This window comes from Argopecten irradians, chromosome 2 (assembly GCF_041381155.1).
Source record: "Argopecten irradians isolate NY chromosome 2, Ai_NY, whole genome shotgun sequence".
NCBI classification, from domain to species: Eukaryota; Metazoa; Mollusca; class Bivalvia; order Pectinida; family Pectinidae; genus Argopecten; species Argopecten irradians.
In genome coordinates this window covers 51,091,456-51,146,996 of record NC_091135.1, presented here as the reverse complement: position 1 = coordinate 51,146,996, position 55,541 = coordinate 51,091,456, and the positions used below count along the sequence as shown (strand labels likewise).

General features: G+C 36.3%; 1 protein-coding gene across 1 annotated transcript; it reads left to right on the top strand.

Moving 5' to 3' along the window:
- The first annotated feature begins 3,772 nt into the window (after positions 1-3,772).
- Positions 3,773-54,876, top strand: LOC138315846 (protein-glutamine gamma-glutamyltransferase 2-like). Its single transcript, XM_069257147.1, has 17 exons — positions 3,773-3,946; positions 12,396-12,562; positions 13,061-13,129; positions 13,730-13,981; positions 15,513-15,788; positions 18,285-18,415; positions 27,380-27,493; positions 29,249-29,420; positions 29,675-29,813; positions 31,030-31,136; positions 37,980-38,139; positions 38,431-38,543; positions 39,120-39,193; positions 43,145-43,367; positions 49,951-50,114; positions 52,222-52,358; positions 52,529-54,876. The coding sequence occupies exons 2-17, from the start codon at positions 12,412-12,414 to the stop codon at positions 52,668-52,670; spliced, it is 2,424 nt and encodes an 807-aa protein (XP_069113248.1). The 5' UTR covers positions 3,773-3,946; positions 12,396-12,411; the 3' UTR covers positions 52,671-54,876.
- The last annotated feature ends 665 nt before the right edge of the window (positions 54,877-55,541 follow it).

The window sequence follows — 55,541 nt, the reverse complement described above, 5'->3', positions numbered from 1 at the left end:
GTTTTAAAATGGCCCTAATATTTTTTAAATTACCATAGTAATAAATAATACTTTTATAAAACATTATTTATTTAATTTTGTTATATTTAATTAGAGTTTAATTAAATTTTTATTTTAATAAAGGATAAATTTTTTATAAAAATAATTTAATAAATCTTGAAATTAATTAATTAATTAGCCAATTTATATTATTAATAAAAGATAATGATTACATTTATTTTTTTAGTTTTATGCATAAATATATACAACAAATACTCTTCATAGATAGAAAGGTCTTAAGGTCCTTTACAAAAATTATGAATTAAATATGACACTGGGGTCGCATGTTTCCCCCTGAGTAGGGGGTAAAGTTTACTATAGTTTCTATAGGGAAAACACATTTTTGAACATTATTTGGTCATTTGTAATAGAAAATGAATCAAATGTTGTCAGAATTATCAGAATCGTATGGCAATTGAATCCTATTTACACATTTCCGATGACTGACTCATTGGGGCCTGAGGAGTGGGTCCAAAGGGGTTTCTTTTAATTCATAAATGCTTTTTAAAGATTTGAACCAAATTTGCAATTGTATCAGCACTCAGATGACTGTCAAGGCCTCTTGGGCCTCTTGTTTACTTCTGAACTGCCTCCTATTTTACTATGAGATATTAGTCCATGGGTGGGTATAACGTCAAAGATAGTAACCCCTGAAATATTGGGAATGTAGCCAAAAGTGATTTTTACAAGCCTTGGATTGGTCAGTTTTTTTCTTCTGAAGTGGCTCAAATTTTACTATGAGATAGTCCAGGGGTGCATATTACGTCAGTGTTAGTAACCCATGGAGTATTGGGGATGTAGCTTAAAAGGATTTTTCATTTTTAATTACCTTCCTTCAATGTTTTTTTTTATAGAAAATCAGTCAAAATGTATCTTTCAGGCTTACTGTCAGTATATATCATATAATGAACTACCAAGGTTGTTAAAAAATAACCTTGACCTTTATTCAAGGTCACAAGGGTCAAATAGACTAAAATCCTGAAATGACTTCAAACTCTGGTATATTTTCCATAACCTAATGAAATTGGCCCCGTTTAACAGTAACAACAAGAGTTATCTCCCATTTCTCTTCACTTCATTTCATCCGCGACACTCCTTCAGGTGTCGCCCAACTAGTATGAAATTAAAAAGAAGAAAAAAAACGATTCTAAAATAGATAATTATTAACAATCCTCAACACTTATTTTGTAACATATGATAATTTTGTAACATATGATAGACATGCAATTTAAGTGAGATCCTAGTGTTATATCATAAACAATATCAATTTATACTTTTTATTTACATCAAGGAAATTTTTAGGCCATGGGCTAGGAGGGTGCCACTTGCAACCCCCCCCCCCCTCCCCCCCTCCTAAACCTCCGAACAAATATTTTTTCTTAACCTTATGATCTATTGATAACATTGCAAAAGGTGGGATCAAGTTCCGGTTATGACGTCATCAAGATGGCCGTCATCTCGAATTTCACTGTACTTGCTTTTTAAACCTTAACATTTAGTCAAGATTTTCTTATTATTTAACACACCTTTCTGATTTCCTGGACTTTCTGCCGATTTATCAAATGTATCGTAATTGGTTCGAATATTATTTTTCATAATACGTGTACTAAGCATCTTATCGCAAAGACATATATGTTCTTATGTTTACTATACCGATACATGCTTCCCTATTAGTTAATAAGAATATTGTTATTCATGTAAGTTTTGCGCTGGTTCGCCCGTTGTCAGTATAATGTGACCGGGTGGGGTATGTTGCTTGGTATCTTCGGCGGCATGCTTTAATCGTAGAGCACTATAAAAAGGGCAATATTTCCACTATACAAGAAGACACAACACAAACATACCGCAGTCTCCCAAAATACGCACCTTGCACTTCACATACGCTACACACTGCAAATATGGGAGGCCGTCCTTACATGACCCTGGCTGTTATAAGACGTTAGAATAATCTTGTTTGTTTGTTTGTTTTATTAATTAACGTCCTATTAACAGCTATGGTCATGTAAGGACGGCTTCCCATGTATGCGGTGTGTTGCGTGTATGCCGTGCGAGGTGCGTGTTTTAGGAGACTGCGGTATATTCATGTAGTGTCATCTTGTATTGTGGAACTTTTGCCCTTTTTATAGTGCTATATCACTGAAGCATGCCGCCGAAGACACCAAGCAACACACCCCATCCGGTCACATTATACTGACAACGGGCGAACCAGTCGTCCCACTCCCTGTATGCTGAGCGCTAAGCAGGAGCAGAAACTACCACTTTTATAGACTTTGGTATGTCTCGGCCAGGGGACAGAACCTAGAGCCTTCCTCACAGGGGCGAACGCTCAACTCAAGGCCAAACGTGAGGCGGTGCCAAGGGAGGCATTAGGAAGGATAAAGTCAGTTAGGAAGAATAGAAAAGATAAGATCCTAAATTTAGTCGCCTTTTACGATCATGCAATAGGGGCAGCAGGTACAATTCTTACGCCCTACCTGCAATCTAAACAATCATACATAAGGCATAAAAACAAAACAATTACAGTGCCTAAATTCTATGATGTAACTAACGTTGATAATTCATTATACATGGCTGTTTGTCAATTGGAATGATTTTCTTTTAATTTTGCAAATCATGGTTTTAATAGATCACTGATCCAGACGAAAAAATAGCATGTCAAAATTTCTCCCAGTTATGGCACATGTAATTTTAACATAAACCTAAAACACTGGTAAATAGTGTAAAATGTATCCCAACGATCAGGTATGATTCGAAAAAAATACGGCCAGTTACAATATTTTCCACGATTTTTATGAAAATGAAATTTTTGTTCAATATATCTTAATCTTATTAGGTCACCTGAGGCGAAGTTTTAATTAATGAACATTATTTGCTCAAATTTCATAAGAAATGATTCAAACTTGGTTAGAATTATTAGCCTGAGAAATAGCATTTTAACATATCCATATTGGCCCTCGCTGACCCCCAGAGAGCAAAGGGGCGGGGCCAAACAAGGTCAAACTGATTAATTCTTTTTAAAAATCCTCTGAATTTACAGATTTGATGAAACCAGATACTCTTTCTAGATTCAAAGTAAAATTTATAAAATCACTGACTGACTTTAAGGGTCTGATAGGCTAATTTATTGCTTATATATAACTTTGTTTCATTCTGTATCGGAACTCATGTGACCGTTTAGACCCATGGGCCTCGATCTTGTTATCTCTTTTATTTATTTATGCAGTTTCGAAAATAATGATAATATTTTATAATCAGTTATTTATTTTTCATTAATGCAATTATTGAAAAAAACATATGAGATACATTCATATCGATTGTTTACCATTGTCGATATTTGTATTGATATAGACATACACCATTGAGAATAACAAACAATAGCATACTTTTGTGTGGGGAAGTTACTCTGTAAGTAGATTAAATCGATTTTTTCTGATTGAGTGTTTTATATTGATTTTACAGTTTAGAAATTTAAGTACAGCACTATTAATATCACTGCTTATATTTTTTATACAAATATCAATATTATAAACTATGTATAAATCGGAATCGATTTATACATAAACGTCGATATGTGTAAGGTAATGCACACGTGTACGCGTGTTACGGAGCTACAAGATGTGTTGTTAACATACATAACCTGATGACTTGCATTGTTAATGAAGCGTTGAGCTAAAAAAAACATCCGTGAACTCCAAGTCAATGTGAAGGTATTTTCAGCTACTTTTTATGAGCGGTGAACCGTTTTACCTACGACACACGACGGGTATTTAAATAACCTAGCCACCACTACTATTTTACAGTGTATCGACGGACCGTCTCGACATTGAGTTCGTTATATTCTAACGCCATCTTAGTTCTGATTAACTACTTTATACTGATCAGAGGTTTACTGTATTGTCGATAAGAGGTAAGTTATGTTTTGTTCTGTCATTGTTTAATTGTACATCTATATCAAGGGATAAGTACGTGAATACAGTAGCATTTCTTACAATAATGCATGCATGTCAACATAAACACACGGGTTGCCATAACGACAGAGTTATACACATTCAGAACAGCCACTTTATCATAGTCCACCCATCAGTATATGTTAAAAAGATGTATTTATATGTGTGTATGATATTGAAAGGTACGAATGTTTTCAAATTCGTGATAACAAGCTGATACATGATCTCCGTGCTATACTTTATTGTGAATCAGTCATGTGTGCCAGGTAAATAAAAAGGTAACGCAGCGTTAGTCGTCGTTAGGATCAATATTTACTTTTATATGTTGGCGTTAGAAACATACAATAACAAATGCATAGTGTCAGTGATTGGTGATAATATCGCTTATACAAATCACGCCAGTGTGGCACACAATGAGGTGGCACTAATACTAGCATGTTGCAGCGTCTTACGCCATGATGCACACAGGGAAATAATGAGGGGACTACTGACCTCTATACTGTTGGAACATTATTGCATCTCTCCTCAACCAGGAAAGCGAAACAAAAATAACACATTCTCTCTTACAAGCATTATTACAAGCAACTGCAAAATTGCTTATTTGCTATGTAATGTGAGGGTAAAGTCTAGCACAGAAATTGAATGAAAGTAATCAGTAGTATTAAAAAAAACATAGAAAATATTAACCACCAACTCATAACAATTCGGTAAATAGTCATGACCAACGCTTAGATCTTCCCGACGGATAATACGTTATACGCAATAAGTTATATATCCTAGTAATGTATTATTCTACCACATGTTTACAATATTAAGTAAATCGTGACATTTTCCAAGTTTTTACAGTTTTGTGACCCTCTGATATAATATCTATATCCTTGATATCCACTTATTGAAGAGTCTTGAAATCTTTCATATGTTGATTAAAGGATAGGGATATCATACTCTGGGGATCACAGAATTGTGTAATACCCAAAGTCTTGCCATGCGTTTTTCTTGTGATACCAATGATAGAATTAACATATCCTTCATCTCCTCATATGAGGGATTATTTTATCTCATACCTTGACGTTTTCACGACAATTTCACCATTTTTTACATTCTTTTCGAAGCATATTACAGAAAGATAGGAATATTAGTTGACACAGTGACGTCAAATTAAAGGTTGTAATGCATGGGTAGCCATGTAATATAGCCTCTACGACACGAGTGTTTTTCATGATACATATATCAGTAGTATACACATGGGTATGGGAACAGTGTTTTACTTGTTTATATGAGATAAATACACGTATTTCAGTAAAAAAAACGGAAAAGTTTTCGTTCGGTTTTATTTTCACATGTTTTGGGGGCCATTTACCCTACTTGCCGTACTTTTTCTTTTGATCAGGATAAACATACATACAGATAAAACTTGGACTTCCAAATATTTCGAAGATATACTTTGAAGAAATCTGATTTACATATAAATATAAAATAAGGAAACGAGTAGGCAAGTATACACATGTTTATACATACCACATGCATGCATACATACATTTACAATGCATATGCATAGTCAGACAGACGTTACACGACTGCAGTGCGGATACAGACAATGATGGTTCTATGACAGACACGTACTATTCACACAAGGATATCGGCCATAAACACACAGTAACTCCAGTACTTGTACAGTTTACGCAAGGATACCGGCCATAAATATATAACATACAACTAATATTACAGTATAAACATACGTATACAAACTATGGAAGCATGTAATATACACAATCACGTTTAAGGACTTGTTGTTTGAGATGAAACTTGATGATATAATACCTTCTGTATACGTTTGCTATTTGACACGTCTATTTAAGACTGGATTAAATAACGCATAACAGACTGGCATTCTATATTTATAAGAGATAGATCAGGCGAGTCAATCAACACTATATTAGGTATATTTCAATTTTGTAAGTACGTTATATGTAATTAAGAAAACATTCAGAAAAGAAAAGTCTTAAGAAGTTGTGTCCATCTCTTCCAGCGTGTATACTTTGAGACATATTGGCCATTACGTTTTTCTATTCATTATCCTGCTTTTGGACATGATACACATCATTGAATCACTAGTCTGAACAATTTGGGACACGAAGCAAAAGGTGGACCACACTTTCCACATAGTGTACGTGTACATTACATACTCACACGCAAATACAATCCAGTCACTTTGATGCACATTGGACTAATTTTCATCTTCAACCTAATTTAAGAGAATCTAGTTATAATACCGATAATCCTTAATCCACCATCGATTTATTTATGAATAACTTTTTCCTTCTTGCTTTGTATTCATATTCCATAAAATCACACAATGCAAAATTCAATTTCGCAATAAATTGTTATTGTTAATATTGGTTTGGTAATGATATTATAAGCAGATTATCATAATAAATTGTGAAAATTAAAAAATAGATTTAATTACATTTACTTTACCAATTGGTGTTAAATTCAGTGATATAGCACTATAAAAAAGGGCAACAGTTCCACTATACAAGAAGACACAACACGAACACACATCAGTCTCCCAGTACACTTACCTCGCACAACATACACGCAACACACCGCATACATGGGAGGCCGTCCTTACATGACCATAGCTGTTTATAGGACGTTAATAAATCAAACAAACAAACAAATCGTCTTTTACAGTATACAATGAGTGATTTTAATTGTAATTTTAGCTCACCTACCCAAAGGACAAGTAAACGTATGCAGTGGTGCGGCGTCTGTCCGGTATAACGTTGAAAATGAACCCCCGTTGAAAACTGACCTGACCCCCGTTGAAAACTGACCTCGGGCCATTTTTCAACGCTGAAAAATGACCCCAAATGCCGTTGAAAACTTAACTTTAAGGACACATTTCACACCGACACGTTGAAAATGGATCCCGTTGCAAAAACTGACCCCATAAAAATTAGTTTATCATTACGGAACCAACCGCTACAAAATATATCTCGACAAACATTTCCCTATGACTCGATCTAACTCTGGAAAAAAAATGAATGTCAAAATTCAAGTTCATAATTTTCAATGCTCAATATTCATATTCAGTTCTTGCGGGAAAGGGCATAAAACTATAAACAGTCTTGTTAGTGTTCGAATACACCAAAATGGAATTAACCCATTAAAAAATGTGCGCATAATTAAATCAGTTGTCCTTCCTGTTATACTCTATGGATGCGAGCTATGGGCGAATCCAACAAAGTCATCTCAAACCGAGCTAGAGCGAACGCAAAGATATGCAGCTAGACAACGTCAGGGTTTTGAAAAAACATCATCTTCAGCGATAACGACAAGAGCCCTTGGACTTACGGATATTTGCTGCGAAGTTGAAAAGCGCAAGTTATTCTTTTGAATAAAATTTGTAATGCAAGTGTAGGCTTCTTGAAGAAATCACTATTTTAAATTAGGCTTTGTGATTTTACAATGTTTGCAATACCAGCTTCATTAAGGATAAAGCGGAGACAATGCTAAAATTTGAAATACATTCGTTTCACCTCGAATTTGTCCTATCATCAGTGAAATGTAGTGCTAGACAATGGAAGACGTTTTCTTAAAAACATTACAGAACATTTTATTTCAATGGATGGTACCGTGAACGGACCATAGTGTACTACTGAAAAATTACAAATGTATACATTCGAATATTGGCCCAAATCCTCTATGAGAAGTAAGTTTGAAGTATCCGAAACAGACATGGGCTATTGCGGAATTAGTAATACTTTCATACAGATCAGAAACGAATAATGTCATATGTAAATTGTGTCGGAAAGAAACGGATAGCATTGCTAAGCACTTCCTTATACAGTGTCCATCCTTATACAAATCCGGATGCATTGTTAGAACATGTTGTAAATACGTTAAAGGTTAGTGACTATGTGAAATATGACTTACTTGAAGATGATGATCAATATTTGTTTCTTCTGGGTGCGCCCTTCAAGTAGGGCGTTAGAATTGTACCTGCTGCCCCTATTGCATGATCGTAAAAGACGACTAATTTTAGGATCTTATCTTTTCTTTTCTTTCTTACTGATTTTATCTTTCCTAATGCCTTCCTTAGCACCGCCTCACGTTTGGCCTTGCGTTGAGCGTTCGCCCCTGTGAGGAAGGCTCTGGGTTCTGTCCCCTGGCCGAAACACACAAAAGTCTATAAAAGTGGTAGTTTCTGCTCCTGCTTAGCGCTCAGCAAACGGGGAGTAGGACGACTGGTTCGCCCGTTGTCAGTATAATGTGACCGGGTGGGGTGTGTTGCTTGGTGTCTTCGGCGACACGCTTCAGTGATATAGCACTATAAAAAGGGCAATAGTTCCACTATTCAAGAAGACACAACATGAACATACCGCAGTCTCCCATAACACGCACCTCGCACAACATACACGCAACACACCGCATACATGGGAGGCCGTCCTTACATGACCATAGCTGTTAATAGGACGTTAATTAATCAAACAAACAAACACAAAAATTCGAGACTTTGAATGGAAATAGATTGTTTGTTTGATTTATTAACGTCCTATTAACAGCTATGGTCATGTAAGGACGGCCCCCCATGTATGCGGTGTGTTGCGTGTATGTTGTGCGAGGTGAGTGTACTGGGAGACTGCGGTATGTTCGTGTTGTGGAAATAGAAAATGACGAGTGGGAAAGCTGCATCAAAGTTGCCCGACACATAGAGCTTATGCTCTCAGAAGTAAATTTTCTTCTTACAAACTGACACTTTATCTGAAATGTCAGCTAAACGGACCAATTGACTTTACATAGCCTGCATTGTTTATCACAAAATATGTAACTTATGCACCAGTTACCGTGTTATCTTTGATTCAATCGAGTTAATGTTATAATATTTCATTCGTGTAAGACATGTAATCTCAATATTGAGGAAATAAAGAATCTGTCTGTCTGCCTGTCTGTCGGTCTAGGCATCGATTGACTGGTATTAACATTGTGAAGATGTTTTAACTTCACAAAGTATACATCCAGAAAAGAGACAAAATGTATATTGTTTAACGTTCTAAAAATTATTTAAAATGTGCATGTCTAATCTCAACGAAAATAGAACAAGTATTTATAATTATGATTTATTATAAATGATTATGAGGTCACCGGACAGTTTCTGATCTAACTATAATTTATTTCTCGAGTTATTATTTGATATTTATGTGTTTATCTTATTAGATCACTGAATAGCAAATGAAGGCTGGGTAGATATCTATTTTGTTTTATATTTTTGAGCCCCACAGATGTGATTATGTTCGACATAGTGCGAATGTATATTGTAACAAAATAAGACTGGCGTATTGTGACGTAACGTGTTTAAAGCGATTTTACAATTATTCTTTTTTATTATCAAATGTTAATATGATTTATAATGTGGTCGTTGATAATAATTTGCAAATTAATTAATGTCATTTAGAAATAATAACTGTAAATTGTAAATTTGGTTTTAGACTGGTTTTCAATAAGGGTAACCTAACAGGCTAAATGGACTTGAGTGAACATAACTATCTAGATTTAATGCTAATGAATCGAAATAACCGTTTAAAGTTTAGTCTACAAGTTTACTAGTAAACTTTAGTATTTATTGTCTGATTTCAATTGAATTTTGTATTTGCTTGATATCAATGAGTCTAAGAAGGGGTACATTGTAGATACTGGTCAAAATCCGTCAATATTTGCAAGAGTTCCGGAACTCGATAACTTAGTTATTAACAATATTTTCAACTCTAAACAACCATCATTTTTTGTGATGTTTAAACTGCTGTGCAGGGACACATCAACATCCGTGAAATTCTTGTGTAATCAGATATCATTCATATTACCGTAACTTTGGGGCCGCGGTTGCGGAGTGGATAAAGCGTTCAACATCTAGCCCTCTACGTCTTGGTCGCGAATCTTACGTAGGACAGTTACAAGATACTGGCCGTAGCTATATACATCTACCTCCTAACCCTGTACGTCATTAAATCACCCTGGTTGTTTATAGAACTTAAAACAAATAAAACAAACCTTTACAAAATAAGACGTGATATACTAGTTTATCGAACATGTATAAGTATGACTTCAAAATACAATTACGCCTCTAAACAGTTTTTATTTATGTAGAAACAAGTAGTTTTTTCTAATGTTCAAATCATTATTAATGTTTGTAAAATATGTTATCCCCTTACAAGGAGAAATGCATTTTCAAGTGTGGTATGTGTCATAAGTAGTTTTTAAAGCTGATATCTTGATTTTTATCAAGAGCATCCAGGGTAATCTAAACAAAACTGCAGTTTATTTTACGCGTAGATTTCACAAAATAATGCATTGTTTAGCATAAATTTGTGAAACTACATGCTGAATTCGCTTTATTCCGCGATTCTTTCTTTCGTAAAGTTTTGTCAGTTTTCAAGTTAAAACAAAAATATCACCCCTTCTTAGAGAATTGATATTGGTTTAATTAAATTACTTTTAACCATAGGATAGATTTTCTAGCTTCCATTCATTCCCTTCCCCAACGTCTACACTAACCTAGAGAAATAACGACAACAATTAACAAAACAATTTCGAATTGGTTACAGACGTTTTCTTTCCAACCAAAAGAAGGTGGGTTCAAATGATTGGGTTGTAAAAATCATCGACGAAAATATAAAGTAATATGTTTTATTAACATTAAGAAACTAATTAATAATAGCCCATAATTATAGTTTTGTAGCATAATTCACTGGTACTCGGATAAACATAACAAATAAACTGTACGATAATAATGCGCCAAATTGATGACCTCATAGGGTGATATCGCATCCTAGGTTGTTGAAGAATTCCGTAGTTTGAGAACACGCATCTCCCCAAACAGACGGACGATCAGACAGAGTGATTACTTTAGAAAAAATGTCAACTTTGAAATGCCGTAATAAAAGCCAAGACACTTCGATCTTTAAACAAGGTATTTGTTACGTAATACAGAATTTTAATTAAAATCGTTATGGTTATGTAATTGAAATTCCAACACCGAAGAGACGCTTACATTGGGAAAGGCGATAACCGAAAACGTGAATTATGTTAGTGCAAGAATCCACTGCCGTTGAAAATTGGCCCTCAAAGCTGTAAATTTTCAATGACATTCGGGGTAAGGTTTCAACGGCGGTTCATTTTCAACGTTTCACCGACGTCAAATTTTCCATTTAAACAACTAGAGTCAAATAGGCTAAACTATTTAATCGATTTATTCTTGATAACCAAGAGACTTGAGACGTAATATAGGGCCAATGACATGCTGGGATAAAGGGCTTCCAAATTTGTTCAAATTAGTGACCCTGACCTTAATTCAAGTTCATAGGGGTAAGATAGGCTTAAATCTTTAAATAACTTCTTATCAAGAACCAAGAGGTCTAGACACCTGATATTACCAGAGTCATTCATAGAAACTATTATTGACTTTTATGTCTTAAGTATGCACCCTGTCAACAGGCGAGTGATCCGGGCCCATTGGGGCATTGCTTATCAAAGTTTATCTAAGGAATCGTGTCCAAACTACTGTGGAATTCAATACCAAGCAGAGTGACGTTCCCCTTACTCATTGCAAATCAAGATTTGGAAGCAATCTGTGCTGCCTATCCCAAAAAACTATATTTTTGAAATATTAAAGTCCAGATAAAGTAGCAAACCAACTCAAGTTCTGTTACAGCTTCTTCATTTGCATATTCTCAACAACTTTCCACTTCCTAACGTCTCTCTTGATACCTCATCGCGTTTGACCTTCAGTTGAGCGCTCGCCCATGTGAGGTAGGCTCTGGGTTCTGTCCCCTGGCTTAGACACACCATAGTCTTTAAAAGTTATAGTTTCTGCTCCGGATTAGCACTCAGCATAAAGGATGTAGGACGATTGACTGTCTATATAATGTGACCGGGTGGGGTGTGTTGCTTTGTATATCCGGCTGCTATAGTCAAACTTCACTATTAAAAGGCCAAGAGTGCACAAGACACTACACGAATGTACCACATTATCCCAAACAACGCACCTCGCATTTCACATACGTAAGACACCATGATGTACATTAGAGGCCGTCCTTAAATGAGCCTGACTGTTCATAGGACGTACATATAATAAACCACACCAATTTACCAATCACCTTACGGAAATGATATAAAGGCTTCATCAATGTTGTATCCACATTTGAAATGAAAACATTTTATGCATTAATGTAAATCATAGTCAACATAGACTCGAAGATGGCATCATCAGTTTTTTCAAGAGAAGTCCTATCAGCCTAACTCCCAATGACCGCAAAAGGAGTAACGCGGACGTAATTTTGCCCCTAATTTGCGGTATATATCCGCATTTGTTTTTATTATCAAAAACTGATTTCTTATATTATTTTGTAGTCTTCAAGCATCAACGATGCTTCGCAACTCACGACGAGCGGAAGATTCCACTCCTCTCCCTAGGGAATCAAGACGGTATGGACCTCATAAGGTTAGTTACCACTGGTTATCCCAACTGAAGGACATCAGGGAACTGTACCTGGACGCGTACGATTTCGACATATGTGGTACGTATATAGATTATTTAACACTTCGTGAGCTTTATCTTTTTATGATAAAAAGAGTATGCTTTTGGTGTATACGATGCTTTCTAAGTCAAAAGACCCCAGATTCATAGTAAGGGGCATATACTGCTAAATAATTTTCATGCATCTAGATTAAGGAATACAGTAGAACACTGTTATAACTAACTTCTAAGGATGGATTCTTTGTAAACGGGTAAAACGTGTTTACTCTTTACGTAAACCACATTCCTAAAGGCTATATATATATTTGTAGGGTAAACATGAATATTTGTGAACAACATATATGAATTTGAATTTATTCATTTGGTTAAATCGACTGACACATAGAAACCCGGAATTATTACTAGTTGTGTCCGAATCCAATTCCGTATACAAATGTAGCCCGTGATCACATGATGTAAGTGTCAATAGATGAATGAAATACAGTATATATAAACCAACAACAATGTTATCAATGGATTAAATGATATTTGTTTTTAGACTACGTACCATACAGTTATTATAGAAAATTCCTGGAAGATGAACGCCTCTTTGGTACCGTTAATACAGGTACGTGATCTTTCTTTTTAAAATAAAGATTTACCTGTCAATTTTGATACAATTTGCATTTTCATCTCGGGCCTAACCAAGTTCTATGTTCTACCAATATGATTATGAAACAACCCTAATATGATTATAACCTAAGAATTATTTTCCCGGTTTGAAATGAGATCAACGATGTCTTACAGAGCAAGTTGAATTTTAAGTCACCTTCGTGCAAAAGAAAAATGTTTAATCCTTTTCTTAGTAAAGTTGTGCTGCGAATGTCTAATGACCGTTAATAAGCTCTTGGACGTCTTGTTATTATTTTAATCACACCAGACGTCACAATATATATATATAATATTTCAGTATAAAAAAAAACCTAAATGGGAACAACCGTTTCTTTTGATGTCTTCGACATTAAGCATGCATCAATTTTAATGAGGCATAAAACGATCATAAAAAGTACTGAATAAGTCATGAAAGAACACAGAATCCAATCAATGTCATACCATTTAGAGGAACAAAGAACATATATGTATATTTGTCTTTTTCATTTTATTCCCATGATAAGCATCCTTCCTCCCTACACTGTACTAATTGGAATGCTTTATTTCAATTTATAAGATGATGAAGATGATGCAGACGAAAACGATCTTAACAGCGAGATTCATCTGACAAAGGTGGATCTGAAGATCAAGCAAAATGCTTTTGTCCACCATACCGATAAGTATAAATGCATATCAAAGAGGATTTATGAAGGAAAGGAGGAGCCCGCAGCCCTTGTAGTACGACGAGGGCAGATATTTACCATTGAGATGACCTTTGACCGGGAATATGACGCTAAAAAGCATGACCTCCAGTTGCAATTCAGGACCGGTAAAATAATCGTTTTAAGCATATAAATATCATCAAAAATATTGTGTTACATGTTTTATTTGCTGCCAATTTTTTTTTTTTTTTTTTTTTTTTTGCAATTTATTTTTAGCTCACCTGGCCCGAATGGCCGGTGAGCTTATGTCATGGCACGACGTCCGTCGTCCGTCCGTCCGTCCGTCAACATTTCCTTTAGATCGCTACAAGTCATCACGTTCAACATGGATTGTGACAGAAACATATAGAGAAGAGGAATAAATTGTGGCTCTGACCCTCCGGGGGCAGGAGGGGCGGGCCAGATAGGGACAAAATAGGTAAATCCTTTAAATTGCAACTGTCATATAGTTCTTTATGGATCGTTACCAAATTTGGTCAGAGAAATCCTCTAGGGAAGGGGAACATTGAATAAAATGTTACTCTAACCCCGGGGGCAGAAGGGATAGGGCCCAATACGGGGAATATAGGTACATTTTAGGTAGATTAGGTAAAATAGGTATATTTTAACCAAATTTGGCCAGAAACATCCTCTAGGGAAGGGAAACAGAATGTTTATAAATTTTGGCTTTGACACCCGGGAGCAGGAGGAGCGGGGCCTTATAGGGGTAATTGATATAAATCCTTTAAATCGCTACTGGTCATAGAGTTTTGCATTGATTGTAACCAGATTTGGCCAGAAACATCCTCTAGGGAAGAGGAATAGAGTTGTATAGATTTTGGTTTGTTTGTTTGTTTGATTAATTAACGCCCTATTAACAGCTATGGTCATGTAAGGACGGCCTCCCATGCGGTGTGCTGCGTGTTTTGGGAGACTGCGGTGTATTCATGTTGTGTCTTCTTGTATAGTGGAACTGTTGCCCTTTTTATAGTGCTATATCACTGAAGCATGCCGCCGAAGACACATAGATTTTGGCCCCATGGGCAGGGATGCAGAGCCCAATAGGGGAAATAGAGGTAAATCCTTTAAATCGCTATTAGTCATAAGATTTCTTCATGGATTGTAACTCAATTTGACCCGAAACATCCTTAGGGGGAGGGGTATAGAATGTGTAAAAATTTCGGCTCTTACCTTGCGGGGGCAAGAGGGGCGGGCCTGATAGGGGAAATAGGGGATAAATATTTAAATTTCTTTAGAAAAGAAACAATGAACCTGTTTTCAGAGCAAAACTTGTCATTATAAGGCAGGTGAGTGATACAGGCCCTCTGGGCCTTTTTTGATTTTACAATCAGTGCAACAGGGTATTTACTTATCACGTTTTTAAAAGGTAACTTTATTTCTTTTCGTGACTTCTTTATGACCGTGATGGCCGAGTGGTTAAGTGTCCCGACATTACCACATATTCCCATTAGCCCTGCACCTGTGGGTCGCGAATTCTAATCCCACGTGGACAGTTGCTAGGTACTGATACTGGTCGGTGTTTTTTCCGATACTCCAGTTTTCCTCAAAGCTAAACACATCATACCAAGTATATCAAGTGAAGTACTACCCCGTTTCCTGCAACGAAATAACCATTTTCACTTCTTTTTGTACACCAAGGACTGAATCCGGATGAATCCAAGGGAACTAAAATCACCATCGATATTGATGAAGATGGAAACAAATTCAACAACAGTAACAAGTGGCAAGCCCGAGTGGCGTCCAAAATGCCAGCCCAGACATTAGACATAGAGATATATTCCCCCTACGATTGTATTGTGGGAGAGTGGGACATGCATGTGTATACAATTTCTAAAGACAAACGAGGAGTCGAGAAGAAGCTTCACTACAAACATGACGAGGACATCTTCATCCTCTTCAATGCCTGGTGCAAAGGTGACCATTTACCTGCTATTCAGCTTCCAGATTTGTTAATTAGAACATTCCCATTGTGATATATAAGTTAAACTCGTTAGTTTCGAATACTTCACATTCTAATTGATTTAAAAAGAAAGTCTGCAATACCGTGTTTTAGTGAAGTCAACCGCATTAAATTCTTGTTGTGAAATCGAACAAGACATGTGGTTAGGGACAGTATATATTTACGATTAAAATCGATGAAAGAATTACGTTATAAATAATATTAACTACACCATGGCGGAAACAGAGTGTTCGTTTCGAACGACGTTTTGCGACGGGAGATTGTTACAGGATTCGTAATTCGTAAAGTTTCAAACATGTAATCTTCACCCCGTCAACGACATTCTTTCAAGAACTGAAATCCACTCCTACATATAATTACAAATCCATGACGCCTTTTGATTGATTAATCACTATTAAAACTTATGCTGTTGCGTCTGCGATTGACAATGGATTTCTGCTGACTAGTGAACATAATGTACAATTTAGACCTAAAAATCGTTTCCACGTACATTTGTATGTGCCATACATGTACAGTGTTTGTGACGGAAGCAGAGTCACGTATACGCGAATTTCTTTTCAAATGTGTTCGTTTCGATTTTAACAAGAAATGCGGACGTACAATTAAATAAACATCGATATGATTTATCTCTGAAATAAGTAAACCAAACATTGCAGACTATTTCCTGCATAGAATAAGGCCGTGTATTTTTTTTTCATTTAAATGATAGTACATAAATCTAACTGCTTATGAAGTCATATAACATCGGTACGAAGGCTGCCTCTGTATTAAGACCACCTGCTTAATAAATATTATGATAAGTTACAAGTTGCATGAAAATATCACGTGGACATAATACAATTTATTAAACCATTGTAACTTGGACTTAACGACATATCTTTAAAGATGATCCACCGCCGAAAAAAGCATAAACGTTACCCATCATTTGAACAATAACAAATGCGTAATATTGCCGTTGAATTGGTTCGGGCGCAATTGATTTTTAATATCTCTATCTTGAATTAAAATATGTCAATACACATCAACTAGACTTATTTTCATAGTTTATCCAAGAATGTCTGGTACAATGTATCCTCTCCATTTTTAATTTGCACAATGATTGCGGATGTTAGGAATGTTCTCTCAATATACTGCTCAATTACTCCGTAAGTATATTTCCTAGTAGACTTATAACCCAATTAAATGTAACCTGCATGCAGTGTATTTAACATATTCATTATGAACATGTAACTGATAAATTAATACCATCAGATTTACACGAATTCGAAAAAATCAGTCATATGTGAATCTATTAATTTTTGTATTATGAACTCTCGTAACACATTGTAGCACGTGAATATGAACTCAATACTTCACCTGACATCGAGAATCAGTAAATATGAAACATAAAGAGGTGTATGGCATTCCGCCTAAATATTTTTGCGAGTAAATGATAAGTCGATCATTACGTCCATGATAGTTTTCTAAAACAGGTCTTGTTCATAAACGACACGAAAACATCAAACTTATTAGGAATATATATTAATAAAATTGAAAAACCATTAACAAACAAATGTGTATATGTATAAGTGATATCCATAATTCGATTTATGGATGTCCATGATTAAAAAACAGCCTAATCTGCAGTAATAATATTAGGTATCAATATCTCTATTATCAAATCAGTGAAATAACAAGGACGTAGTTAGATGACTTATAAATCCTTGTTCATCATACTGGCACAAGTTGTGATGAGTTTGGTTGTTTCACTGATTTCTTTACGCTATATGATGGCCACCATAGCAAGAAGTAACTGAAAGTAAAGTTGTAAAAATTATGGTTTGCTCGAATAGTACAGGTACGGTACAAGTACAAACATTTTGCAAGTGGAAGCGATTTTGATTTTTTTTTCAAATATGTACATGCGTCTGATGAAATATACCAATCACAGGTTCAGCAGCATAAGTTTAAACAGTGATTGACAAATCAAAATGCTCCATGGATTTGCAATTGTAAGTGAGAGTGGCATTCAGTGTTTGACAGAATGTTGGTTGCGGCCGGGGTGAAGGCTACCTGTGAGATCACATCAAAGAATTGTTTTACGAATCGTACAACAATCGTACAACAATCTCCCGCCGCGAAACGTCATTCCAAAAGAACGCTCTCTGTTTCCGCCGTGGTGCAATTTATTCTAGAAGAGCATTGTAGAGTTTTTTCTCAACTAATAGTAATTTATAGCTGTTTCTATTTTGTACATTTTCTTTGTGTTCAACTAATATGCAAAATATTCCATATTGTTTTTCTGCTCACAATTTTTTATGGTATACATCTTTTGGTAACAATAATACATAAAATTGTACGTTTGAAAGTATAAAAATGGGTGCGTATTATAAGATGATGCTCAGAAAATGTTTGTATGCAGTGCACAGAACTACATTTATTTAATGTTAAAATGATGTAACATTCAACAGATGATGACGTCTATATGCCGGAAGATCCAGACTACAAGTCAAACGTTGATCCCAGAGATGAGTACGTGTTGAACCCAAGCGGAGCTGTATACACAGGGGGATTGTGGTCTAAAGCTTGGAGGTTTGGACAGGTATTATATGCTTTGAATTTGTTTTTTGGTGTAATGCAATGCAGCGCGAGCTCAATTTGGAAATGTTCGTTTGTTGAGGCAACATACAACTAGTACATGACCGTAAGATCATATATACTTATGAATGATGATTTGTTTAGACAAAAAGATTAAGAAAACCATTTGTATATAAAACAAGAGGCCCATGGGCCTAAACGGTCATCTGACTATTAGTACAATACAACATAGTCATTTAAAGATTTTAGCCTATTTGACCCCTATGGCCTTGAATGAAGATAAAGGTCATTCATTTGAACAAACTTGGTAGCCCTTCATCCCAGCATGCGGCAGGCCTAATATCAGGTCTCTAGGCCTCTTGGCCTCTTGGCCTCTGAAGGCTTTCACAGTAGCTCCAATTTGAGCCAACCTGTTTGCCGTGGGTTGCATCTCGTATCCGGGGGAAGAAGGTCCTGGTGGTTGAATAGGTTTTGCTCTTTTTTCTTCCTTTTTTTACTGCTACACACTACTTTGGCTTCAGACTCCGGTTAGACGAGAGGTAATATGGGCCCTGTATTATCAATCGGCTGGTCATGCCGAGCCCTTGATTCGTAGATCTCCAAGAAGGCGGTGGCTTAGGGTCAATCGTGAGTTTAATTTGGATTGTCTTGATTCGCAAGCTTGATTTGAATTATGTTTGTTCGAAATATTCTTCCGAGTATACTATCTGTGTAACCCTGACACTTTGACGTTGGATATCCATGTCATCATGAGTGTCCCCCTGTTGGGCTCCGAGGTGGGTAGGGGCACAGCTAGCGAATTGTAATAAACTCTAAAAGATGGCTTCCAAAAACAAACAAAATGAACTACAACCAAAATCTCCCCAAAAAGGAATCAACCACAAATCAACAAACAAAAAGCGGTACAACAAACACATTCCCAAAGTTTCTGGTCATGTCCTCTACACAGAGTGGCAAGACCACTGCAGGTTTATCACCCTTAATATTGCGAAAGGGCATCAAAGGCATTGCTGGAGATGTCAAATCTGTCAAGCCTTTGGGATTGGGTGATCTCCTAATAGAGGTTTTCCGCAAGCAACAAGCGGAGAACCTCCTTGTAACCAACAGTTTTGCCGGCCTCAGTGTGTGTGTAAAACCACACTCATCATTGAATTGCAGCAAGGGGGTAATCAGGTGCCCAGCCTTGCGCAATGACAATGAGGCCGACATACTGTCATACTTCCAAGAGGAGAACATTCCGGTCTCTCATGTTAAACGCATCATGACGAGAAAAAGTGGGAGCTTGGTCCCAACACACACTTTTATCTTAACATTCGCTACACCAACATTACCACAGAGCGTAACTGTTGGTAACCAACGTTACAATGTCACTGTCTACATCCCCAATCCATTGAGGTGCCGTAACTGCCAGAGGTACGGCCATCATGAGAGCAATTGTAGACGGAAAATGGTATGTCAGTACTGTGGCCGTGAAGGTCACGACGAAAAAGACGAATGTGACATTGTCAACCGTCACTGCGGCAATTGCGGGGGTGACCATGCTGCGTCTGCTCGCACCTGTCCTGCCTGGACTCGGGAGAGGGAGATATTACGGGTCAAATATACCCGAGGTGTCTCCTTCCCTGAAGCTAGGAGGATAGTCGAGTGTTCAGACCTGAATGTGGCAACCTATGCCCAGATCACCCGCGCAAAGACGCCTGTTGACAGTGTCACCGTCAAACATGCGTCGGTCCAGGCCTTGGTTGACAAGCCTAACTGGGACAATGATGTCCCAGATATGGCTGATGCTAAGGCCTGCAAAGTAATCATGGGGGACCCGAACAGGTTCAAGTCAGGTCCATGTAAACCACAAAACAAACCACAACAAAAACCACCTGCTGGGCCACCTGGAGCTAAAACGCCAATCCCACCGGCGTCTCCGGGACTTACACAACACCAAATTCAAACACAGAACATTAGAAAACAAGTTACTGCCGCTCGTCATAGACGTGCTTTATCTTCACCGTCTATTGACGTTAAAAAACTCCCTAATAAAACCAAGCGACCAGCTAATACACCACCGCAGGAGCAACGCCAGACCAAAACCACCAAGGTAAAGCTGGCGAGGTTCCCTGCACTAAACAACAAACCCAGTAAGGGATCAGATGACCCTATCCTTGGACGGAACATCTATGATGTTCTATCGGACGACAGCGAGTTTGGTGACAACACATTTATCGCCACCAAACAACCTACTTCAAGTAGTCCTGTCGGTCCGACAAACTATCCTCAGGGACCAACATAGAGACAAACACCATCATACAATGGAACATACGCGGATTTAAAGCGAACATAGAAGAATTAAAACATCTTATACAAACAAAAAACCCATCCATATTCTGCCTTCAAGAAATAATGCTGAAAGACACCATCAATCTCAGACAATTTACACTATACACAAAAACTCCAACAACAGGTGGCCGCGCATCAGGTGGTGTGGCGGTGGCGGTGCATAAAAACGTCCCTCACAGACACATTCAGCTAAATACCACCTTACAAGCTGTTGCTATAAGCGCAACTCTTCACCGAAAAATCTATCGTTATGCCATCCATCAATTCTTCTGGATTATGATTGGATGGTCAACGATGATCTTTGTGGAAGCGATCACTTTCCAATTATATTAAAAAATATAGGGTCACCAAACTTGAGGAGCCTATTCCTCGTTGGAATTTACATAAGGCGGATTGGGCTCAGTTTAAAACCTTATGCGCCGAGGAGCTCATCGAGGATAATTTTTTGAACCTCGATGACCCCATTGAAATTTTCACAGAAGCGCTCACTTCTATCGCTACAAAAACCATACCAAAATCCGTGCCAAAACCTACTAAGTTCCTTCTGTCAAATGATTCATTTATCAATAGATCTGGTAGAAATGCAGCTCTGAGGCGGTACTTGGCTTCGCCAACTGTCTCAAACTATAACAATTTTAAAATATGGAGAGCTAAAGCTCGAAGGTCTATTAAGTCCGACAAGAAAAGTACTTGGAAAGAGTACGTCTCAAAAATTAATTCCAATACATCTTCGAAGAAAGTTTGGGAAATGATTGGTAAAATCAGTGGGAAAGAAAAAGCAACACCATCCTCCCACCTCATTAACAAAAATAAAATATTTTCTTCAAAATCCGAAATAGCTGACGCCTTTGCCAAATTTTTTGCTAAAAATTCATCCGTCAAAAATCATTCCAAAAAATTTCAAAAAGAAAAGGAAAATAGACGTCTTAATTTTAAATCCTCCAATAGTGAAAGTTACAATAGGCCTTTCGAGATACCAGAATTGCTCGAGTCCCTTAAGAAATCAAAGGACTCGGCAGCTGGACCAGACGAAATTCCATATATGTTTTTAAAACAATTACCAGACTCTTCACTAAAATGTCTTTTAACTATATTTAATCAAGTTTACTCTTCTGGCAAAATTCCCGAGTCTTGGAAGGAATCTACTATTATACCCCTTCCGAAGCCCGGGAAAGATGCTACTGATGCCAATAACTATCGTCCTATTTCATTGACGAGTTGTATTTGTAAAACTCTAGAACGTATGATAAATACTAGATTAGTTTGGTTCCTGGAATCAAACAATATTTTAAGTCCTTTGCAAAGCGGCTTTAGAAACCGCAGGGGAACGGTAGACTACTTAGTTAGACTAGAAACATTTATACGAGAAGCATTTGCCAAGAAAGAACATCTTGTGGCCGTATTCTTTGACCTTGAAAAGGCATACGACACTACTTGGCAATTTGGAATCATGAACGATCTCCATGATATCGGTATACGTGGTAATTTGCCAAAGTGTATTTCAAATTTTATATCTGAGAGGCATTTCAAAGTTCGAACGGGTTCAACTTATTCAGAAACAGAAACACAGGAGATGGGCGTCCCTCAGGGTGGTATCCTGTCCGTCACACTTTTTGGATTAAAAATTAACAGCATAACTAAATGTCTTGGCCAATCTACGGAAGGGTCTCTATTTGTTGATGATTTCTTGATCTGTTACAGATCAAAAAACATGCACACTATAGAACGACAACTACAACAATGTTTAGGCAAATTACAAAATTGGGCTGACGAAAATGGCTTTAGATTTTCAAGATCAAAAACTGTCTGTATGCACTTCTGTCAAAAACGAAAACCGCACAATGATCCTGACCTCACACTCAATGGAATTAAAATTCCAGTAGTTGAACAAACTAAATTTCTTGGACTAATATTTGATTCGAAACTGTCCTTTGTTCCACATATCAAACATTGAAGGATAAGTGCTCGAAGGCGCTGAACATTCTACGAGTTTTTTCCCATTCTGATTGGGGTGCAGACCGTGAAATGCTTCTACGTATCTATCGGGCACTTATTAGATCAAAACTTGACTACGGCTCTATTGTCTATGGATCGGCTCGCAGCTCCTATCTACAGATGCTTGACCCTATACAGAATCAGGGACTGCGTCTCGCACTTGGAGCTTTTCGAACAACACCTGTGAAGAGTCTCCATGTGGAAGCTAATGAGCCATCTCTAGACGATCGACGAAAGAAATTATCTTTACAGTATGCTGCTCAACTGAAATCCAATCCCAAAAACCCCGCATTCGATCTTGTATTTAATCCACAACACCAGGACATATTCAGACAAAATCAAAAGCTCATACCAACATTTGGCATCAGAATTTCAGAGTTTTTGCAGGAACTAAATATAAATTTCGACACCATTGACGAGTACACCATATCGGATGTACCACCATGGCTCATTCAAACACCTGATATCAATTTATCTCTACATGAGAGGGCAAAATCCAGTGCATTACCCGAAGAACACAAATCCTCCTTTCGGGAGTGCATTAGGGCTTTCCCTGATCATGTTAAGATCTACACTGACGGCTCAAAAGATGGTGATAAAGTTGCGGCAGCATGCTGTACATCTAATCACTGTTCCTCTCTTCCGACTTCCAGATGTTTGCCTCCATTTTCTCTGCGGAATATTGTGCTATCGGTCTGGCTCTTGACCACATCGAAGAACACCGCATCGAAAAGGCAATCATCTGTTCAGACTCTCTTTCGGTTCTTCAGGCTTTGAAATCAAGATGTCCTAGAAATACTCTAATCCAAAATCTTTTAATCCGAACATTTCAATTATCTTCTAAAACTCAAATTACTTATCTGTGGATTCCCAGTCATATGGGTATAAAGGGGAATGAACAGGCTGATAAAGCAGCTAAGACTGCTCTTCGCCTAGCACAAACAGATTTGAAACTACCATACACCGACATCAAACCTTCAATTCACTCAGCCATCAAACACCATTGGCAACAAAGGTGGTCTACCGAAACAAACAATAAACTGTTTAAAATTCAACCTACACTTAATCCTAAACTGTCCAGTCGGAGAGATCGCAGAGAGGAAGTTGTTCTCTCTCGGCTCCGAACTGGACACACATATTTTACCCATTCCTATCTATTGAGAGGGGAGGATCCTCCCACATGCCATGCATGTGATTCTCCTCTCACAGTGGAGCATATTTTAGTGCACTGTATTGATTTTAAGCACATACGAGATAAGCACTACGATGTCTCCGACATGTACACTTTGTTTCATGCCGTGAGACATAATCGTATTTTTAATTATCTCAAAGAAATCGGTATTTTAGATAAAATATGAACGTTTTTCTCATCATATTATCGTATCAACTCAAAATTTCATCGTTTCATCAACATTTTGCACGAGTTTTCTCGTGTGTTTTAGCCAAAACTATTTTATCCCATGCAAACCTTTTTTATCAAATACACGTTTACAATCTGTGTTTTAATCCTTACTTGTTTTTTTTACCCTGATCTTTTATCCTGATAATAATGCTTGACTTGTAGTTTGGCCCTAAATGACCTTAGTTGTCGATGGGCCGTAAAACTCAAACAAACAAACAAACAAATTATTCACAAGAAGTTGTTTAAAGGATTTTAGCCTATTTGACCCCTGAGACCTTGAATGAAGGTCAAGGTCATTTATTTGAACAAACTTGGTAGCCCTTCATCCCAGCATCCTACAGGCCCAATATCAGTACCCTAGGCCTTATGGTTCTTGAGAAGAAGTCGTTTAAAGATTTTAGCCTTTTTGACCTTGAATGAAGGTCAAGGTCATTCATTTGAACAAACTTGGTAGCCCTTCATCCCAGCATGTCACAGGCCCAATACCAGTACCCTGGTCCTTCTGGTTCTTGAGAAGAAGTCGTTTAAAGATTTTAGCCTATTTAACCCCTATGACCTTGAATGAAGGTCACGGTCATTTATTTGAACAAACTTGGTAGCCCTTCATCCCAGCATCCTACAGGCCTAATATCAGGTCTCTAGGCCTCTTAGTTATTCACAAGAAGTTGTTTAAAGGATTTTTGCCTATTTGACCCCTTTAACCTTGAATGAAGGTCAAGGTCATTCACTTGGACAAACTTGGTAGCCCTTCATCGCAGCATCATACAGGCCCAATATCAGTACCCTGGGCCTTCTGGTTCTTGAGAAGAAGTCGTTTGAAGATTTTAGCCTTTTTGACCCCTTTGACCTTGAATGAAGGTCAAGGTCATTTATTTGAACAAACTTGGTAGCCCTTTATCCCAGCAAATCACAGGCCCAATATCAGTACCCTGGGCCTTCTGGTTCTTGAGAAGAAGTCGTTTGACCTTGAATGAAGTTTTCATTTGAACCTTTTTGACCCTTTGACCTTGAATGAAGGTCAAGGTCATTCATTGACTTGAACAAACTTTGAGAGCCCTTTATCCCAGCATCCTACAGGCCCAATATCAGTACCCTGGGCCTTCTGCTTTTTGAGAAGAAATCGTTTAAAGATTTTAGCCTATTTGACCCCTGTGACCTTGAATGAAGGTCAAGGTCATTCATTTAACAAACTTGGTAGCCCTTCATCCCAGCAACCTACAGGCCAAATATGAGTACCCTGGGCCTTCTGGTTATTGAGAAGAAGTCGTTTGAATGAAAAGTTTACGGACGGCGCACGAGGACCCTTTGGGTCAGATGACCTAAAAATATTGAATATGTTCAATATAATCTAATACATATATACCAGGGGGTCGAACGTGTCTTGGTATGCGAAGGTGTAATTTGGTATGCGAAGAGTGTCAACAGTGACTGGTAAATCGCTCATGTCGCTTCTATGCTTAATGCAACACTCTTATAGTAGATGTTGCATTTCGGTGACAAAATGATTTCAGTTTCTAAAAATGCAACATATAATTACTGTCCTCACTTAAAAAAATCTATTGAAGAAAAAAACACGCGATTCTCACGCTGAAAACAGCACCTGGTCATGGTACATGCCTTTTTTTGGCTGAATCTGAAATTGTAGTTCGTTAGAACAGCCGTATGATAAACAGAATCTTTCAAAATACCCTATCAAACAAGGTTTACCCTGTTTCCACCGTGAGAAATGACTGAATTCGCATTACCGAGCGTTTTATTTCGGTGTACACAATTATGGGTATGCGCAGTCGTGGACACCACCGGTTTTGGTATGATGTGGTCTGTTTACATACAAGTGATGTAGATATATAGAAAGTGGTATAACTGCTTAAATATGTGATTTAGGTATTTTCTATAATGGACTAAACATCAAATTTATTAGTGAGTCCTTTTTGTCAGGCATACTCAAGAAAAATCCATAATAAAAGGAAGAATTGCTCGAAACGCAAAAGCAAATACTGACATGTTCTTTGCCAACTGTAACACCATAAATTATGATTTTCCGTTCTAATAATATTGCTCCATGATCACCGAAACAGGATTAAATATTTCAATTTAAAAAAAAAAAAAACTTCAGTTTTTTTATAAATATGCGCACTTAGACATGTACATCCGTTCAGTATGAAAATAGAATTGTCAAAGTCACAACATAAAAGTTTGACTCGAAGCGGAACAGGATCGGACGGTAAGGAACGAACATACAAGCACGTAGGGGAGGGGTGGTACCTGCAATATTATAGACTAGACAGAAAATTGTGTCGTCTTTAGCCGATATAGTAGGTCGGGTATGTATATTCGTTCTACAGGTGGGAGGGGGGGGGGCATAAATTAAATACTCTGTTCTGACGACTGTAAACACGCAATTTTAAATAGAAATATTTTTTTTTTATTTTATTGATTTGTAATAAAGGCCCCATGCAGCTTTCGATGAAATAAACCCCTGTTACATTAATGTTACAGCCATGGTCATGTTTGGGGTGTGTAGCGTGTATGAAGTGCGGGGGGGGGAATGATTCCAAAAATGAAACACACTAAGTATCGGCTACAGCTAGGTTCATTGTTTGTTGGACCAAAACTAGTTTATTTTACCCATCTGTTATAATAACAGCATTAGTTCTTGTGAAATAACATGTTAGTAAAATAATAGAAAATTTGAGTTAAGTAGTCAAACACTAACATTCATCATACCAAAACTGGTGGTGTCCACGACTTCGCATACCAATAATTGCGTACACCGAAATAAAACGCTCGGTACCGAGAATTCAGTCATTTCTCACAGTCGAAACAGGACAAACATTGTTTGATAGGTTATTTTAGAAGATTCTGTCTATCATACGGTTGTTCTAACGAACTAAAATTTCACATTCAGCCAAAAAAAGTCATGTACCATGCCCAGGTGCTGTTTTTAGCGTGAAAATCGCGTGTTTTTTTTCTTCAATAGATTTTTGTTTACGTGAGGACAGTAATTATATGTTGCATTTCTAGAAACTGCAATCATTTTGTCACCGAAACGCAACATCTATAAGAGTGTTGCATGAAGCATAGAAGCGACATTAGTGATTTCCCAGTCACTGTTTAAACTCGAAGCGGAGCTTTCGTCGCCATATTTGCTTCGCATACCAAATTACACCTTCGCATACCAAGACACGTTCGACCCTTTGTATACATACGGTTCAAATCAAAAGTTTATTGTTTTTCCAGTTTGAGAACGACATCCTCCAGATAAGCATCAGAATGGTGAACAGATACTTTGAGGGCAACATCACTAAAAAATCGGGAAACGTCTGTGATGTTGTCAGGGCCATTTCATCAATGGTAAAGTAATGTTTTCTTTTATCGAAGCTAATTTGTTCTTTTCAGACTGATCCAAATAATATTAAGTCATTGATTATTTAACAATAAATTACCCAACCTACGTGTTACTCAATATATATGAATTATCAGACCTATAAAATCATCAACGGAACGAAATATTTTTTATAGTATCAATCACCTGTTGTACTATACATGTATCATATATAAAATTAAACCTCACAGGAGTATGCTATTGTTAACCCGATAGGGTTATTCTTCGTTATCAAATGTCATTTAAGACGACCAATTTCATTAATGAGATGGCTAATGCATTGTGTGTTGTTTGTGAGCTACACTTGTGTGTTTGTTAGATAAGATTAATTTCCTAACAGTAAGGACGGCCTCTAATGTAAGGGGTGTGTAGCGTGTGTGTAAGAAGTGCGCGGTGCGTGTTTTGGGATACTGCGGTATATTCGTGTTGTGTCTTCTTGTAAAGTCCTTTTATAGTGCTATATCACTGAAGCATGCTGCCGAAGACACCAGTCAACACCCTCAACCCGGTCACATCAGACAAACAAGTCGCCCACTTCCTTTATGCTGAGCGCATTAAGTAGGAAAAGAAACAACCATTTTATGGACTTTGTGTGTCTCTGCCAGTGGACAGAACACAGAACCTACCTTACAGGAGCGAGCACTCAACAGAAGGACAATAGTGAGGTGATGACAATACACTAGGAAGAACAAAGGAAGAAGAAAAAGGACGATATCCTAAATTTAGTCGCCTTTTATGATCATGCAATAGAGGCAGCAGGTACAAATTTAACGCCCTACCTGCAGGGTCACCATCTAATTCACAATTTTGATTGGCCTTATACTTGTATACGAACACACGACGGGCGACGCTCGACGACAGACAAAAGATGATTAGAAAAGATTACTCGGGTCATTTATCATCTAATAAACCGGGTTGTTTCTGATTAAGTACACTATTTTGTGCCTTACAAAATGTGCATTCAAGTAAATCCTATTTCAATCTAATCTAGTAGTAGATAGCCCTGCAGGTAGGGCGTAAGAATTGTACCTGCTGCCCCTATTGCATGATCGTAAAAGGCGACTAATTTTAGGATCTTATCTTTTCTTTTCTTCCTAACTGACTTTACCTTTCCTAATGCCTTCCTTGGCACCGCCTCACTTTTGGCCTTGCGTTGAGCGTTCGCCCCTGTGAGGAAGGCTCTGGGTTCTGTCCCCTGACCGAGACACACCAAAGTCTATAAAAGTTGTAGTTTCTGCTCCTGCTTAGCGCTCAGCAAACGGGGAGTGGGACGACTGGTTCGTCCGTTGTCAGTATAATGTGACCGGGTGGGGTGTGTTGCTTGGTGTCTTCGGCAGCATGCTTCAGTGATATAGCACTATAAAAAGGGCAATAGTTCCACTATACAAGAAGACATAACATGAATTTACCGCAGTCTCCCAAAACACGCACCTCGCACATCATACACGCAACACACCGCATACATGGGAGGCCGTCCTTACATGACCATGGCTGTTAATAGGACGTTAATTAATCAAACAAACAAAATCTAATCTAGTAATATGATATATTTGTTAACGAACTTTTCTGTCTATGAAGTCATTATGCCGTTACAAACGATGGTGTATTTGTGACATGATTTTCAAAGCAAATGAAAATACCCGTTAAAGACAAGATTGAATTATTTAAACATATCAAAGTTATATCGATGTTCCACGATACTTCCGTTGAATCCTATTTTGCAGGTTAACTCTAATGATAACCGTGGAGTCCTTGTTGGTCGCTGGAATGGTGATTACGGTGATGGCACCAATCCTTCAACCTGGGTTGGGTCTCCTAAGATTCTGTGGCAATATCGAGACAATGGATCTGTGAAATATGGCCAGTGTTGGGTTTTCGCTGCCGTCACTGTTGCAGGCAAGTCTGAATGTCTCTTCTTTAACATTATCATACAACGGATTGAATGGTGAAGGGGATAAAATATTAATTGCAAAACGCCCTTCATATATGTAGGCCTATTATGCTATATATAGCTATACACGTACATTATGTAAAAAATCATATTAAGATGATTCGATGCCATATTTATGCATGTCGTAATCTGGGAAAATGTAGTTAATTGTTATTATCGTCGTATTCTCTATAATAATGTACTTTCTAATTCTGCACAGTTTGTAGAGCCCTGGGGATCCCTTGCAGACCTATCACAAACTATAACTCTGCCCATGATGGAAACCGATCCATTCAGATAGAAAGGATAAAATTCCCTGAAAAGGATGAGTTCGAGAACACAGGTGGAGACAGCATTTGGTAAATGTATTATAAGAAATACAAAAATCTTCATAGGAGAACATTAGGTTTTCGTATAAAAATCTGATGTTTTTGGAAGACAGTTCAGTTACACTGTAAAACAACCGAACCTAGCGTGCGATTTGATTTTGTGAATTTTGCTACCAATAAGAATTCGTGATATTCGAATATAACTTGATTTACAGTATGATTGAGCGAACAACCATATAAACAACATCTTAAAACACAATTGAAATAGTTTGTTCATAATTAGGACTAATGTTGAATAAGGTACTCATTTAAAGAGTTGAGGCTTGATAAGCAAACAATAATCGACAACAAAGAAAATCCGAAAAAAACATATTTAGACATTAAAGTGAAAACAACGAAAACTTTCCTCATTATTCGAAGTATTCAAACGGTAAAAAACATTGCTTGTACCACAATAAACTATATATTTTTGTCTATTTTATGTTATTAACATTGCTCAAAACAAAACTCAATTACCCATACAGATGACATGTATTGGTCACACGCAATAATTATGGCAAAAAGCTATATTCTAAAGAGGAAAGAGGTTTTGGGAGAATTTGATTTTACTTGTTCTTAAAAGTTTTTATCAAAAGGAAACCATATAATAGGGCAATGGGGGCAAAATCTTAGACCAAACTTTAATCATCGGTCCCCAAGGATATTTCTTGTCAAAGTTATATATTTATGGCTTTATAATAGTAGTAATGCAAAAGAATTATCTCGGTCTGTTCAGAGATCCAATGAATGTCAATATCTATGCAATATCTTCTCCTCTTCACCCAAAGATGGTTCTAGTTAAATTTGATGAACATTCCCTTTTGTTGCTGGTAGCAATTTAAAGGAGTTCCCCTAACTAGTCTGGTCCCTCCAGCCAGCCCCAGTGGGTTTAAATTGTTACTATATTTGAGAAATACGATTCTATTACACATTAATGGTCCTACAGATCTTGGAGAAACTTCATCATTTACTTTCTGACTAGTAGTGATGTAAAGCGATTCCCTCTCTTTCTCTTATTTTAAGAAAAATCTCATTCCTTTTCCTAAGTCATCAAATTGACTAGTACATTTTTAAAGGCCATGGCACAAATTCAGATCAGGTTAGCTGAAACACATTTTATAAAAATAAACCGTCTTAAGTATGGAATATTTATAGTAAGTATACTATTAAAATAATAACTATTAAATGTGAATTTATTTTCAAACAGGAACTTCCATGTCTGGAATGAGATCTGGACAAGGAGACGTGACCTTCAAATGTCAGAGTTTGATGGATGGCAAATCATAGACGCAACACCACAGGAAGAAAGTGAAGGTAGGGCTGATTTCACACAACAGCGTGTCGTTTTTTTATAACTAAGCAAAATTAAACAGACTACAAACATGTATGGGTAAACTGGAGGAATATGTAATACAAGATAAGGAGACTTTCCTACGTCAGACCTTTTCTTCTACAATACAAATGTACATTGATTTGAGTCTGTGAGACACGGGGTATGCTTAACAGACAAGATTTATAATTAATGGTAAAGAAAATGTCTTTGAAACCCTTTAATATCGCTGGCAAAGGAAGATACAATGGCGCTCGGTTTAGACGAAGTGGAAGTATATACTGAAGAGGATTATGTTGAAAGAAACAAAACAATTGCAGACCTTTGTGGAGGTCGTATGGTATTGTACCACCTTGGTAGAAATAAAGAACGACCTACGAGCGTAGCTGGAGGTCATTGTTTTTTATATTACCAGAGATTACACCTTTTTCCACATCCGGCCAATTCATGTACTCGGAAGCTATTTGGTCAAGAAGGATACATGTTTTGTTATCATCTACCCTCATAGTATTAAAGTGGAACTTCTCTAAACCTATCATGGTTGGTGAATAGAATTTCGACCTGTTTATAGAGAGTTCGGTTTAGAGAAGTGAACCTTATATTGATCATCACGATCAGGATTTAATTTACCAGAACTCGTTTTCTACACTTAACTAACCAAATCCATGTGCCTAGTGTTCGTTATAACTAATCGATATTAATGATTATAATTCTTAAGGTTTAAGACCCTGTTTAAACTAGCAGTTTTTTTGTATGCATGTATATCACTTTTTAGGTGTACTTGAACATAACTTTGTTGGTATAAAGTGCCTAATCATTCGTCCTAACCTTATACATTACTGTTGACTTGTAAATGGTTGTACATTAGGGCAATATATGCATAAGATATATAAAAATCGAACGTTTAAACTGGGTCTTAAACCTTAATGTGAACGTTATCACAAAATAGAGAATTGCATGTTTGTCGAACAGTAAAACTAATTCGTTAAACATCTAGACAATAGACATGTAAATAATTATATTACCTCTTCATGTAGGATTACCGTATGCATACATCTAAATAGCCTAAACAGATGTGTACACGCCCAGGGCGTGCCACTGATGTTGTATTTCAGGGTCTGTTCATAGGTTGATCAGACATAAAGACATCGGTGTCGCTCCGGTAAGGCCGGTTTCGGTTGATCATGACGTCATTTTATTAGACTTGATGGCGTAAACATATACGTGTGACAGGTGGTTTGTTTCTTCAATAAAAACAATGAAGAAAAAAAACAGATAAAGGAGCTTATTGCATACTTCCAACCTTTCACAATGAAAAAGTGTGGCCAATAAATATGGCTACCATAGTAACCATAGACTCCATAATAACCCACGTTCATGGCCAATCAAGATTACTTGACCATGAAAGGCAATGGATTCCCCATTCCCCATTAATGGCCAATCAGGATTTTTACCTGACCATGTAACATTTAGGATGGGTTTTTTTTTTCTTTTTCTTTTACTTAAATCTATAAATTATGCATATCACACTGGCCAACTATATGATTTTCAATACCAGGGTATTATTTCATTTAACCGCAAAGATGGCAAAGATAGATGGTATTTGACCTTTATCCCTTCTTAATGTAGACTATAAAATAGCATCAGCAGCAATAGCTAGTAGAGTTAAAAAGGTTCTTCCAATTATCATTAGTGAAACACAGACAGATTTTATTAAAGGTATGTTCATCGGAGATACCACTAGATTTCTTTATAATATCATGACTCTGTTGGAAGAGAAAAATCAGTCAGGATTCTTTATATTTTAGACTTTGAGAAGGCCAATTTCTACTTGGTCAATGTGCCGATGATGCTTATCGCCTACTTGATGGTAAAAGTCAGTCACTATACACATCTGTTCAGATACTTGCCGATTTTGCTAGTGTATCAGGATTAAAAATAAATTTGCAAAAATCAAGTGTCCTGTGGATTGGTAGTAAGAGGTACTGCAATGACAGAATACATTTATGTCCTGAATTGAATATAAAGTGGTCTTCTTTAAATTTTAAGTTGCTGGGTACAGTATTTTCATTAAACCTTGAAAACATGGAACTAACTAACATTTAACTCTGTCAGATAAACAAACTTCTTAGATACTGGACTTGTCGGGATCTGAATTTTATTGGACGTATCACTGTCATAAAGACACTCATATTACCAAAACTTGTACATCTGTTTTTGACACTTCTAAACCTGTCTAAATCGTTTATTACTTTATTTGAACAAATCGTGTTTGATTTCATATGGAATTTTAAATCTGAAAAAAAATAAACGTGACACTCTAATTGCATGTAAGGAAAATTGGAGGTTTAAACGTGACTAATATTTTATCTTTTATTAAATATTTGAAAGTGAAATGGATCAGGGGGATATTTGTAGATACTAGGAAAATCTTACTAAAGGAAATATTGTCATTTGAATTCGATTTGTTATATGAACAGTTATAAAACGAAAGAAGCAGAACAAATTAAAACCATTTTTGGAAAGATCTGATAGCAGCTTTATCAGGAATACAAGGTGAGCCTAATACCCTTGCTAAATACTTAGGTTTATTACTAATCAATATGAAATTCTTAGTGAAGTAAAGACCTTCTATGAACAATTCTACTCTGTCGACAATGACATAGAAGAAGTAAATTTAGATGAATTTTTAGATGGTTTTGAAGTTTCAAAATTAAAGGATACAGAATCTTTAAGTTTGGAATGGCTAATAACATATGAGGAGGCATCAGTAACTCTTAAAAATATGAAACATAATAAAAGTCCCGGGTCAGACGGGTACACATCAGATTTTTTCAAATGTTTCTAGGACAAATTAGGATTTTTTGTTGTCAGATCTATTAATCATGGTTACTTAAATGGTCAGCTTTCAATTACACAACGTCAGGGCATTATTACCTGCATTCCAAAGCCAAACAAATCAAAATATTTCATTAAAAACTGGCGTCCCATTTCTTTATTAAATATTGTTTATAAAATTGCCTCTGGAACAAAAGCCAACAGATTGAAAAATACTTTGGATACAATTATAAATTCAGATCAGACTGGTTTTATTTCTGGTAGATATTTAGGGGAAAACACTAGATTAGTTTATGACATCATGCAATACACTGAGGAATTTGATATCCCTGGAATGTTGTTAACTCTTGATTTTGAAAAAGCTTTTGACTCAGTGTCCTGGAATTTTATTGATGAAACTCTTAAATATTTTAATTTTGGAAACAGTATTAGGAATTGGATAAAAGTTTTACATTGTAATGCTAGCTCTGCAATTAATCAGGGAGGTAATTTGTCTTCTTTTTTAATATTATGCGCGGTTGTCGTCAAGGCGATCCAATTGCCCCTTATATATTTATTATCTGTGCAGAAGTTTTAGCCTTTCGTATTAGAAATAGCAGAGATATTGTTGGTATAAATGTAGAAAATTGTAATATTTTAAATTCTCAATATGCTGATGATACATCCTTAATACTTGATGGTACCGAAAATTCATTAATAGCTGCTGTTATGGAATTAAATAATTATGCAAAAATTTCAGGACTTAAAATTAATACAGGAAAATCTCAGGTTATTTGGATTGGTAGTAAAAAGTATAGCAGTGATACACTAATGCCAGACTTGAACTTGCAATGGGGGTTACTAAATTTACACTTCTAGGTATTGAATTTCATTTCGATCTTCACAAAATACCAAAATTGAACTATGATGAAAAACTAATTAAACTCAAAAATCTATTGCAGACATGGAACAGAAGGAACATTTCACCAATTGGTAGAATTTGTATTATAAAATCTCTTTTGATCTCACGATTAAATCATCTTTTTATCTCGCTTCCAAATCCGGATGAAGGTTTTGTAAAACAGCTCAACAGTATTCTTTTTAACTATCTATGGAATAGTGGTTCAGATAAAGTTAAGAGAGATGTAATTATATAAAATTATATGGATGGAGGCTTAAAAATGATCAATCTCACAGCTTTTATAGATTCATTAAAAATTGGGTGGATAAGGAGAATATTTAGATCTAATGGTAAATGGCGTATGATTCTAAACTCTAAAGTTAATTTTCATCATTTGGCGAATTGTGGAAGTGAATACCTTAGTAAGATTTTGACAAATTGTAGAAATGCTTTCTTAAAAGTTGTTTTTACAGCAAATTAAGATCAAAGGGGAACCAGTTAAAAGCAGAAGAATACTCGGTATTCAAAATTCCAATTTGGTACAACAAAAATATTATTGTTGGAAATAAAACTGTTTGTTACATATCTTGGTTTAGAAAGGGAATCATAACCATACAAGATTTATTAAAAAGTGTTTCTCCATATTCTTTCTTTACATATGATGAATTCTGTAATATTTATGGTGCGATAAGTAATTATCTTCAGTATCATGGACTTATATCTAGCATTAAAAAGTATCTGAAAAATGTACATGTACCAAATGAAAAATTATTTTACCCAACTATTCCTTTTAGCCTTGAATTAATATTGAAAAATAGCCGTGGAATCCAAAATTTTTACAGAGTTCTAGTTAAAAATGATACGGCTATAACTGGCCAGCATAAATGGAGATCCTCTATTGACTTATGCTCAAGAAATGTGGAAACAAATATACAATATACCCTTCATGTCTACTAATAATACCAAACTTCAATGGCTTCAGTTCAGAATTTCCCATCATATTCTAACAACTAATACATATCGTTGTAAAATTGGTCTTTCAAATAATCCTCACTGTATGTTATGTGCATTAGAAAGGGAGACAATCATACATCTTTTTTGGGAATGCTCTGAAGTTCAGAACTTTTTAGCCAATTTTGAAAACCTTTTGGATATTCTTTTTATTCCTTTTGCTATTAATAAAGAAACTATGCTTTTTGGGAAACTAGATCAAAATTGTATATATCATAGGATTGATAATGAAATTGTTCTTTATATTAAACATTATATTTACAAAACTAGATACTTACATGGTTCATTAAATGTGACAGCTTTTTTAAACTCTATTAAAGAGTATTTCTATATTCAAAAGTATATAGCTTTTGGTAAAGGAGAAAAAGAAATTAATAGATTCAATAAAGAGTGGCAAAAATGGTTAAAACTAGTGGAACTTGCAAACCCCTGACAGTTTGCCCATATTTTAAATTGAATTAAAATAGTTATTTATACATGTTTTTCCATGTGCCATGCTTGCACTATGTATACATTTGTATAGATCTGTGAAGTGATACCCATCCCTCTTCATACCTTTATCCCCCTTCACCTTTCTTCCCCTCTCCCCATCTGTTTTTTTTTTCTTACCCCCTGCCCCTTTTTTTATAAATAATAATAAAAAACAATGTAAACAATAATTATATGTATGAGAGAAAAATGCCAGAATGGAAGGAAATGGAAGTAATGTGTATATATATGTATGTGGCAAATGTAGTCTTTGTTAAAACGTTGTTTGGAAAATAAAAATTTTAAAACAAAATAATTCTAAAAAAAAAAAATACCTAGGTCAATTTTGTTCCGATTAAAAAGATAAAAAAAAAATAACGTATGGAAAGGGCAACACAGTCTTGTTACAGTTTATGATCTATTTCAAAATCGTACAGTAAGAGAATTACATGTAAGAGATGTCCATTGAATCCTATTAACATATGTTTCTATAAATGACCTTAGGGGCGGAGTAAAAGGGTTCAAACAAGCTAAAACTTTCAAAAACCTTTTGAAATTCTGGAAATAGTAGAATCAACTACTTTTCATAGATGGAAAGGTCTTGAGGTAATTTAAAAAAAATTGCGAATTATATGATCCTCGGATTTTTCATTTTTTCCCTGGGGAGGGGGTAAGTTTTCTATAGTTTATATTGGGAAAGCTAATTAATGAGTATTGTTTTGCTCAATTTTCATAGGAAATGAGTCAAATTTGTTTACAATTATTAGTTTGAGATACCATTTTAATATCATTTCCATATTAGTCCTGGCCGATCACCTGGGGACAGGGGAACAGGGCAAAAAATGGTCAAAGTTTTTAAATTTCAAAAATTTCCTTCTAAAATTCTGGAAATAAATACTCTTTATAGACGAAAAGGTCTGAAGGTGATAAGAATTATTAGTCGGAGATATGACATCTAAACATCCATATCAGTTCTCGCTGACCACCTTGGGGGACCAGAAGGGCGAGGCCAAACAAGGTCAAAATTACTAAAATTTCTAAAAAAAAAACTTGCGAGTTCTTATGTTTGATGGAAGCAATTATTTTATAGATCGAAAATCTAAAATCACTGACCGACTTCAAGGGCCAGTATTTAATGTATATATGTCTTTCTTTCATTCTATATCAGAACGGTGACCGTTAAGGCCCAAGGACCTTTTGTTGATAACTTGGTCACATAGTCAAATGTGCCACGGGCTTGGATGAGTTTGCTCACCACTTTCATCAAACCCTTTTTGGCGGAGTAATGGCCCTTTAATTAACGAAAACAGCGATTTAGGTTTTTTCCGTTTAATAACTCTCAATAATATTACCAAATTTTCTCAACAATTATAATCAAATGTCCCAGGGCCTTTGCCAAGTTCGTTTGGGACTTTGATTGAACCCTATTTAGTCGAGTTATGGCCCTTTGACACACGAAAAAAAAAAGAAAACATTTTCGTCTGTTTCCGTTCAATAACTCTAAGTAACAACTAGTACATAACAAGATACATCCGATATATAAGTTAAGAGGAATGGACCTTCTATTGGCGAAAGCGGGAGGGGAGGGAATTTCACGAATTAGTTTTTTAAAATATATTCTATTCGGCAGGCAAAATGCAGTGCGGACCCTGTCCACTGAAGGCTGTGAAGCAAGGCTATACCTACTTGGGATATGACGCTGGCTTTGTCTTTGCGGAAGTCAACAGCGATATCGTTTATTTTGAAGTGGTAGGCTCGAGTTTAAGGAGATTCAAGACGGAAAAGCACGTGTACGTATCAATGGCGAAAGTACTAAAGGGGTGGGGGTTCGTTGGTTTATATATATATATATAATAACGCATACATATTAAATATACTCCAGGGAAAGCTTTAAAATGAGAAAAACATTCAAAAGGGAATCGATATCATTTAAATCATCTTATAGATTATATAATATGTTTATGAACGTACTAGTTGTGATACTTTCACAATTTTGCACGAGTGCTTAAAATGTATGATTCCAATAAAGGCATTTATTGTGTTAGAGACTATTGATTATCAATCAAATTTTGTATATTCAGTGTTGGTATGGATATCAGTACCAAGAAACCAGATGGGGAACCACTAAAGAAGGGAAGATACGAGCGGTCGCGACAGAGACTAGACGTTACAAATCTCTACAAATATAGAGAACGTGAGTCTTTTGTTTACATGCAATTATTTCTGCCATACCATGTACATGATATTGCTGCATTTGCATATTTCTAATAACTTGACTGGTATAGTCATTAAAATCATTTACAAAAAAGTTTGTGTGTACACAATTATGAATACTTTATTCAGCTTCTGGCAATATTTTCATGGAATTAATGGCAAATTAGACAGTTTCACATTGAGACCAATATTGCAGGAAAGAGAGCACATATCATATCTGTTAGTAAAGACATGTACTGTATCCAGATATGGTTTTTGTAAAAACGTATTTTTACAAGGCATTATTAATTAATGTTCGTCTATATTACGATAACACAAACGAATAAAGATCACACCACACATTTGAGGTATTGAGCGATTAAAGTTTACAATGCATATGATATGTATAGATAAAGTATAATAATCGTCAGGCAGAAACTTCGAATGGGTCAGAAACGTCAACAAAACAGCGATACTATCAGATATAATTATATCTTGCTTAAATCCCTGACTAAGATGCAAACACTTCATCGAAAAGAAACTGATTAATTCTACTAACGCTGTTAAATTCACAAAGGATCTGTCGAAGAGCGCATTGCTGTAACCAGAGCCATGGAAGAAGCTGGTACAAAGTACGATGACGACGACGAGGTACTTACTATAGCAATATTTTATAGTTAAGCAATACATTAATTTGCCACTCTTTTAAAAAAAAGAAACAAATACCCTTTCGTTCTGTGTGATTAAAATAGAGGGCCTGTATCGCTTTTTAGTAATCACAAAGACTCTTACAATTAAAAATGTAAGCAAAGTTTGACTCCACGATTTGTTTAATTTTGAATCCCAGCCATGTAACGATGCTAAGTACCATACGACTATGAGTGCTATCCAATGCATAGTTTCAGAGAAGAAACGTATATAAAATAGTATCCTTATTAACCCTTTTGACCCAGTATCTCAGGCCCTGGGGTGTCAGCCCCATCATTTGTATCAATTTTGAATCCCCACCCTATAAGAATGCTACCATTGTATTCTAAGTGCTATTCTATGTTTAGTTTCAGAGAAGAAATCGTTTATATGGAAAAAGCAAAATTGACACTTTTAGCCTGGCCTTTCAGGTTCCCGGGGGATCAACACCTACATTTGTATAATTTTGAATCCCTACACTTTAAGAATGCTGCCATTGAATGTTATCCCATGCTTAGCTTAGAGAAGTTGTCTATATGAAAATACGAAATGACCCCGCCTCTCCGCTTAAATATTTGTATAACTATGAATCCCCACCTTTAAGGATACTACCATTGCATTATGAGTTATCCCAAGCATGGTTTCCGAGAAGTTTATATGAAAATAGCAAAATTAACCCCACCCATCAGGCCTCTGGGGTTCAGCTCGATCATTTGCATAATTTTGAATCCCTGGCATATACAGATAGTACAATTGCATTAAGAGTGCTATCCCATTCTTAAATTTAGAAAAGAGGTCCTTTATAAGGAAACAGTAAAATTGAACCCGCTCCTCCGAGCTCCGGGGTGTCAGCTCCATTATTTGATCAAATTGACCCCGCCTCTTAGGCCCAAGGGGCCTTTTCATTTTTTACAATTTTGTATTACCGCCCTAAATGGATGTTATTATTGCATTATGAGTGTTATCCCATGCTTAGTTTTCAAGGAGAAATTATTTATATGGGAAAAGCCAAATTGACCCCCTTTGGCCCCGCACCATTTGTACAATTATCAGTCAGTTTATAGTTCCACTATACAAGAAGACACAACACGAATATACCGCAGTCTCCCAAAACACGCACCTCGCACAACATACAAGCAACACTACGCATACATGGGAGGCCGTCCTTTCATGACCATAGCTGTTAATAGGACGTTAATAAATCAAACAAACAAACAAACAGTCAGTTTCCCTTAAGGATGGTATCAGTCAAAATTTGTTAAATTCCGACTACCGGTTATGATGCAATATATACCATGCCGTATAAATGTCACTATGTATCCAGAAACATAGAAAACATATTTCAACTGCTCGGACACTCTGGTGTCCTCCGATAAACAAGCCAGGGCTCCAATGGGTAGCTCAAATCACTTCAGCTTCATAAAAATGAAAGTTCGGTAGAAAACCAACTTACCCGTTCGTTAGTTCATGTCTAAATACCAATCATTTGCCCGACGTAGCCCTTTCCAATTTCAGAGTGAAACGTTTTGTCACTAACTGCCATGTAAGTATGTGAGTAGAACATTTGTTTTCTCGGCATTAATTGGCTTTCGAAAATTAATTGTCCGATCAACGCCGAAAGAAAAAGAAATCAATTGGAAATTCCAAAGGGCTGTATTGAGCAATTGGATGTTATATAGATTTACACTAACATACCGATAAGTTTCCTTTCTATTTAACTTTCATTCTTATGACGCTGACATGGAGTGGGTTTTGAGCTACACATCGGAGCCCTGGCGTGTTTATCGGAGGAACTATAGTGTCCGACCAGTTGAAATATGTCTGTTTTCCGATATTTCTGGATACCTAGTGACATTTATACGGCATAATATATATATTATGTCATAAACCGAATTAAAGATAAATAATCTGGGTATGGATTGAGAGTATTCGAATTATCACATCTTCTACGGTTTGCTAATAACCAAATTTTTATAAAATTTGATAGTTGGAAATTGGGGTATGGCCAGTCGAGTTATAGACATTGACACAGTATAACATATATAGAACAAGAGGCCCAGAGGGCATGTGTCGCTCTCCTGGTTTGTAATGTCATGTAATATTCTGAATACAAGTTCATTGTTTCTTTTCTGAAGGAATTTGAATATTTACCTCTAATTCACCTATTGTGCCCCGCCCCTTTTGCACACAGGGGGTCAGAGGCAAAGTTCTGTTCCCCTTCCCCCAAGGATGATTGAGACCAAATTTGGTTAGAATCCATGCTAAACTCTAGGACAAGTAGCGATTTATAGGATTTACCTCAATTTCCCCTTTTGGGCCCCGTCCCTCCTGGCCCCGAAGAGTCAGAGCAATAATTCATACAGGTTCATACTGTTTTCCCATGTTGAAATTATTTAGACTTGTTTTATGAGCTTAATTTCAAGCAACGCCACCACTGAGGTAGGATGTTAGTTTTATGCCTTGCATACAATATGCAGCTGACCCTAATGTATCTTCATGCAAATATTTTGCTTATCACCGAGTGGTAGTAAAACGGCCCAAGCTGATACCCCTCCTTTGGTTACAATTAATGCAGAACCTTGAGACAAGTAGTGATTTATAGAATTTACTTATAAAATGGGGGCCCTCTTGGCCTCAGGGGTCAGAGGCAAAGTTTATACAAGTTCTGTTCCCCTTTCCCCAAGGATGATTTTTGCCAAATTTAGTTACAATCCATGCAGAACTCTATGACAACTTTCTATATATAGAATTTACCTCTATTTCCCTATTTGGCCCTGCCCCCTACGGGTCAGAGCCGAAAAGCATATAAGTTTCCCCACCCCCAAGGATGTTTGTGGCCAAATTTGGTTACAATCAATGCAGAACCTTAGGACAAGTAGCGATTTATAGGATTTACCTCTATTTCCCCTATTGGGCCCCGCCTCTCCTGCCCCGGGGGGTCAGAGCCAAAATGTATACAAGTTATGTTCCACTACCCCAAGGATGTTTGTGGCCTAATTGGTTTATAATCCATGCAGAACCCTTGGACAAGTAGCGATTTATAGGATTTACCTCTATTTTCCCTATTGGACCCCGCCCCTCCTGCCCCTGGGGGTCAGAGCCAAAATTGATCCAAGTTATGTTCCCCTTCATAATCCATGCAGAACTCTGACTAGTTGTGATTTAAAGCAAATGTGCCATCGATTCATTGAACTTTAAATATAAGTGTAAGAAATGCCTGAATGCCTCTCAGGTGTATATATAAATCAGTTTGTCTGTAATACAAGATTCCAATGATTGAAACACTGGAAATGTTTTGAAACATAAATCTGTCCTTCGCATCAAAGACTTTTTGTCGTATAAATGCCTATGCTTTATTTGAATTGAATCTAACCAGTTTTGTAATACACAATTTCGAGCGAGCTATTTTAAATAAATGATTTCTATAATAACACAGTCATATCATAATAACGGTATGCTGTACCGCAACATTTGTGGTCATTGTTGTAAATCGTTATGACATATAAGCATAGCGACGTCAAATAACATCAAAAGTATGCCAACATTATTTGTTATTAAAGCGTCATGATGATTTAATGTGACTTTTTTTCTTTCAAACTAAGAGATGAATTTTACCATTACCTACTTGAAGTATGTATTGAGTTCTTCGTTCGTCACGCTTGATCTTTTTAGATCGAGATAATAACTTAAGAGGTATCCTGTGGTTTACCCAATGTTTCAATTTACATACCCTAATGTCACATTGATAGTGTCTTATTTATTCTGAGTCTATCTTCGACAAAGTAAATTGTAAGTTTACGTCATTTCTCGTGCTGGTCAGTTTAGGAAAAAACTCATTTGGACCATATATGATTTAATAATTTCCAAACACATGTAACGAAAATAACATTTTGCATCTATATCAAATCTTTATAGGAAATTCACATTATGATTCGAACAAAGAAACCATTGAATGAAATGTACCTTGGCGAAGACGTGGACTTCACTGTTTTTTTGAAGAACGTCAGCGACGAAAGGGAATGGAAACTGAAAATCTCCAGAGTAGCTATTACTTTTAGTAGCATTGACTACACAGGTCACAACCGAAAACAGATAACAAAGGAAGAGATCAAAATGATCTCCCTAAATCCGGACGAAGGTAAGGAATTTAGTTTGTTGTGTCATCCTAGTCAACGTAATCAATAAAAATATCTTGCCATAGATTCGTGTTACTGGATTTGCAAATACTTACATGCATATCCATACTGAGTTTAACGGCACTTTTTCTTATAACTGTTTTTGTTATGTGTCGTTGCACTGAATCACAGATAATCAGTACGATTCTTCTTTCACAGGCATTCAATACCCATTTTGTCAATTTACCAAAGGAGGTGTTGCACGGCCGCCCACGATCGATTTTTAATTTTTTGGTGCGAATACATCAATCGGCACATAATACGTATCGGAACAGTATTTATTCCATGAGTAGATTAATCATGCGACTACAGCGCCACCTTTTGTAAGTTTTACGTCCGATTCCTACTTGTGCGCCTTTAATGTATCATATTTAGGCATACAAAACCCAAAGAAAAATTATTTTGGTGTAATAACATAGCATTTCGTATTATCGTTTTAGCGATATACAATACTTAATCAGATCTGTTGGGGTTTCCTTGCAATTTCCAGTTTTGCTCTTAATTTTCATGAAAATACTGCAATTTCATTTCATTAGTTCTTAATTGATTCCTTAGATAACAATGACAAACCCCGAGTACCCTAAAATTTTAGCAATCAAAAATATCTTCATATGTCATTTATTGACTCATGAAAATATTGTGTCGATGAATCACTGGATATGCCGACTTTTTTGCACTTTTGTACGTCTACCCCCTTTATTTCTTACCCAATATCAAAGTACTGAGAGTATAAAATGTTAAACGAAAGCAGTCCTTCTCTCGGCTCTATCATGTATCAAAAGCCGCATTAGCAAAGTTCGGTCAAACTAACATGTATATTGACATTTGATCTACATCTAAATAAAAACTTGTTTTGCCTATATATCACAAAATGTTAATTTTAGGTTCATATATTGAACTAGACAATACGTTGTGTCTTAAAGCAAAATAAGGTCAATATGACTTATATTTCCTACACCAATTGTCAGAAGTATTTCCTATTTCTGTCTTCATGGGCTTATTTACTTATTACTAAGCAAATGTTCCGTTTAGCGAAACGTATATCGATGTAACATATATGTTGACCTTAGATATTTCTCAAAAGGATATACTGTTGTTTTGATGTCATAAACATGTCATGGATAACTGGGTTTTCATTCGTAAGTCAAACAGCCCATGTCTGACTATTATTCATACAATAAAACATGGTCAAACTATACATTAATGAAAAAAGAATCCAGTGGACTGAAATTGCTCAATTTTTTTGGGGCACCATATAAGATATTGCACGCTAGGAACTCTTCAATTGACGTTCTTGGTGTCTAATATAGTTTTAAAATGTTTCTATGAAAGTAGGTCAAGTAAACAAATCCTGCAGAATTTTACAGACCCACTATCTGTGTTTTGTAGGCCTTTCATATATTGAAAAGCTATTTGAAGATTTTCATACATTTGACCTGTCTGAGGCCTTTTATTCCAGCATACTGCAAGCGTCTTAATTTTTGTCAAGAAGTCGTTTATGTTTGGCAATTTCAACCATGTGACCTTCAATTAACGTCAAGGTCATTCATTTGACAAACATCTTTGTAGCCCTTTATTTGAGAATACGTTAGGTCTAACATTATGTATCAAAGCCTTTCATTTATTGAGAAGAAGTTGTTTGAACGAAAAGTTTATGAACGACGACGCACGAAGTACGATCATTATAGGTCACCCTGACCTATCGGGCAAGATGATTTAGGAACATTTGCCCTTCACCCCAACATGCTACATGTACAATATCATGTCTCTAGTCCTTTTAGTTATTCACAAGAAGTAGTCGTTTAAGCTATCATTCTACAATCCCAATATCAGATTATAATGCCTCTTAGTTATTCGTTTAATAAGTCGTTTAAAGGTTTTAGCCTATTTGACCCTTGTAACCTTAAATGAACTTGGTAGTCTTTTATGCCAGCATACTACAGGCCTTATATCAGGTATTTAGGTATCTTAGTTATTCACAAGAAATCGTTTAAAGATTTAGCCTTTTTGAATTACATGTATGTTACCTTGAATGAAAGTCAAGGAAATTTATTTCCGCTAACTTGGTGGTCCATCATTCCAGCATTCTACATGCCTAATATCAGTTTCTTGGGCCTTTCGGATATTGAGAAGAAGTCGTTTCAATGAAAAGTTTATGCGAACAGCGCGTGACAATGGACAAAGGTCACCCTGTCCCTTAGGGTTAGATGAACTTATGACATTAAAATGAACTAACGATGAAAACGCGGTCCTGCAGGTAGGGCGTTAAAATTGTACCTACTGCCCCTAGTGCATGATCGTAAAAGGCGACTAAATTTAGGATCATATCATAGCACCTCTTCTTCCTAACTTAATTTATACTTCCTAGCGTTTTCCTTGACACCGCCTCACGTTTGAGAGCTCTTCGGTTGAGAGCTCGCCCCTGTGAGGTAGGCTCTGGGTTCTGTCACCTGGCCGAGACACACGCTACACCCTGATTAGCGCTCAGCATTAAGGTAGTAGGACGACTGGTTCACATGTTGTCAATATAATGTGACTGATTGGGAATGTGTTGCTTATACACCTGCAAGGATTTCTAGAACTGCTCCAGAACGGTTCCGGAAAGAGTTCTAGAACTGTTCTAGAATTATTCTAAAGTAATTATAGAATCGTTCTACCACGTTAAATGAGACTTTTCTAGAACTATGCTCTAGAACTGTTCTGGAACAGTGTTCTATAATCGTTCTAGAACAATTCTTGAACTATTCTGGAATTGAAAACTGGAGGATTTCTAGGACAGTTCTAGAACTGTACTAGAATTATTCTAAAGGAATTCAGGTGCAATTCTAATATCCTACCTGACACGATGGTAACATTGATGGTTCCCGTTAACAATGGGCAAAGGACACATACTGTTATATTTATTACCTTAATGCTTATACAGTTTCTGGAATGCAACATGGCATTGTGTATATGTTAAATCATAACTGTCAGTATTATATGCCCCACTGTTTCAAAACGGATAAGTAGAATTTCTAAAAAATATGATAAACATGAGTTTATGATGAGAATTTCAAGGTTTGGTTGAAATACGCAACTCATCATCACATTCTACTCTTTCAGTAAAGTCGGTAATATTTGACAGTGTACTCTCAGTTCTTTGATATTATGGAAAATAGAAGGGGTCGACGAAATAAACCTTAAAAAACGTGGCATATCCAGTGATTCATTCATTTGAGCTGTTTATGATGAACGATGATAACCTGAATACAATTTTAAACATCAAAGTTTTAGGGTACTCGAGCAGTGCCTTACTTATTCTGTTGCTCAAACGAAAAATTGAAAACTTCAAAAGTCGTATTTTTTGTCAAATTTGATATTTACGTTCCATTTGTGATAAAATGATATTGGATACAGCCAAGTGTGATATGTCGTTAAAAACGCAATTTTATGTGGTATTTTTAATCATAAGAAAAACATGATTTAAGTGTTTTTGCTATGACTTATGCCAGGTAAAAGGCCCAAGAGGCTTTAAATTTACCAGTGCTAATGTAGAGGGCGCTGTAGTCCTAATAATGGTCCAATCGGGTTTTAAGTATTATAGACATATGTGTATTAATGCAATTAATTAATTTAAATTCAAAAATCAAAAAATTATCGTGGGCGGATTTTCAGTCTATATGCAACACCTCCTTTACCAATTTTTACCAACATATAATTCCGTGTATTAAATTAAATATACACCAGCTTATATATGTCTAAACATATGCTCAATATGTATTGACGTATGCTCATATATGTACATATATGTATTGACATATGCTCATATATGTATTGCCTATGCTAATATATGTCTTGACCTATGCTCATATATGTTTTGAAATATGCTCATACATGTATCGATCTATGTTGATATACGTATCGACCTATGCTCGTATATGTATTAACCTATTTTTATACAATTAGTCATGTATATTTACTAACCTATGCTCGTATATTTATTAACCAATGTTCTTTTTTTCCGCCAATGTTCTTTTTTTCCGCCAATCTCATTGGACGTCTGTACCCCACGTGACCCCTGTCAAACAAAGATCGACTGATAAAAGTTGATTGACCGATCTGTCTATAAATAGATAGGGATTTCCCGATTCAGTGCGTCAAAGTCATTTAAGCGTTTGAATGCGACATGTTTTATTGATAAATTAAGCGTTTCTAAGATGCCCATTTTGTGGTAACACATTTTCTTCAAACACAGTGAATGATAGACAGGTGGTTTTGCCTCTCTGCCGGTAGATTTGATGAGAAATGAAACATTTTAAACAACGTCGGAGCTACAAAAACAAAGATGTAATTGTGATACACGTAAGGGTGGTGCTTTTATTAAGACAGTAATATAAGCTACAATGTATACACGTCGTTAATCCGACATTGAGAATTATTAAAACTGCCGTATGAGGATGCATTCGCCATCTTCTACTCTACGTGTATCTGGAAATCAGGATTAAATCAGAAAACTGTATCTTAATCCTCGTATCATTGGTATGATCATTTTGATATTCCATTCATTTTCTGGTAAAATATCCTGAAATACAAATGCAGATGTACACACTAGATTGTTATATGTCTTTTGTATTTATTACTTATGAAGAAAACCCAATTAAAATTAGAAAACAATTGTAGCATTTTGAATTCGGAAATGCATGTTTTTATTGACGAAAGAAAAATTATCAACCTCGGACTAAGTCCTCTGTCGATAACTTTTCTTTGGTCAATAAAAACATACATCGACCTCATCAAAATGCTATAACTGTATAATGTATTAACCTATGTTCATATATGTATTAGCCGATGTTCATATATGTATGTATTGACCTTGACCCTAGCTGTTAATGGACGTTAAAATAATCAGACAAACAAGTATTGACCTATGTTCATATATGTATTGACCTATGTTCATGTCATATATGTATTGACCTATGTTTATATAGGTATTGACCTATGTTTATATAGGTATTGACCTATGTTTATATAGGTATTGACCTATGTTTATATAGGTATTGACCTATGTTTATATAGGTATTGACCTATGTTCATGTCATATTTGTTTTGGCCTTTGTTCCTATATGTATTAACCGATGCTCATATAGGGATTGGATTTCGCTTGTATGGAGCAATGCCTCTAAGAATAGATTCAATATGGGGCGCGTATATTTACACTCGCCGAATTTTTATTTATATTACATGCAATAAGATCGTCATTTGAAAGTGACGTAAATATTCAATAAAAGTCGGTCAAAGGTTTGGAGGAGCTGACTCAATTAAACAGCGATAAAGACTCTTCATGTAAGATAGAATTATTCATCCGCAACGACAAAAAAGTTCAATGTTTTAGAGTAAAATAAAACATAACAAAGTAAATTTCAGAGATTGTTTTATTTAATCAGGTCAGAACTTTAAATATTCAATTTTGCTAAAAGTTAATGTATAGCGTAATAACATAAAGTATTTGTACTCGTCCACATGTGTGAGCTCGGTGACCTTTATTGTGCAGCGAGGCGAAGCTGATGCACGCTTATACACTGGAGTTTGCCAAGGTTGTCAAAACACCGGTGTTCAAGTAGCTCAATGTGTTTGAGATTGTCGTCTGACTTTACGATATTACATACTTTGGAGCTATGTGATTATATAATCTACGCTTAGATACATCGCCATCGATATATATATTCACTTGTGTTCGATGGATAGCTGTAACAATGTATTTGTAGTGACGCGTAAGTGTCAATACTAGCGGTGCATGTTATAATACACATGAATAAATTCTCAAAGAACAATAGAGGATAGAGGATGTTTATAACTGTCCTCTGACAGAGACACATAGATAATGTTTACATTTGACATCAATCATTTTTGACAAAAATGAAAGCACTGCACGTCGCGCCGGTCGGGATATGTGTTTTCCCTACAATTGTTAATTCAAAAAATGTTGGTATCATATACAAATATAAATATTCATATATGTATTGTTTTACATTTTCCAAAAATTCTATGAAAAACAACAATATACACGTAATGTTGCGTCAAAATGTAGACAAAACCCTGTCTTTTTTTTAAATAACCCCTTTACATTGCATAGACAATTTCAATACGCAAGTTCAAAGGTCAATGTTACCATGCAGTTATGGGAAACAAAATCGGCTAGTATTTGCGTATAGTGAACAAGTCTAACAAGTCTAACTATATATGTATTGACATATGTTTATATATGCATTGGCCTATGGTCATGCTTTGTTAAATTGTGCTTCTTTGATATTTAATATTTACTAAACACAATGTACCATATTCACCATGTGTTGTTGATCCAGAGATTTAATTTGACAATTTCCACAGTGATCATGTCAGCATATCGAACCGACTATCACTTTGTCATAGAAACGTCCTTTTTTGGGGATGTGGATGTGGCGCAGGTATGTTTGGCTAGGCGATTGGTTGCCGTATATTTTGAGTTCGAGGCGTGGATAGAGTTATTGACCTATGCTCATACGTGTATTAACCTATGCAAAATTTCAGAGACAGCTATCGACATATCGATTCCCTGGGAGACATACAAGAGCTATCGACAAGATTCGAACGACTTCAGCATCACTGCGGTTGCCACAGCTCACAAATCTGGAAAATCCAACATGGAATATAAACTCATTACTCTGCTTAGTCCAGACATACTGGAAGTTCATGTAAGTCAGATACGATTTGGTGTTCATGACATATTGATGATTATCCCATTAATTATCTGCAACAACTTTTAAGATTAATGCTGTCTTATCATTTTCATAATAGTTCATCATACAAATCATATGTAATATGTATTGTTATACCCCTATAAAAAGTTTCTATATAAACTCAAATGACAAAAATGTCATTAAATAAACTGTTCCATCGAACATTTCATTTGTTGCCCGAAAACCCCTGTCAACAACTGTATACTATCACATAATGTGAGTCTTTAGCCTATTGGCATTGCGACTTGCTTACAATTACCATAAACTCCTATTGCAATATATATTTTTATCATATCTCTTGGTTTTTCCGCCAATGTAATTGGATGTCGGTATCCACGTGACCCCTATACAACAATGACCGAGTGATAAAAGTTGATTGACCGATCTGTCTATAAATAGATAGGGAATTCCCGAAACAGTACATCAAAGCTATAAAAAGTCGTTCATTGGACGTTGAGAACTATGCAACTGCAATATGATGATGCATTCGCCAACTTCAACATGTATCTAGAAATCAGGACTAATAAGAAAACTATCTTGTCCTCGGATCATTAGTATAATCATCTTAATATTTACTAATTCAATTTCTGATATTATTAGTTTGATTCATTAATTAACGTACGATGAACAGCCAGAAGTATGAAAGGACGGCTTCCAATTTATACGATGTGTAGTGTGTTTGTAGTGCGAGGTGAATGTGGTATATTCGTTTTGAGTATTCTTGTATAGTAGAACTGTTGCCCTTTTTATGGTGCTATATCACTGAAATACGCCGAATCAACACTCCCCATCCGGTCACATCATACTGACAACGGGCAAACAAGTCGTTCCACTCCTTTTATGCTGAGCGCTAAGCAGGAACAGAAAACTACCACTCATATATTGTCTTTGGTGTGTCTCGACCAGGGGGCAGAACCTAGAGCCTACGTCAGAGGGGCAAGCGCTCAACTTCTAACGTTCTGCAGGGTAATATATCTTGACACACAAATGTAGACGTCTACATTAGACTGATGTATGATTTTTTATGTATAGCTTATAAAGAAAAAACAAGTAATATAATAAAGCAATAGTATCATTTTGAATTCGGTCGACGCATGTTTTATTGACCAAATTGATTTGGTTTATTTTATCTAAGTCCTTTGAACAGCAAGGGCCTTGTGGCCTCCCTTGTATTAGTGTGTAGTGTGTATGAAGTGCAAGGTGCGTATTTTGGGAGACTGTGGTATGTTTGTGTTGTGTCTTTTTGTATAGTGGAACTGTTGTCCTTTTTATAATGATATATCACTATATCATGCTATTGAAGACACGAAGCAACGCATCCTACCCTGTCAAATTATACTAACAACGAACGAACCAGTCGCCCTACTACTGTCCACTGAGCGCTAATCAGGAGCAGAAACTACCGCTTTTACAGACTTTGATGCGTATCGGTCAGGGGACAAACCCAGTACCATTCTCAAGGAGGCGAGCGCTCAACAAAAGGTCAAACGTGTGGCGATATCAAGAAAGACGTTAGAAAGAATTAATTCATTTAGGGTGCAGATAAAGAATCTGTAACAGAACAGAAGAGAAAAGATAAGATTACCTTTTACGATCATGCAAGAGGGGCAACAGGTACAATTCTTACGCACGACCTGCAGGGCAAAGAAAAAATATTGACCGAGGACGTAATTTTTCTTTAAACAATAAAAACATACATCAACCTCATCAAAATGTTGTAATTGTATAATATTGATAGTGTGTTTCCTTTATGAGTGGATATATATATTAGGGGCAACAGGTACAATTCTTACGCACGACTTTGCAGGGCAAAGAAAAAATATTGACCGAGGACGTAATTTTTCTTTGAGCAATAAAAACATGCATTGACCTCATCAAAATGTTGTAATTGTATAATATTAATAGTGTGTTTCCTTTATGAGTGGATATATATATTAAAAAAACGTTTAGATCATCAATCATACTTTTTCAATGCACAGTTTGTCATTTCCATTTTTCAACGTATTTATCATTGGAAACTTTTTGGTGTGGGTATTTCAAATGACATTTAATGTTGTTGCAGTCTCAGGACAATTGCAGTGTTGGCGAGGATGTTGAGGTGAAAGTGATGGTGAAGAATGCTATACCCATGACACTGACGAAATGTATGCTGAAGTTTGAAACCGAATGTTTCGATGACATCGATGATATGCAAATCGGGTAAGTGACCATGGAAAAAATGTCAATTATAATGATATCTTGTTTTACAATTGCAAAACTGGAGAATTATAATCGCTTTATATAATTGTGATGATCAAACTCTATGGCGTTTTTTTAAACGTTAAGGTGGCAAGTTGCTAAGTTATATAACCACATTTGTGCCATTTCAGGACACTTAAACATGCCGACTCGTTCACTAAAACAGTACCAATGCGGGCCATCCGAGCTGGAAGTGGACAGATCATTGTCGTACTGGACACAGCGGAGCTTGTTAATATGAGTGAATTCGTCGATATCAATGTTTACGAGTAGACATGTCTCATTTCTGTCGTTCTCGTGCGTTGATATGAACATAAAGTACCTTTTTAAACACACAAACAAATTCCATCGTTACTATTTCACTAAACAATATAATTAAGTATGCTGTTAATGTAGGTAGATGATTTTATATATAACACGGATTTGTTTTTATTTTCTAACTGTGCCATATTCCAAAAATAATTCCTGTATAACTGTATGTTTTAAATGTGTATATATATAAATACTTTTAAACGGTGGGATCCTGCACCTTTCGTTGTCCGCAAAACATTTCAATTTTACATCTGTTCTGTTTCTGCGATTTTATTTTGTTAATAGAACATTGATACTATTTGGTTATTTTGCAATCATTATAGGATATAATAAAAAATATGTGTATCCTTTGTAATCTATATTTAAGACTAATATTACCAGTATAAGACTGCTATCACATATAATCTTGCTATTGCGATACGTCATATGCCATGTTGCTTATTTACGCTTAAGAGTTTTCACACAATTTATTAATTGTCCCTCGCACGTATTCGGAGGAATCATGTCCCTCTGTGATAGCACAATATGGATAACACATTCTGCCTTACACAGGTTTCAATCAAATGTAATTACATGACATATGCGTAAGTTTGAGTGGTTTTTTTACACAAAAGAGTTAATTTCGCAATAGTTGCAACCAACTAATTTCCACACATCTATGTCGTAAACAAATTAAAATCGAAATCAAAAAGGCAGCGAAAAGCATCCCTAAGTTGTCTAACTGTAGTATAAAGTGAGAAAGAACCAAACAAATTTCAACACTTCAGTATAAATAAGCCATACTTCATTTTATAAAGCCATTTTCTTCTTTAATTCAAGGATTAAATAATAAATCCTATCAAAGAGAAATAAAGTATGTATAACCGATGACAAATTTGTTTGTTTGATTTATTAACGTCCTACTAACAGCTATGGTCATGTAAGGACGGCCTCCCATGTATGCGGTGTGTTGCATGTATGTTGTGCGAGGTGAGTGTACTGGGAGACTGCGGTATGTTTGTGTTGTGTCTTCTTGTATAGTGGAACTGTTGCCCTTTTTATAGTGCTATATCACTGAAGCATGCCGCCGAAGACACCAAGCAACACACCCCACCCGGTCACATTATACTGACAACGGGCGAACCAGTCGTCCCACTCCCTGTATGCTGAACGCTAAGCAGGAGCAGAAACTACCACTTTTATAGACTTTGGTGTGTCTCGGCCAGGGGACAGAACCCAGAACCTTCCTCACAGGGGCGAACGATCAAATCAAGGCCAAAAGTGAGGCGGTGCCAAGGGAGGCATTAGGAAAGATAAAGTCAGTTAGGAAGAAGAGAAAAGATAAGATCCTAAATTTAGTCGCCTTTTACGATCACGCAATAGGGGCAGCAGGTATAATTCTAACGCCCTACCTGCAGGGCCACGATGACAAATTATAGAGCTGCTAAGAGAATATTATCTCTTCCTATGTTCGATTCTTTAGTTTTTTGTTTAACGTCCTATTAACAGCCAGGGTCATGTAAGGACGTACCAAGTTTGTTGGTGGAAGAAAACCGGAGTATCCAGAGAAAAAACCAACGCCTAGCGGTCAGTACCTAGCAACTGACCAACATGGGATTCGAACTCGCGACCAAGAGGTGGAGGGCTTGAGGTAATATGTTGAGACATCCGCGCGCACGGCCCCCTATGATAGAGGATTGTACCAACTTTCAAACAAAATAAGAATATGATTGCACGTATAGAAATAGAGTAATTCAAACGATTTGATTTGAGATCAACAATGTAAAACTCAAGTCTAGGTAATCATCGAAATGCAATCGGCACTAATGGGTTATAAAATTATTGTACTCAGTAGCATTTATTTGCAATGGAAATTCAAAAGACACACGTGTATAGTTTTGAATTTGAATGATCGTTATAGAAATATAAGTGATAAACTGTTATCAGAATGGACATACAGTTAATATGAATCCCATCCGTCAGAAAGATAAATATTCATGGCGCCATAACGGGCACCATTCTATTTATCCTCCTTCCGGATGGGTTTAATATAAAATGTATGTCTAATCTGGTAACAGTTTTGCTTAAGTGACCCTTTAAAAATGACACTGACTTTGAAGTTATTATTTTCGTTTTCTTTCTGTTTGTAGCATGCTAATATTTAATAAAACCAGTTTGTAAGATTTCATATTCTGTGTTGTGACTCCTTGTAATAGTTGATGGAACGTTTGCCCTTTGTATAAGGAAGCATGTTTTCATTTCAACAATGTTTTATTGACATGGATGTTATAGTCAAAAGGATCGAATAACAGGTAAAGCCTATATAAATTCTTTCTTTGGGTCGATAATGATTAAAAAATATTTGAAATGAATATAATAATATATTTACATATGTCCCTATATAGTCAACGGGAGGGGAGTTGCATTCAAATTAGCGTAAACGCAATGACGTATTAATACAAACGCAGTGCAGGTTCGGACTACTTCTAGTTCACGCTTCTATAAGATTTTGCGTCATTTGTTTGTTTGTTTGATTAATTTACGTCCTATTAACAGCTATGGTCATGTAAGGACGGCCTCCCATGTATGCGGTGTGTTGCATGTATGTTGTGCGGGTTGCGTGTTTTTGGGAGACTGCGGTATATTCATGTTGTGTCTTCTTGTATAGTGGAACTGTTGCCCTTTTTATAGTGCTATATCACTGAAGCATGCCGCCGAAGACACCAGGCAACATACTCCACCCGGTCACATTATACTGACAACGGGCGAACCAGTCGTCCCACTCCCTGTATGCTGAGCGCCAAGCAGGAGCAGAAACTACCACTTTTATAGACTTTGGTGTGTCTCGGCCAG

Excerpts from the sequence above, each read along its gene's own strand:
- LOC138315846 (XM_069257147.1), top strand. The coding sequence starts at position 12,412 with ATGCTTCGCAACTCACGACGAGCGGAAGATTCCACTCCTCTCCCTAGG. Across the intron at positions 29,814-31,029 it reads ACAGGTGGAGACAGCATTTG|GAACTTCCATGTCTGGAATG; the intron begins GTAAATGTATTA and ends ATTTTCAAACAG. Across the intron at positions 43,368-49,950 it reads CTCCCTAAATCCGGACGAAG|AGACAGCTATCGACATATCG; the intron begins GTAAGGAATTTA and ends GCAAAATTTCAG.